This window comes from Eumetopias jubatus, unplaced genomic scaffold (assembly GCF_037043125.1).
Source record: "Eumetopias jubatus isolate StellerSeaLion01/CBP00866 unplaced genomic scaffold, mEumJub1_p1.0 scaffold_8, whole genome shotgun sequence".
Lineage (NCBI taxonomy): Eukaryota > Metazoa > Chordata > Mammalia > Carnivora > Otariidae > Eumetopias > Eumetopias jubatus.
In genome coordinates, this window is record NW_028274814.1 from 46,489,756 (window position 1) to 46,544,530 (window position 54,775).

Consider the following 54,775-nt stretch of genomic DNA (forward strand, 5'->3'; position numbering starts at 1 on the left):
TCCTGGATGGCTCAGTTGGTTAAGTGTCTGCCTTCAGCTCAGGTCATGATCCCAGGGTCCTGGGATGGAGTCCCACATCAGGTTCCTTGCTCAGCACGGAGCCTGCTTCTCCCTCTGCCTGCCACTCCCCCTGCTTGTGCTCGTGCTCTCTCTGACAAATAAACTAATAAATAAAATCTTAAAAAAACAAAAATAAAACCAAAATCAATTATGCACCATAAGTGCCAAGGGAGAAGAAGGGCCAGTAAAGTTGATAACTTGCTGCTTATTTGCAGTGGTTTCTGTCTAGATCTGGCTGCTCTCTAAAGCCTTCCAGAAAGCCAGATCAGAGACAGTTTGAGTAAAGGCTCATTAATAACCCCCAAATGTAGACCAGACACTGTAATGATGACCTCTCAGGACCATTGTGAAGATAAAGTGGATAATAAGTGAAAAACATCTAGAATAGTTCACATAAATGACTGTTGAAGTTGTCATTTGTTCAGTTTGATCAAGAGAGGATTCTTAAAGAGGTTCCCTCTGATTCCTTCATATTCTGACCAAACCCTACTCCAGATATTATTTTTCCCTTTTTTGTAGGAAGGGTAACTCTTTTGGAGACCAGACTGGGGGGACATTCTTGAGTCTGTAAAATCTTAGAGAGTCCTTATCACAACCTGTTTTACCCTCTTAGTAGTTAATAATAACAACAATTACAATATTTTTTCAATGCTTACCAAGGACAAACAATTGGCTATCTGAATTCGATTCATTACTCACTTAATTTTCACAACAACTTTCTAAAGGTAGGTAGATTCTTCATTTTACATATAAGGAAAATGAGACTTACAGAGGTTATGTTACATGCTCAGGACCATGTAAGTGGCAGACCTAGGAGGTAGCAGAGTCAGAATCTGAACCCAGATCTCAAAGTTCATGCTCTTTGTTTTTTCCTTATTAAAGTCTTTTATTTGAGTCTTCTTTTTTTATTTTTTTAAAGATTTTATTTATTTATTTGACAGAGAGAGACAGAGAGAAAGAGGGAACACAAGCAGGGGGAGTGGGAGAGGGAGAAGCAGGCTTCCCACGGAGCAGGGAGCCCGATGCGGGGCTCGATCCCAGGACCCTAGGATCATGACGTGAGCCGAAGGCAGACGCTTAACGACTGAGCCACTCAGGCGCCCCTTGAGTTTTCTTTTTTTAATTTAAATTTTGTTAGTTAACATATAGTGCAATATTGGTTTCTGGAAGAGAATTCAGTGATTCATCCCTTACATACGACACCCAGTGCTCATCACTTTTAATACACATCACCCATCTAGCGCATCCCCCACCACCTCCCTCCATCAACCCTCAGGTTGTTCTCTGTCATTAAGAGTCCCTTATAACGGGACGCCTGGGTGGCTCAGTCAGTTAAGCATCTGCCTTTGACTCAGGTCACGATCCCAGGGTCCTGGGATCTAGCCCTGTGTCAGGCTCCCTGTTGAGCAGGGAACCTGCTGCTCCCCCTGCTTGTGCTTTTTGATAAATAAATAAAATCTTAAAAAAGTCCTTTAGGGCTTGTTTTCCTCTCTCCTTTTTCTCTTTTCCCCCTTCCCATATGTTCATCTGTTTTCTTTCTTAAATTCCACATATGAATGAGAACATATGGTATTTGTCTTTCTCTGACTGACATAATCCACTTAGCATAATACTCTAGCTCCATCCATTTCATTGCAAATGACAAGGTTTCATTCTTTTTGATGGCTAAATAATATTCCATTATATATGTGTGTATGTATGTGTGTGTGTATATATATATATATATATACACCACATCTTCTTTATCCATTCATGTGTTGATGGACATCTGTGCTCTCTCCATAGTTTGGCTATTGTTGATAATGCTGCTATAAACATCGGGGTGCATGTACCCCTTCAAATCTGTATTTTTATATCCTCAAAGTTCATGCTCTTAACTGCAACACCAGACTTAAGTAATATATATACCTGACTTTGTTTCCCAATTATATTAATTCTTTGAAAGGAATGAATAGTTTTGTTCATCTCAGTGTGTCCATAATGTTTATAGCACAATACCTTGAACAAAGTTAATAGTTAAATAATGGGAAATATCTATTAATTCTCTGTAGATTGTTATGTTTGTGAAAAGAATTACAGATTCAGGTATATGAGTTCAGGTTTTACGAGTGATGCATTTGAAGGGAATTAGAATATACTTATACCACTCCAAAATATTCCACTTTGGCATAAGAATTATTTTGAACTGAAGGCAATTTAGAAAGAGCAGATGGAAGAAAAACTTCTACCCCTCCCCTCTCCCTATCTGCCTAAAATCAGGGCATAAATTTCCCTGTGTGAATATGTCTTCCTCCCCTCTCCCATACCAGGAAAATGAGAACAGACTTTTAATCACCAGACACAATAAGAGGGATGCAGCACCGAGATAGGTCAGCACAGACAAGCTTTGGTAAAGTCACCTTTATTTTCCATTAGTTCCCCCATATATTTATCTTCTCACAACTTACTGCTCCTAGAAACCTAAACCCTTTTTTCTCTGTCTTATCACTTCTCCACATATTTATTGCCCTTTGCTAAAATGGTATACAAACTCACACTTCTAACTGCTCTTTGGGATTTTCAATTCTTTTCTGTGAGCCCTGTTCCCTGTGTGCATATGAAAAAAAAAAACATTTTCTCCTGTTAATCTGTCTTTTGTCAATCTATCCACAGCCCCCAACTGCAGAACTTAACAGCGTAAAGTTTTTTTTCTCCCCTACATATTTAAAAGTTAAAAAATCAGACTACCTTTGTGATAGACAATAAAATAATCACCTTTACCAAGACTAACAAGCTGTTAGGCCACAGAAGCCATATCTCACATAGGATCGATGATGTTGCTTTCTCCACTTGAGTTATCATCATGAATTGTTCTCAATACAAAAATGAAGGACACAATGACTAATCATATCATATCATAGTTTGTGGCTTCCTTTTTTTCAAGATTTTATTTTATTAGAGAGAGAGAGCACAAGTAGGCAGAGCGGCAGGCAGAGGGAGAGGGAGAAGCAGGCTCCCCACTGAGTGGGGAGCCCGGCATGGAACTCGATCCCAAGACCCTGGGATCATGACCTGAGCTGAAGGCAGACGCTTAACTGACTGAGCCACCCAAGCGCCCTAGTCTGTGGCTTCAAATATCTAAACTTCTCTTTACTTATGTCTATTTTAAACTTTGGAGGAAAATAGTTGAATCTATCACAAAGTATAGAATTATTAAAGCTGAAGACACCTAGATAGATCCTGGGGGCAATACTTTCAAATTTATATTAATATTCTTTTTTTTTATTTTATTTATTTATTCATGAGGGACAGAGGGAGAGAGAGAGGGAGAGAAGCAGAGGGAGAAGCAGGCTCCCAAGGAGCAGGGAGCCCGATGCGGGACTCGATCCCAGGACCCTGGGATCATGACCTGAGCCGAAGGCAGACGCTTAACCATCTGAGCCACCCAGGCGCCCTATATTAATATTCTTGATGCTAGAATCCATTCAGGCTTGCTTTTTCATTCAATAATTTTGCATTGGGGCGCCTGTCTGGCTCAGTTGGAGGAGCATGTGACTTGATCTTGGGGTTGTGAGTTCAAGCCCCATGTGGGGTGTAGAAATTACTTAAATAAATAAAAACTTAAAATTTTGGTTTATGTGCAGAAAACTCATTTATGGTCAAATAATATACTTCTAACCCTAACCATCATATTGTAAATATATGATATTGACATAACTCAGCATAAATTTTTTGCTACAAATGAAAAACATCAAAAGTGTGTATTCAGTTGATAACAGATAATCTTTCTATGGGAATTACAGCTTATCTTTAGTTAGCAAGTGTCCATAGAAGACATGTTCTGTGTGTGTGTGTGTCTAGACAAGTTGGTGCATGTGTGTATGGAGGGTTGGAAAGGCAGAAAGAAACATTTAAAAGATAGAAGACAACTATAAAATTACAAGGCAGGCTTGGACAAGAAGTCATCTAAAGCAGAGGTTTTTAACCATTTTACTGCTACAGCATGAATGAGATGACATTTTCCACATGCCATCTCTACCCTGACTCATCTCTATAAAGGGGCCCAGGATTACATCTAATTCTGGCTGCTAGCATTAATTCACCCACTTAAGAACATATAGGGATGCCTGGCTGCCTCAGTTAGTAGAGTGTATAACTCTTGATCTCAGGGTTGTGAGTTCAAGCCCCACATTGGGTGTAAGGATTACTTAAAAAAATTAAATTAAATTAAAAAAAAGAAAATACAGATTTACAACTTCTATGGATAGTAATTTTGCAATAGTTATTGAAATATAAAACATACACATATTTTGACCTAATAGTAACACTTTAAGGAACTTATTTTATAGTTATGCTTGCATCTATGTGTACTAATACGTGTGTAAGGCTATTGTGATTACAAAATATTACAAATGATAAAAATGTTCATCAATATACCTATATTGTATAATAACAAAAATGTCCATTCAATATATCTACACAAGGGAATACTATGCAATTGTTAAACAAGAATATGGTGGCTTTACATATTTTCTTTAGGATAATCAGTAAAGTCTATTCTATGTCAAAAAGCTTGGAGGCAGGGAACATGGGTGGCTCAGTTGGTTGAGCCAGGGACTTTTGATTTCGGCTCAGGTCATGAACTCAGGGTTGTGAGATCAAGCCCCAAGTAGGGCTCTGCCCTCAGCATGGAGTCTGCTTGTTCCTCTTAGGGTCTCTGGCTGGGTCTGAAAGCCAAACTGACAACCGAAGGAAAGCCCCATACAAATTTATTTAATATCATTTTGATGTGACAAGGGAGCTTTCACAAGAAAACGAAGACTTAAGAAATGGTTAAGCCTGAATATTTTTATGCCAGGTGTGATGACGAACAGATAGTTGAGGAGAAATACGGTATGTCCAAGAGTATGAAGTACTTGTAGTAAACTGGAGGGAACTCAGCACGTCCTGTTCAGATTCTTAGCAGCATTCCTTTGTCTTTGGAGCTAAGGTTGCTCCTTTCCTGCAGGTACTGGGAAGGCACCTCTCACATGAGGCTTTTATGACCTATTTCAAGGAGGAAGGGTCGGGAGAGGGTGAAATGACATTCCTGTTTCTGTTGTTCTCTCTAACTCCTTCAGCTGAAAATAATCAGTATGCCAAGGTGCTATATTTTGGGGTAGTATGTGTCCTTTCAGTTTAGGACTGGATTCGTGCCTTTGATTGATTTTCTATTGACTGGGTTACTTTACAACTCTGAAGAGGCAGAGATTAACTCATAGATGAAAATACTTCCTGTCTAATGGAGGAAAAGATAATCCTTAAGGTTATGGTTCATGGTTCAAAAGGACATTAACCAGTTTTGTATCCAACCCAGCAATCTTCTCTAGCATTCCTTTATTAAATTGACTGTAAACATCCAGCTTCTCAAATCAACTTTGAGCTGATTTTAATGTCTCATTGGTTCTTTCATTACTTAACAAGTTACATAAAACCTTTGACACGTGTTCAATTTACATTTGCAGGAGAGTTATGATTCTAACTTTTTGAAAATTTTACTTTAATATCATTTTCACAGAACTGAAAAGCTGCCACTCAAAATGATTCCTGGGCACTTACTCGTTGATTAGTCCAAGCATGTGATACAATACATTCTCCTATTGTTAGCAGACAAAGGAGTAATGAAGTTGGCAATTGGCTGGACTTAAGGCAGCAGAAAAGGCCTAAAATGCGCTGCTGCTTTTGGAAATATTGGTTAGCTTATGTGTTAGTTTTCTTTTTTTTTTTTTAAAGATTTTATTTATTTATTTGAGAGAGAGAGAGAGTGAGAGATAGAAAGCACGAGAGGGAAGAGGGTCAGAGGGAGAAGCAGACTCCCTGCTGAGCAGGAAGCCCGATGTGGGACTCGATCCCGGGACTCCAGGATCATGACCTGAGCCGAAGGCAGTCGCTTAACCAACTGAGCCACCCAGGCGCCCATGTGTTAGTTTTCTATTGCAGCTCTAACAATTTACCACAACTTAGTGTTTAAAGCAACAGAAATTTATCACCTCACAGTTCTATAGATCAGAAGCCTGACATGCATCTCACTGGGTAAAAATTGAGGTGTCATAGGGCTGTGTTCTTTTCTGGAGACTATAGGGGAAAATCCATTTCCTTTTTTCTCCCCCAGCTTCTAGAGTCTTCCTGCATTGCTCAGCTCATAGTCTCCTTCCATCTTCAAAGCCAGCAATGACAGGATAAGTCCTTCTCCTATGGCAACATTCTATTCTGCCTCCCACTTACACTTTCAAAGACCCTTGTTATTTGGCTCATTAAGATAATATAGAACATTCAGATGATATAGAACAATCTCCCTATTTTTAGGTCAGCTGATTAGCAACCTAAATTCCATCTGCAACTTTAATGCCCTTTGCCATAGCATAATACGTTCACAGGTTTCATGGGTGAGGACATGTTTGGGGCCATTATCTGCATACCATAGTTTATAAGCATCAAGGGAGAAAACAGAGATTTAGAGAAATAATATATAAAATATAAATATAAACATAATATATAAAATATAAAAATATACATATAAATATAAAAGTAATTTTTTTGCTGAGACATCTCCCCAGTATCTTCTTGAACCAGAGCTATTTCCCTTGTTAACAAAGGTGGGTGGGCCCTCCATTGCATGTATTTACAGTGGCAAATGCCAGGCATATTTGTGCAAACATTTATGTGTGTGCTACACATTTTAAATAGGTCTTTTGCACCACTCTATTTTCTTTTCTTTTTTTTTTAAAGATTTTATTTATTTATTTGAGAGAGAGAATGAGATAGAGAGAGAGAGCATGAGACAGGGGAGGGTCAGAGGGAGAAGCAGACTCCCTGCTGAGCAGGGAGCCCGATGCTGGACTCGATCCTTTATTCACACACAATAATGTATGTGAAGTCATGAACAGAGGCTCTAAGTATATTTTATTTTATTTTTTAAAAAAGATTTCATTTATATATTAGAGAGAGAGAGAGAGAAAGAGAGAGCATGAGAGGGGAGAGGGTCAGAGGGAGAAGCAGACTCCCTGCTGAGCAGGGAGCCCGATGTGGGACTTGATCCTGAGACTCCAGGATCATGACCTGAGCTGAAGGCAGTTGCTTAACCGACTGAGCCACCCAGGCACCCCTCTGAGTATATTTTATTTTATTTTATTATTTTTTAAGATTGTATTTATTTATTTGACAGAGAGACACAGCGAGAGCAGGAACACAAGCAGGGGGAGTGGGAGAGGGAGAAGCAGGCTTCCCGCGGAGCAGGGAGCCCGATGTGGGGCTTGATCCCAGGACCCTGGGGTCACGACCTGAGCCGAAGGCAGACGCTTAACAACTGAGCCACCCAGGCACCCCCCTCTGAGTACATTTTAAATCATTTTTTCCTTTTAGACTTCTTCCTAGGAGATTAGCTCTCTTGACCTAGGGTACATAACCCCAAAGGGTATAAATCTAGTGTTTAATCTCAACGTGGATTTGTACTCAAATCCTAGAAAAGTAGACCAGAAGACACACTGGAAGCCCTAAGGAGGTAATTTTTTTAAAGTAATCTCTACACCCAACCTGGGGCTCCAACTCACAACCCTGAGATCAAGAGGTGCATACTCTTCTGACTGAGCCAGCCAGGCAGCCCCCCAAGGAGGTAAATCTTGTACATAAGGAAGGGAATACTGAATACTCTTTTCTTGTTTCTTTTAAAAAATATTTTATTTACTTATTTGAGAGAGAAAGGGCGCGCGCGAGAGCACAAGTGTTGGAGAGGGAGAAGCAGGCTTCCCTCTGAGCAGGGGGCCCGACAGGGCTCTATCCCAGAACCCTAGGATCATGACCTGAGCAAAAGGCAGCCACTTAACAGACAGCCACCCAGGCACCCCGGGAATACTCTTTTCTTATAAAATGATAGTACTAAAGGGATCAGAATATCCCACCCAAAATATACCACATTGGTATAAAGATTATTTTGAGCTGAAGGCAACTGAGAATTAACAGATGCCAGACAATTCTCCACCTAATAAATTTCCGTTTGAGGAAGATCCCCTCTGCACCCAGTTTGGTTTTGGGTGCAGGGAGAAAACAACTCACTGTCATTTATCGTACCTGAAAGCCCAAACCCTTTTTCATTGATTAAGAAGGGCATATAAGCTCTTGAGTCTAAGTCCTTCTTGGAGTTTTACTTCTATTTTGCGAACTCTCATACAAATAAATATTAATAAAATTGAGTGCCTTTTCTCCTGTTAATCTATCTTTTGTTAGTTTAATTCATGGGCCCCCATTAAGAGAGTAAATTTTTCCTCAACAGTAAATTCATTAACTAAACTCATTAACGTATAAACTCATTAACTCAATTATGAGTTAATAAAGCTGTGATGTATGCTGAATAAAAAATAGTGATGGGGGGGTACCTGGGTGGCTCAGTTGGTTAAGTGTCTGCCTTCGGCTCAGGTCATGATCCTGGTGTCCTGGGGTCCTGGGACGGAGCCCTGGTCATCAGGCTCCCTGCTCAGCGGGGAGTCTGCTTTTTCCTCTCTCCCTGACCCTCCCCCGTGCTCCTGCTCTTTCTGGCTCTCTCTCTTTTATGAATAAATAAAAAATCTTTAAGAAAAATAGTGATTTAGATACATCTGGTGATGACAAAAATATATTGAGTTACTAAAGGAAACTAATACTAACAGATCATACTATGTGTCTGACATAGTATGAAATAATTTATAAATGTTACATTTATTTCCATTAACTACTGGGTATTACTCCCATTTTACAAAAAAATCAAGGCCAAGAGAAGGTACATTATTTGCTCTAATTGCATACTAACAGTCTAAACTGGTGAATCCTATGTTATTGTCAACTTTATGCTACTCGAGGATGTGGGGGTGTATCCATTTCTTTTGATGGAAATGCTGGATGAAATACTGAGAAGAACCAATCGATATGGTAATTTTAAACTTCTACTCTAAAGGAAGTATGGTCAGTGTAGTAGACGAAAAAGTATTCCTTAACCCTCTTAGGGTCCCTGGCTGAGCCTGAAATTAAATTCACAAAGACAGATTAACAGGAGAAAAGCATACAAATTGTTTAAAAATGATTAAAGAAGACAATTTAGTTGACACAACCGAACTTTAACACTTTAACAAGTGGACAGTTTCCATTCAGAGAACTGCAAAATGGGGCAGAAGGCAGGAAGCTTTTATAGGATAAACAATAAAGAACAAGGATATAAGTATTGAGCCCAGGTTTGGCTTAGTGTTTGGGGATTGGCTGATTGGATATATTGAGTTTTTGGCCCAGTGAAGCATTTACAGGGACATGGAATTTATCTAAATTTCAGTTTGGTGGCCCAGCATCCTGGGCAGAAGTGACTCCATCTCAGACCTACAAATTTATTTCAGAAAATTTATTTAATATAATTTTGATGTGACCTGGGAGCCTTCATCAGAAAATGAAGACCCAAAGAAATAGACCAGTGTGTTTTTGTGCTAGGTTTGATAAAGAGTGAACTGTTGTAGAGGAATAATTTGAGTTAAGGAGTATGAGGTAATTGTTATAAATCGGGAGAAGTTTAGCAAAGCCTATTAGGATTCTTCTTGGTATCCCTTTGTCTTCAGAGATATGTATGTTCCTTTCCGCCCAGGGCACCTCTCACAGGAGGGTTTTATGACCTGTTTTAGAGAAGAAGGAAGAGGGAAGTAGGAGTTCAGAATGACTTTCCAGCTTCTGCCATTTTCTCAAACTCCTTCAGTTTAAAATAGTCACTATACCAAGGTGCTATATTTCAGAGTAGTGTGAACTGAGAACTCCATCATGGCTATTAGTGGTGAGGAATAAGGAATTATCTTTTAATTCCATATATTTTATTCAGTTGAGAGAAGGGCAGCCAACTAGGAAATTAATTCAGTTAACTAATATTTATTGGACCTCTTCTCTTTGGTGGGAAATATAAAATGTCCCTCTTTTACATTCATCTTTTAGCCTTCAATTTTCTCCCATTAAAGTCGAGGGGCTTGGATAATTTTTAAAGTTCCTTTTTGCTTAAAAAATTTAAGAGTTTGTAAGTCCTTTTAATCTTCATCTTACTTCCTCCTGAGTAGACCTTAAAGTGGCATATAGCATGGTGGTGGAATGGGGGTGTGATGTGTATGGTGGTTCACATCTGCAGTTGGTGGTTAGAGTAAAGGTTATGATTTCCTATTTTTCCTACTTCATCCAGTCCAGCTTTGCATACAAGCGGTGATCATACTTGTTTACTTACTTGGTTACCTGTAAACAGATACATTCCAATGATACTAACACCTCTAGGCTTAAGGGCCCACTCTTCCTTTACAGTTCGTTGTGCAATGCTGGGCTTGGAAGGTTTGAGGAAAGCTTATTCAATGTTTGGTTGATATGCAAAATTATATTGGCCAACCTTCTATTTGCTTTAGTTGTTGTCAAACAGTTGAGTTCTTTTCAAATCCTGATCTTTCCTTATTTAGCTGAGTTTGCAGGAGGAGGGCTTCTACTTCCACACAACAGATAGAATGCATTTCCTTTTCACCTGTTTAGGCTAATGACTTTCAGTGTTATGCAGAGTAAAGAAATTATTTAGCCTTCCATTCAGAAGAACTATTTCGTTTTGAAAAAGAAAAGACTAATTCCAGCAGAATCATTAAATGGAAATGAGAAAGCTTAGCAAAATTCAAAAAGAAAGAAAAGTCAGTCGAGGATTTTCTAGGGATTACAAATTGTTTTGCTCTGTTTAGATCGAGGGAGACACATTCTTCAGTACCTGTTCCCAAGCTGATTTAGTCCACGAGAATGATTTTCCTATGGTTGGAGGTTTTCCTACTACTTCATTATTGATGCATTTCTTTTTTTTATCCTGAAATTGTCTTTGGAAAACTGCTTAGACCCATGACTCTGGAAGACTGGTCTGTCTTAGAGGGAAATGAAGTTGAAAAGAATTACTGTGAAACATGGGGTACAAGCCTTTAGGTCAGAAAATTAAACTACTGGTTCATAATCAATAAGACATGGTCTGTGAGTATTCCCAGGCTAGATTTAGATCATTCAACAAAATTATACATCATCACTACCTGTTTCCCTAACATCATTGAAATGTGTAACTTTTAGTAGACCGGGGAATACAAAAAATCTTTAGAGGCGTAATGCATCTCTATACCATAGTAGTGCTTCACTTCTAATGGGGCTGGAATGGCCATGTTCCGCCAGGTATGCAACTTCCACAGGCTTTTGGAAAAAATACTCTCTGACACCTGGATTCCTTATCCTTGGGATACAGTACAGGCCTTCTTTAGACACTTAACAGCAACAATTCTCCCATGGAACCCATGGAAGCACATGAGTAATGTGAACGTTGGATCATCTGAAAATTATCTATGTATACAACTTTTTCATTGGTGCTAGGAGATTCAGCTTAGGCTCAATATATCCATGTAAGCCTGCGCAAGAAAGCTTTAAAACTTCTTTGACATGTCAAAAACCGGTTTGAATTAAATGACTAATGCTTTACCTAGTTTTTTACCACTAGTTCTCTGCCAGAATCTTTTCAATTCATCCTCTGCCAAAGCCTGTCAACCATCCTGGCAACATACCCCTTCACCTCCCCACACCTCATGCCTTTGCTTTTCCAGTCCTTTGGCTGCCATACTCGTCTGGCTGGTTCCTAGAAGCCTGGCAGGGATTTCTCTCTGACATAAATCTGGCTACCAGAGACTAAAAGCCGGGAGTCCAAACACACCTCTCTTAGCGCAAATCTGAACGGGTCTAATTTATAAACAAAGAGAACAGTTCTATTTTTTCCTCTAAAAACAAATCATGCATTGGCTTTTAAAGGAGAGAATTAAGAGTGGGCGGACAGAGAAAATAACTGAGGAGAACAGAGGTTAGGAAAAAATATGAGGTAAAAAATAGTTACTGGATTAAGAGGAGAAAGAAAAGGCACCAGCCTCAGTTACTAATCCACAAGGAGTCCCCCAGCCTTCAGTAAAGGTAAACGAGGGCAGTTATCTTTGTTCTGTACACCGAAGTAATCCAAGCTTCCAAAACAGGAGGCGACACATAGTAGGTGCTCTACTAATATTTCCTGAGCGTTCACAACAGTAAGAGAATTAAAAACTGACAAACTGCTATCATAAATAAAATGACAAAGGCTACTGCCTCATCCAATGTTTAGCATCCTCAAATACAGCCCCATTGTTCTGCTCTCTTTATGTCTCTTCCCTTATTTTTGTCGTTCTCTTTTACATACACATTTAAATCTAAGAACACACACGCACACAAAATCCCTGAAACTACAGACTTAAATGTGTTATTCAAAGCAAGTCTTATTGGGTGGCTGCTTTTAAATGAATGTCAACGCCTAATGGGTTCAGTTTCTAAGCAGCCTTCTTTCCCGCCTTCTCGGAGTTGAGGTGAGAGATTAAACAATCGACATTCTCTCTCCAGTTCCTCAGTCTTTTTCTTTCCTGTTTTCTCCTCTCCTCGGCTTTATTCCCTTTCCCAGTCTGTTGTTTCTCTAGGGTTGTTGCTTCGCTTTCTCCCTCTTTGCTCGATCGTCCCTTTGATCCTTTCTTTCTAGCCCTTATTCCCAGAAGCTCCAGAAAATACCTCTTTCCCCCCCTTTTCACGTCACTTCCCTCCCTTCTCCCATCTCCTTCTCGGTGAGAGCGAGTTCCCCACTAGAGGCCAGCACTTTCTCAGTTTCGTCCCTCCAACCGGCGAGCAGAACTCGGAGAGAAAGAAGGGAAAAAAAGAGGAGAAAGAGAGAGCGAGAGAGGGGGAAAAAAACCCCGGGGCCTAGAGCGCAGAGGCCCGGGAGCGGCGTCGTCATGGCAACGGGCGCCGGCAGGAAACGAGGGACACGCGGGAGGGAGGAGGGGGAGGAGGGCGCCGAGGGGAGGGGAGGGACGGGGGAGGGGTCCGGCTGCCCCGGAAGCACCTCCCCGCCAGCCCCCTCCTCCAGCCCGGCCCGCAGCCCCCGGCCTGCAGCCCCCACCCTCTCGGCCCGGCAGGAAGTGACAGGCCCGGAGCGAGCCCCGGAGGCCTGGCAGAGCCGCGGCCGGGCCCGCACCCGGAGCGGCGGGAGGGGCGGGGAGCCGCGGCCGCGCCGGGAACCTCCCACCCCGCCCTCGGCGCCCCCGCCCCTCCAGGAAGGGGAGGAGGCGAGGGGAGCCCGCCGCGGAGGCCGAGCAAGCCCCCCGCCCAGCCCGGCGACTGGGGACCCCGGCACATGAGGTGGACGCCCCCCGGGAGCACTTGAGTGCAGAGCCAGGCGCGAAGGTAACCGGGCGGCCGCGGGCTGGGGAGGGGCAGGACCTCTGGGGGCTTGGCTGCGCGGGGATGTTTCTTCAGCCACCTCCGTCTGTGTAACGCCCCAGGTACCTCCCCCAGTTTCTTTCCCTGCCTACCTCTAGCGCTTAGCTCTGCGGTCCTTCGGCTCTGTCTGTCCAAGTCTTCTTGCTATTCATTTCGCTGCGCTGAATGCCGTCTGTCCGTCACCCTAGTTGCTTCTGACTGCTCATTTTCTCATTCATTTTTCCTTCTCTGACTTTGGTCCTCCCATCCAAGCATGCTGTCTGGTAATCTCCCTGCTTTTTATGGTCCGCTTGGTCCCTCGGTCTCCAATTCCTTGACTTCTGTCGGTCTCTCTCCTGCTTGTCTCCCGGCTATCAGTAAGCACATTTCCCTGCTCACTTGGGTCAGTTCACTCCTGGCTCCACTCTATCTGCCCCCTTCCCCCGGTGTTTTTGATTCCTCTTTGGAACCTCATTTTCATCAAGGTTCTGTATACAACAAGGACCCCTGGGCGCTTACTATCCCTGTTCTCCAGATCACTTCCATTTCTTTGGCACAGTCTTATCCCCCCCCCCCCCCATTTCTCCTGCCGCCCTTCTATGTCCCATACTTTCTACAAGTCAGAGTTTTAGGTTTAGGACAATTTATTTCCTCCAACTTTTGGCTCAGTGGACCTAGTCTCAGGTCCACTTCACTATCTTTTTCTAGTTCCCTTCCAGAGGTCTGTGCTCCTTACCCAACCCAATCCAACCCATACACACTCAAATACTCCCTTTCAGGGTGACCATAGTTTAGCTATTGTGGGCACCTCTGTGGGTCAGCTTCTCGCACTTTCTCTTCTGGCATAATTCTGAAAATTTAAATGCACTGTGCCTCCCAAACTTTTTGTTGTTTTCATTTTCTGTGTTTAATTTTGCAGTCCCAACATTGATCACAAATGAATAGTATGTGCCTGGGATCCAGGAATCCTGGTTTTGATGTCAGTTTCTCCTGATTTTATTACTTAAGCTAGTACCTTTCCATCTCTGTTTTCATTTCACAATCTGAAAAAAAAAAATACCACTAAGACTTCCATTTTGGGGGAGATGTGGGGTCCTACAGTTTTTAGCATTTTCACCTATGAATATAGGAGTTAATGTCTCCTCTAGTAAAGGGGTCTCATGCTTCTGAGTCCAGTGAACTAAATCCATTGATCTATACAACTATGCCTTGCTGCCTCTAATCCTTACCCACTTTTTTTCTTCACATGCTGATAATGAGGATTCATGGGTCTGTATCTGTTTAGTGCTTTGATATTGTGGCAAAAGATGTGGGAGAAGATAACTAGAGTTGAAGCTGATATGATTTCTTCTGTGTACTTCTTAGGTTATATCCGTGTTTGCAGTGACGTTTGCTATACCTAAACAAAACTGAAGAGATGGGTTGAGTACTTGGGGGATAATGATGCCATCCAATGATACTGGGAACAGAATAAGAAATCTCCCCAACTCTGTTTCCAAGGCCAAGCGGTTTGATTTTATTTACTTTGTTTTGGATGTAATCATTATGATAAATCCATTTTAATAAAACTGTTGACAGCCCTTAGCAGAAATTCTGGTTTGATGTTTACATCCCTAAACCGAATAGTGCTTTGCTGACCTAGTATTTCTAGTGGCCCCATGCCTCCAAAGTAGAGAATATGGTGTCTAGGCCTAACAAAAGAGGAAAAAAAAAAGAATGAACAAAACCCCTTATTGTTGTTTGGAGGCATATTTCTTCTTGCTTCTCTTCTCCTGTCTCTGCTTGGTTCTTAGCAATGTCTTCATGTCTTTTTGCAAATTTTAGTGTAGACCCCAGAGGGTAAATTCTGGTTACTAAAATGAGCTAAAAAGTTGAGCTTTATTTTCTTGAAGATTTTCATTGCTGTGTATTTAATATGTTTAATACCTGGTAGTCATTTGTTAAAATGATATATTATATTCAGTTGTGAAGGCTTTTCTGCAAATGGGGAAACTGAGGTGCCAGCAGGGAAAGTGATGTGCCCAAGGTGTTTTTATTAGTAGCCTGAGCTGGAACCAGGCAGCTATTTGTATAGCTCTTCTACCTCCTAGTTTTTTTTTTTGTTTTGTTTTAAAGTTTTGTTTAAGTAATCTCTACACCCATCGTGGGGCTTGAACTCATGACCCCAAGATCAAGAGTTGCACGCTCTTCCCACGGAGCCAGCCAGGCGTCCCTCTACCTCTAGATTTATGACTTTCCATGATACATTTAACATATCTGTATCTTGAGCCCCTCCTCCATAAAATGAGGACAGTGAATACTCAAACCAAATGACGCTGCCTTAATCACAGATTTTTTTTTTTTTTTTTTTTGGTTTGAGGAAGCAGCATGTGTTAATGTAAAGAGACTTGATACTAGGAAAACTTCTTTAACCTCAGAAAACCTCATTTCTACAATTACAAGATGGGGATAATCATATTAAAGCACTGTGAGAGGTAATGGAGATGAAGAGCTTAAGGCAGCGAGAGGAGGCACCTGGTGACTTCTCAGTAAATGGTAAATGTTAAGGTGATGCTGGTAATGATGTTGCAGGTGCAGATAAAAGTGAGAAAACAGGAACTTTTAAGTGGGACTATTTTAAACTATTAAAAATGTTATGGGAATGTAAGGTAGCCTTAGTATTATGAGTCTTAAATTCTAGCCATTTGGTATTTAATAGACAGTCATGAGGGAATATGTAAAGGTTTCTTTTGAGACACTGCATAGTTTCAAAAGATGGTATGGGAAACATATGGTTGTGTGTATTGCAGATTTGGTAGTTAAGCCCAAGGAGTCATGGCTAATGGAAAGAAGAGGAAGAGTCTTAGATAACTTGAATGATAACATGAAATAATAGTTTGAGATTAGGTGTGAATTTTAATCCTTTGCTAACTTCCATCTAGGTCTTGAGTCAGAGCACCGGCTTTGGGGACCCTGGACCACTATCATGGAGACGGAGAGTGAGCAGAACTCCAACTCCACCAATGGGAGCTCCAGCTCTGGGGGCAGCTCTCGGCCCCAGATAGCTCAGATGTCACTGTATGAACGGCAGGCGGTGCAGGTGAGGCTCAACTCTGAGGGGCTGTGATCTGTGCGTATTGGCTTTGGGTGGGCACAGGTGCTGGAAGATAATTGCTCTTAGTTCCTTTCCGGCAAACTGGGGGAGATGGATTAGGTGATGACTAATGTCCCTTCAAGCTCTGAGAATCTTAGGAGTTTACAACAGTTCAAGCAAGCAAACAGAATAAGATTCAGTCAGCAAATCATGGGTTTTTTTTATACCATTCAGTTCATGTAGCTAGATTCTAACTAAACTAACCGTTTCTCTTCATGGATTGTCAGATTTTTAATCTTTGGTCTCTCTTACAAATCGCCCTGAGTAATGGAAGTATGAAACTCTTTGGAGTTTTATTTTTAGACAAATAGTAAATTCCATGCTTTAAAAAAATTCTTGGGAATGGGGTATTTTACTCAAAATATCTTGGTTGCTAGAATAACTATGCACATCATAAGAATAGTTCTAATTATTAAAGAATAAGAATACAGTAATATCCTAAAGGTGACACTAAAACTGCAGTATCATCTTTATAAACATCTACTGTAAATATTTGAATATGCCAGTTATTTGAAAATTTTACCGATAGAATCTTTCACAAGCCACTCTTTACTCTCTTTTTCATCATTTTCAACCACTTGGGGCTCTGTCCCAAGAACATGGTCTTTTGTGTCCCTAGAACATGGTCTTTTGTGTCCCTAGGATATGGTCTTTAATTTTTTTCTTCCATCCATCCATCCATCCATTTATTTATTTATTTATTTATTTTAAAGATTTTATTTATCTATTTGTCAGAGAGAGAGGGAGTGCACAAGCAGGGGGAGAAGCAGGCTCCCCACTGAGCAGGGAGCCCTATGTGGGACTTGATCGTGGGATCATGACCTGAACCGAAGGCAGACATCCAACCGACTGAGCCACCCAGGTGTCCCTATCTATTTATTTTTAAGTAGGCTCTATACTGGAGCCCAGCATCGGGCTTGAACTCATGACCCTGAAACCATGGACCTGAGCTGAGATCAATAATTGGATGCTTAACTGACTAAGCCACCCAGGTGCCCCTATTTTTATTTTTTTTAAGTAAGCTCTATGCCCAGTCTGGGACTTGAACTCACAGCCCCGAAACCAAGAGTCACATGCTCTACCGACTGAACCAGCCTGGCGCCCCTTCTCTTTATATTATTCAATGTCTGATTTATTTTCAACTTGGCTAGTCCAGTTCTTTTCCTTGCTGTGTCATGTATCTCCACATTCCATTTGGGGAATTAAGAGTTTATGTGAGTTACATTGCTTTACTTTTCTTTATATACAAGAACAGAATTAATTGTTTCTCCACTTTTTGAAGACTCTGTGAACTTACTAGTTCTAATATAAAAATGGACAAATCAGATGTTGACTTAGCCACGCTCCCCATCTTCCTTTGTTTCTCTCTTTCCCAGTTTCCCTTTCACCAGATCACAGTCATTTGCATAGAATAGGAATTAGGAGTGATTCATTCTAAGTGGGTTGACCCTCTCTTTTTCCTCTTAGGCTCTGCAGGCACTGCAGCGTCAGCCCAATGCAGCTCAGTATTTCCACCAGTTCATGCTCCAGCAGCAGCTCAGCAATGCCCAGCTGCATAGCCTGGCTGCGGTCCAGCAGGTGAGAGGTCAGCAGCTAGCTGGCCCAAGAGGGAGGGGGTAGGCACTACCGGTGGGTCGGGGCATAATGCCTCCTCCACTCCTCCTGCCAGTCAGGCTAGAAACATAGTCTGGTCTACCTCCTGTCCTCCCGTAGGAGGACGAAGGGGTCTTAGTTTTTGGGGTTGCAGTAGGAACTGGGAGGTAGAATGTCTATGTTCTAGGACTACACTGTCCAATATGGCGGCCACTAGTCACGCGTAGCTATTGAGCACTTAAAATGTGGCTAGTCCAAATTGAGATGTATAGTAAAATTTTGGATTTCAAAGACTTGGTATTGAAAAAAATGTAAAATATCTCAGCATTTTGTTTTTATTGGTTATATGTTGAAATGAGATGCATTGGCTTAAATAAAATAAGGTTTGTTTCTCCTGTTTCTTTTCACTTTTTTATTTTTATTTTTTAAGATTTTATTTATTTGAGATAAAGAGAGCAAGAGAGAGTGAGCATGAGCTGGCGGGGAGGGCAGAGGGAGAGGGAGAAGCAGACTCCCCACCAAGCAGGGAGCCCCAGTGCGGGGCTCGATCCCAGGACCCTGGGATCATGACCTGAGCCGAAGGCAGACGCTTAACCGACTGAGCCACCCAGGCGCCCCTCTTTTTTTCACTTTTTAAAAAATGTGCGTACTAGAAAATTGTTCATGTGGCTTGCATTATATTTGTTTTGGACAGCCCTGGGCTAGACTTATGAGTGACTCATAATATGAACTGGTCAAAGCTTCTTCTTCCACCTAAAAGAAAGTGGGAGGAGGAGGAGGGCAGATTACCCGATTGCCCCAGGGGGGTTATGTGGGAGTTACTAGCTTGGCGTAGGAGGTAAGGTGAGAGTTTTGGGTTTAGTGAATATACTTATCCTTGCTCCGTAGTAGAGTCTCTGGGTTTTTATCTGAAATCTCTGTTACATTTTGTGCCTGTGATTAGAAGATTCAGTCTTTTCCTTCGTTGTCTCTGCTCTTGTTTCCTTTCCCCTCTAACAGGCCACGATTGCTGCCAGTCGGCAAGCCAGCTCCCCAAACACCAGCACAGCACAGCAGCAGACTACCACCACCCAGGCCTCAGTGAGTACTGCAGCTCCCCACCGAGAGGCTTCCTTCCCTGGGTCTTTGTCTCTGGGTGGAAGGACTTTGTGAATTGAGCCATCAATGGTGATTATTGCTCTTATGTAGAGAGTCTTAGTAAAAGGGAAACAACTGACTGGAATCTATATAGGGGTCTCAGTGAGGAGGTGTAAGAAAGGAGGAAGAAAATCCTAGGGAAGAAGAGGAGATGACAAAGGGATGGGACTGATTTCTGGACCCCCCCCTTTTTTTTTTTTTTTAAAGATTTTATTTATTTATTTGACAGAGACAGCGAGAGAGGGAACACAAGCAGGGGGAATGGGAGAAGGAGAAGCAGACTCCCCGCTGAGCAGGGAGCCCGATGCGGGGCTCAATCCCAGGACCCTGGGATCATGACCTAAGCTGAAGGCAGATGCTTAATGACTGAGCCACAAACCAATCAGGCGCCCTGATCTCTGGACCCTTTAACGAAGAGTGAAGTCTGCTCCATTTTGTTCCTTTTCCCTCTCAACTGGTACCGTTAGTGGTTAGGGACTAGTTTCTTTACTTTGGTACTACCCTCCAGTAGCCAGGATGACAGTTATGGTCAGGAAGGTATTATTCATTTCCCCCTGACTCTGAAAATAAGATAGTCTGTTCTTAAAAAAAAAAAAAAGAAAGAAAGAAAATTAGATATTCTGTTCTTCACTGTGTCCCTCTGCATTTGTCGGTGATGTTGCATTTCTTTTTATGTCTCCTAAGTCCTTAGTTCTGTTCCTTTCTGTACCACACAGATCAACCTGGCCACTACGTCGGCCGCCCAGCTCATCAGCCGATCCCAGAGTGTGAGCTCTCCCAGTGCTACCACTCTGACCCAATCTGTGCTACTGGGGAACACCACCTCCCCACCTCTGAACCAGTCCCAGGCCCAGATGTATCTACGGGTAAGCCACAAACACAACCACCATTGTTCTAGGGGCGTAATTGTTATGCCCCTGCCACAGACTTGAGTGAAAGCTGTTTGATTTAACCATGGTTGCCCAGATACGTTAAGATATGCTGATCTACTTTCTAGGCCTTACTAACCTCTAGAAGTGATGCTCAGGATTCACAGGTAGCCTGCAGATTGCATTGAGATCCTAAGTGAGAAGGTGTTCGCCTTAATATTTGACTGAAGTAGTGTCACATAGAATCTAATCTTTAAACCTGTGGCTTGAGTACCCAAATTCTAAGTATTATCTCTTAGCCTGTCTACTTACTATACATAAATCCTTGTTCTAAAATCCTCATTGTCTCAACTTCTTTGATGTTTGACTCTTTGATATCAATCTATAGTTTTATATACATTCTAGGTTTCCTTCTGGATGATTCATCGCATATGGAGAATAAGGGTCACCTGGGTTGGTGTGGAAAGGGGCAGGGCTTAGCAGTTTCGTATCTTCTGTTTATTTTGTCTTGTGGTCCTTCCCTTCCGTTTCTTCTGTCTTTCTTTTTCTCCTCTTGTTCTCTTTCCTTTGCTCTTCCTCTTCCTCCTCTCCTTGCCAGCCACAGCTGGGAAACCTATTGCAGGTAAACCGGACCCTGGGCCGGAATGTGCCTCTAGCCTCCCAACTCATCCTGATGCCTAACGGGGCAGTGGCTGCGGTCCAGCAGGAGGTGCCATCTGCTCAGTCTCCGGGAGTTCATACAGATGCAGATCAGGTCAGTGGCAACCACTTGACCTGTGGATGGGCACTGGGGAGGATGAAGGGAACCACTGTAGACCAGGGCCCACCCTGCTACCCCATTACGACTTCTCAGGATTCTTATTTTTTCTCCCCTTTTCTTAATTTCCATAGCACTCGAATCCCTTGTAACTTGTGAGTTATTTGAGTTAGGAAGGGAAGCAGAGTTGACTGAAAACAGCCCTATAGATCTGGGAAGGCTTATTCTCAACCCAGGGCAGATTTCCTTGTATTCTTTCAGCCCTCCATGGCTGTTTATTCAGGAGGTCTTAATTCTCTTCCTTTGCAGTGCTCTCTTAAAGTAAGGGGTGATTGAGGGAATTCTGCAGTTAGGTAGACGTGAAGCCCACCTGGCTGTTACTGGAAGAATGTTTGATTCCTTCTCTTTATGAGTTACTGTGGCTGCCAACTCTCAGTAGTCTTTCTCCTTGATATGTGCCCAGGAAAGTCTTCTTCACCGTTGCTTCCCGTGCCTTACCCCCAAACATGTACATATATTTCGAGCTTGAAGTTTTTGCTTCTTATGGATTTAATACAAATTGGGATCTCATAATAACTTTTTTCATTCTTTTAGTTTTATCAGTTAGCAAGTAAATATTGAGGTTGAGCTCTTTCTACTGATGTGCTCAGATATATACTAGAAACTTGGGGAAGCTTGAAAGGAAAGACAAGTCAAGTCTTCAAAGATCTTAGAGCCCAAAGAGGTACAAAGTAAATGGTACTAACTTGGAGTGACACATGAGTTTAGAGAAGAGTTGGCTGTATTCCTGCTCAGGACTTTTGGGATTCTTGAGCAGATTCTTGAAGGATCGGTAGGATTTGATTCGGAGTTAGAAGAAAACTGGAGAGAGAACAGTGTGTGTAAAGGCTTGATTCATATGTGACTGAGTTGGGGATGAGTGGATAAAGTGGAGACAACACACCTGATGGTAGAAAAGGTCATTGTCTGGGAGAAGTCTGAAAGCCAAGTAACTTTGTAGGTAGCAGGGGTCATGGCTGGCTATTGCACAGCAGTTTAATAGGATAAGGAAAATACTTTGGAAAGAATCATCTAGGAACATGTGCCTGGAGAAAAAAGAGAAGTTAAGGAACCTAGTAAGAGATTCTTGGGGGTCATTTAGTTACTAGGGTAAGACCTTCGTTTTAGACTATGGTAACAGCAGTGGGATCAGAGGATGAGGTTGAGACTGGTTTCATATCCAGTTCTTTCATTTATCCGTCTCTTTATTCATCAGATATTTGAGTGTCAATATGTGGAGGGACAGAGTAGTGGCTACAAATGTGAATCTGATAGTTCGTCAGATTCCGAGTCCATGACTTACTGTGTGACCTAGCAAATGGCCTAACATCTTTTTGCCAGTTTCTTCGTGTATAAAATAGCTTTTGTTAAATACCTACTTTGGGGTGTGTTGAGGATTAAATGAGTTAGAGAGAAAAATCATTGAGGCACCAGACATTACACAAAGAATCACCTGAATGGTTTAATAATTGCTTCATTAGAAAGTACAGAGTGCTCTGAAAACACAGAAAGAGACCTGATTCAGCCTTGGGATCAGGGTGAAAGTCAAGAAGACTGCCCCGAGGAGGTGACATTTAAATTGGGTGTCCGGTGAAGACATGGAAGGAGAGTGGTGAAGGCAGGGAAACCTTATGTCCAAATACCCCTTGAATCCAGAGAGGAGGGAAGAAGCTTTATATATTTGAGGAATTGAAAGAAAACCTGTGTGCTTGGAGTTTGGCAAAGGGGGATGGAGATGGTACTGGGGAAGTAGGAGAAACTTCATCTTGCAGGGCGTTGGGAACAGTGTTTAGGATTTTGGGCTTTATGCAAAGGGTGTTGGGATACTATGGGAGGATTTTCAGTTTGGAAGTGACCGGGACAGGTTCAAGGCTTGTTCATTTTTTTTGTTTAAAGACTATGTTGGCTCCTCTAGGGAGAATAAATGGAATTGGTGTGAGTGTGAATCTAGTGAGAACAACAGTTTCGGGGAAAGATGGTGTTTGGGTTAGGTAGTAACAACGGAGATGGACAGAAATGAATAGATTTGAGAAAAATTTAGAAGATCTTTGAAAGAGGAAAACTGATTCAGTTGAGGGAAGTGCCAGAGACAAGATGTGACAGTGGTGAGGCAGAGGTTAGTGCTACTTAGGAGATGGAGAATGTTGGAGAAGTGGATCTAGGGTGAAGTTAACTTTTGGATACCTCTGTCTTAGACGTGCTTGTGAGTCAGTGGGTCACAAGGTCAGCTGTTTTATATATCTGGTGCTTGAGCTTAGAGGGAAGGTCTGAGTTGGAGATAAACATTCAAGAGTAGTAGACACATAGATGATAATCGTAATTATCATCTATGTGTCCTTTTATTACGATAGTAATAAAAGGAAAGAGAGCATTGGCATTGCTTAGGGAAAGGTATGGATTGACAAGAGAAAAGTCTTTATATTAAGATGGAGCCCTGAGGGTTAGGACTGTTTAGAAAATAGTTCAAGGTCAAGTAGAGGCTGATGAACTGGCAGAGGGGAGTAGGAAAGAGTGATGGAAAAACGGGAAAATCTGGATTATGTGGTATCATGAAGACAAGGGAGCAGAATGTTAGAACTGGCAGGGAGTCCTCTGTCAAACGCAGCAGAGAGACAAGATAGAGTTACTAATATGGACGGAGAACCATTTCAGTGGAGTTTGGGGGATTGAAGCCAAACTAGTATCATTTGAGGAATGGCTGGATAGTGAGAATAGATGCAGTGAATGTAAACAATTATTACCAGTTTAGTAATAAAAGGAAAGGAGGATGAAGCTGGAGTTGGGGAAATGGGGTTCAGGCGTGATGGGAGGGCGCCTTTAGCGGAGAGGTTGAAGATACAGGAAGGAATTGATAGTACAAGGAGGGCTGCGGCCCTGAGTGTGGAGAAGGACTTGATAGGAGAGAGGATAGAAGGGAGAGCAGGGAGAAGGAAGTGGTGGGGGTTTGTGAGGGGCATGTATAGATTTGGTGATGGAACTGCTGCAGTGTGCTCATATGATGGTTTTATTGTCTCTGCAGGGGTGATGAGGGAGAGGGGGAAGAGCAGGTGGTTCTGAGGTATATCGGGAGACCAGGAAAGTTTTAAATAGTCATTGTGGAAAGCTGATTAGAAACAAACTATATAATTGCCTGATCACATTAAGTGCCCCAGCACCCCATCCTGATAATCTTGTAAATCTCTCTCAGAAGCTCTCACCTCTTTACTGCTTGCCTGAACTCAGCGTCTTTGTATTTTTCACCTGCATTACTGTACTGGTTTTCTAATTGGTCTCTTGACTTCAGCCTTGTCTACCTCTAAGCATCCTCCATATTACTATCAGAATAAGTTTTTTAAATAAGAAAATACCTATTGTTCCTAACATTAGTTTAAATGGTACTTCTGGTATACCGAATTTGATAAATCATAATCCTTGGTTTGTGACATCCTGTCAGCAATGGTCCATTCATGGCCCACTCTTAGTTACTTACTATGTTTTAATGATGTAATAAGCAATCTCCAGTTCCACCCACTGCCTGCCCCTACCCATGGTAACAATCACTCTGATTCCTAGGTTCATCCTTCCCTGTGTCCCTTTTTATATAGTTTTATTGTGTTTACATATATTTTTAAAAAGTACTTTTTATTATGGAATATTTCAAACTTATGCAAAAATAGAAAAAAATATGAATCCCTATGCACCTGCCAGCCAGCTGCAACATTTATCAACACATCGCCTTTCTATCCAGGCCACTTTCCTCCACCTGTGGATTATTTAGAAGTAAATTCCAGATACCATATGTTCTATATTTTGTGTGTGTGTGTGTGTATGTGTATGTATTTGTATTTAAGTTTATAAGGTCTTTGTGCTGTGTGTAATTTGGGGGGAATACTTTCTTAATAGCTTATTGTCAAGATCCATCCATATTATTGCATGTCATCGTATTTTATTAATTTCTATGTAGTATCGAACCGTGTGAATATACTGTAGTTCATTCATCTTCTCTTCTGATAATGGCCATTTGGGTTGCTTCCAGACTTTCGTTAACTATGAATAGTGCTGCTGTGAACTTTCTCACACATGCCTCCTGTTGTATATAGCAAGAGTATCTCCTGTAGAATTCCTGGATTAGGGGGTGTGTGAATGTTCAGCTTGAGGATAAGATGCCAAACCATTTGCCAAAGCGGTTGTACTGATTTACACTTCTGTCAGCAATGTTTAAGAGAATGGTTTCAGCTGTAGAGTTGATTATGTTTATTCTGATTAATATTCTTCAGTGGCTTCCTGTCATCAGTGAAGTGCTCATCAGTCCTCTCTTCATATTCTGGGGTACTTCCTATGTCAGGCACTGTGTTAGGTGCTGGAAATAGAACAGTGGGGAAGATGGATAAACTTTCTGTTCCCGAACTAAAGTTCAGACTCTCCTCATTTGAATGCACCAAGCCCTTCCTGATCTCGCAGGATCCTCCCCGGCCTCAGCCCGTCTTCCTAGCTTCATTTCTTTCCACTCCCTCCATCTCACCCCAAACGTAGTGAAATATTCATAATTTCCAAAAATGCTATCCTCTTTCTGGGCTCGATGGTCTTCCAAATATTGTTACCTATGTCTTCAAACTTCACTTTTGCTCTCACCCATGGAGTCTCAGATGGAACAAAAGACTGTTTTAGGAAGTCTTCCCTAATCTCCCCGGTCTGAGTGCGTCTTCCTCCTCTGCTCCCATGGCACTTTGCGCAGATCTCTGCATAGAGTATAATAGGGCTATCGTTGATTTTCTTGTCTGTCTGTTCCGGTAGAAAGTACTCATTAAGAGCAGGGACAGTGTCTTTCGTCTTTGCATTTCCAGTATCCAGTGTAGTACCTGAAACATAGTAGGTTATTTGGTCAGTGTTGAATGAATGAACGAATGGAGAAGAAAGGGAAAATCTGACACATTTTGAAGGAATAGATGAGCAAACTTGCTGATAGATTTGATAGTGAATGAAGGAGACTGAAAATCAAATAGGATTCAAGAGTCCCTCCCTGGGTGACTGGACGGACTTTAATGTATGTAATTGTAAAGGTGGGGGGACAAAGTTTGAGGGGGGGGCTGGGGAATATCTAAGTGCATGTCATTGTATTTTATTAATTTCTGTCTTCACTGCTCCTGAATCAGTCACAGAAGTCTTTGACCTTCATGCCCCCTGTTCCCCTGTTCTCAATATATCTTTTTCTTCTTATCTTTCAGGTGCAGAATTTGGCAGTGAGGAACCAACAGGCCTCAGCCCAAGGACCCCAGATGCAAGGCTCTACTCAGAAGGCCATTCCTCCTGGAGCCTCCCCTGTCTCTAGCCTCTCCCAGGCCTCTAGCCAGGCCCTCGCTGTGGCTCAGGCTTCCTCTGGGGCCTCGGGCCAGTCCCTCAACCTCAGTCAAGCTGGTGCAGGCAGTGGGAGTACCATCCCCGGGTCCGTGGGGCCAGGCGGAGGTGGCCAGGCACCTGGGGGCTTGGGTCAGTTGCCTTCCTCAGGAATGGGTGGGGGTGGGAGCTGTCCCAGGAAGGGCACAGGAGTGGTGCAGCCCTTGCCTGCAGCCCAAACAGTGACTGTGAGTCAGGGAAGCCAGACAGAAGCAGAAAGTGCAGCAGCCAAGAAGGCAGAAGCAGATGGGCCTGGTCAGCAGAATGTGGGCATGAACCTGACACGGACAGCTACACCTGCTCCCAGCCAGACCCTTATTAGCTCAGGTAAGCTGTCACCTCTCCCAAGGTCATTATTCTCTCAGAACTTGTTTGAAATCTTCAGAGTACATTGCTTTGCCATTTTTCCTGCTTCTCTTGGTCCTGGAGTAGTGGAAGGAAAGAAAATCACATCAGCCTTGATCATATTAGTCCAGGGAGAGAGGACAGGTAACAGAGGTAGATCTCTGTTTCCACCAGGCAGCAATCAGTTTACAGATTGCTTTGTCCCCCTCTTCTTGGCCCTGAGTTTGTCAGTTTACCCATCCCACCCATTCATTTACCTAGTTCTTAACTGAATTGCCTGCTGTGTTGTAGGAGGTGTTAGGGATGCATCTTTGAAAAACAGATTCCTTGTCCTCATGGAGCTTACGATTTAGCTTAAGGGATGACTTCTCTCTTCACTCTATTTATTTTATTTTATTTTTTAAAAGATTTTATTTATTTGACAGAGAGCGAGAGAGAGATCACAAGCGGGGGGTGGGGGGGGGAAGAGATCACAAGCAGTGGGGGGCAGAGGGAGAGGGAAAAGCAGGCTCCCGGCTGGGATCATGACCTGAGCCGAAGGCAGATGCTTAACCGACTGAGCCACCCAAGTGCCCCTCCTCACTCTGTTTAATGATGATTTGTTGGGCCAGGGTAGAGCAGAGATGGTGTAAGTGCCTTAGAGCACTTAGGACTAGCAAATAGAGCCACGGGTTTTTGTTTTGTTTTGTTTTGAAAGATTTTTTTTGACAGAGAGAGACACAGCGAGGGAGGGAACACAAGCAGGGGGAGTGGGAGAGGGAGAAGCAGGCTTCCCGCGGAGCTGGGAGCCCGATGCGGGGCTCAATCCCAGGACCCTGGGATCATGACCTGAGCTGAAGGCAGACGCTTAACGGCTGAGCCACCCAGGTGCCCGAGCCACGGTTTAATATAGTGAACTTGTGATCATCTGGATCGATAATAAGAATAAAAAAAGAATAACCCCAATGATTTATAGTTGCTTTTAGATGTGGTTAGGTATAGTTAGATGTGTGCACCTTACTTGGTAATGTTTATTTTTCCCTGCCTTGTTTCTAGCACTTTAGTTGTTGCTGTATTTGGATGATTTACTTACAAAAAGTTATGAGTTCATCATCGGCTATACTCCTCCTACCTAGTATTTACGTACCGTAGCATTCGGTTTCCGAAGTGCTTCCATCTCCTACATGCTCCCTGGGCAATCTGGGAGAGTCGCGAGTGGGGGAGATTGTCGGCGCCGCCTGCCGCGGAGGAAACTGGGTAAAGGCCGGACCTGCAGCAGCTGGCTCTTGAGACTTCTACTAGGTGGTGACCTAACCTGATGAGTCTGAAGAACCGAGGCATCCACGGGAAGCTGTTGGAATCTTTACCTCTGTGGACGTTTATTCTCTCAGTGACCATTACGTCTTTCTCATGTGCCGGGCACTGGGCTGGCTTCTGGGGATGTACAAATGTAGAAAGCAGGGACTCAGCCCTTGAAGAACTCAAGTCTAATCATACGGGCGATGGGCCAGCCCTTCTCCTTTGCTGGATCAAATGGACAGGATTTAGTATAGCAAAGAAAATAAAAGTTAGATGGCTGCAAGAAATTACTGAGGACCGTGAAATGACAGCGCAAGGGACTTCTTCCCTTGAGGTCCTTCATTGTAGAGAGAGATAGTTGGTCATGTCTGACTCAGAGGGAAGAGTATGAATGAAGCGATCTCCCGGGTCCTTCCCAGTTACGTTGCCATTCCCTGTGTGATACCAACGCTCGGTACGCCTTGGAAAGGTGATTTCACTTTTAATTTGTAATGTTAATGATTATTTCCCGCTCTTCTTTGTTCCGTCCTGGGCTTGTTGCTGTAGCCACCTACACGCAGATCCAGCCCCACTCCCTGATTCAGCAGCAGCAGCAGATCCACCTCCAGCAGAAGCAGGTGGTCATCCAGCAGCAGATTGCCATCCACCACCAGCAGCAGTTCCAGCACCGGCAGTCCCAGCTCCTGCACACGGCCACGCACCTCCAGCTGGCCCAGCAGCAGCAGCAGCAGCCCCCGCCGCCCCCGCCGCCGCCCCCACCGCCACCGGCCACCCCCCTCCCTGCCCCTCAGCCGCCGCAGGGCCCGCCTACACAGCAGGTCCCGCCTTCCCAGTCCCCGCAACAAGCCCAGACCCTGGTGGTTCAACCCATGCTTCAGTCTTCACCCTTGTCCCTCCCGCCTGACCCAACCCCCAAGCCACCTATCCCCATCCAGTCCAAGCCACCTGTAGCACCCATCAAGCCTCCTCAGCTAGGTGCCGCGAAGATGTCAGCTGCCCAGCAACCACCGCCCCACATCCCTGTGCAAGTCGTGGGCACCCGGCAGCCGGGGACGGCCCAGGCGCAGGCTCTGGGGTTGGCACAGCTGGCAGCTGCCGTACCTACGTCCCGGGGGATGCCCAATACGGTGCAGCCTGGGCAGGCCCACTTGGCCTCCTCACCACCTTCATCCCAGGCTCCCGGGGCGCTGCAAGAGTGCCCCCCAACGTTGGCCTCTGGGATGAGCCTGGCTCCCGTGCAAGGGACGGCACATGTGGTGAAGGCTGGGGCTACGACCTCCTCACCTGCTGTGGCCCAGGTACCTGCTGCCTTCTACATGCAGTCCGTGCACCTGCCGGTGAGTGAGGTCTGATGGTTTTGAGGGCACGGTCACCCTTGAATGGACCTGGGGCTCAGTGGACCCATATAGAGCTTAACTTGGGAGGGGAGTAAAGAGTTGGGAAGGTTGAGATGCTATTTATCATCTTACCTTTATTATTTCCTTAGAAGCCCCATCTCCAAATACTGGGGTTAGGACTTAGGGGTTGGGAGGGGGAGGGAACCACAAACATTTAGTCCATGACAGATACATAATATGTGTGAGTGTGTATGTATGTGGTGTGTGTGTGCGCGCACGCGCATGAATATGGTATTGCACCAGTTGCTCTGTTAATCATTGCATTGTTTCGTCTATGACAACTATTTGTTACAAACTGTAAAACTTAAACTGCTATGTGCTGCTTTTGTAAGACATTGATGGAAGGTTAAGATACTGGTATTTATTTGTTACTTTTGTAGGAGACATTAATGTATATAATAATCTGTACTTCATACTCTTAAATTTGCTACTGAAATCATTCTGGGTTTTTGGATCTATACAAAGTTAGATCAAGATAGCCTTAATCACTTAAATTGGTCTTTATAAAAATAGTGGTTCTCAGTGGGGCCATAATGAATCCAGGATCCCGAGGTGTAGGTCAGGACTAAATGTGACAGTTTCTTTTGTCCTGACATAGAAGATACGCTTCTTGGGAATGACCGGGAATTTTAGTGTACTGTGGGAAGATACACAAATTGGGAAATCTGGAACTAAGAACATTTTCACTGACAGTATGGGAGTCATTGAGGTTCCTTATTATCCTTCACTCATAAATCTTGGTTTCTTTCCTATTCCTCACCTTATAGAGCAAACCCCAGACACTGGCTGTCAAACGCAAGGCAGAGTCTGAGGAGGAGAGAGACGATGTCTCCACGTTGGGTTCAATGCTTTCTGCCAAGGCATCTCCAGTAGCCGAGAGCCCAAAGGCCATGGAGGAGAAGAGCAGTCTTGGAGGTAAGTAACTGACTTCTGCAGTCCTATTGGAGTGCAGAGATTAGAGACCTGTTCTGAGTGAGCTCAGAGCTACACCTGGTTCCGTAGAAGATGGGCCTGAACTTCGTGGACGAATGGGTAGATCCAAAAACAGGGACTCCAGGGTGAATATTCAAAGGTGAACATGTATGATTGTGGAAGATCAGACTGGCTTGGCTAATAGATGGATCAGTTACGTCATCCCCTATCTGTTCCTTAATCTATTCCAGAGAAAGCTGAACCAGTGACTGGTGTGAATGCTAATACTCCAAGCAGTGAGCTAGTAGCCTTGGCTCCTGCCCCATCTGCACCCCCTCCTACACTAGCCATGGTGTCCAGACAAACGGGTGACTCAAAACCTCCACAGGCCATCGTGAAGCCCCAGATTCTCACCCACATCATTGAAGGCTTCGTTATCCAGGAAGGAGCAGAGCCTTTCCCGGTGAGGGCAGGGCCATAAGGTGGGACTTTCAAGTGGGGACTTGGTCTGATTATTATCTTTCCAAAGTCCACTAAAATCAAGTCTCAGAACCATTTAATTATTAGAGAATGGTTCAGTTCTATTGTTTGTATGGTTAATTGTAAAGAAGGAAGGGAAGGGGTAAAGGAAAGAATATGTGTAGACCAGCAAATGAAAGTGTTGGGAAGAGAAGGAAGAAGCTGAATGTTTAGTTACGCAAACTAGGCTGTATTACAATGAAGGGATTTGTGGTGGAGAAGTTAAGGGACTTTTCTGGATACCAGGAGTTGCAGAACTAGGGCTAGAACAACAGGTATCTGTAACTTCGGAAGGAAAAGGACAAGCTAGACAGCCAAGGTAGGAACCTGTTTTCCAGTGGTTCATCTGAAAAGAGCCAGTTAGGGCCTCTTGATTGCCATGTTGAAAAATGTTTCTCTAAACCAGACTTGGCCATTAACTCCGAGAACCAGGCAAAGGCATGGCGGTGAGAAACACTGGGGAAAGTTATAGAGAAGCAGAAAGGGACTAGGCTAACCTAATTGTAAACTTTTTCTGGCACAGGTGGGTTGTTCTCAGTTACTGAAAGAGTCTGAGAAGCCACTACAGACTGGCCTCCCGACAGGGCTGAATGAGAATCAGTCAGGGGCCCCCTTGGGAGGGGACAGCCCATCTGCTGGTAAGTATTTATTTAGAGACCCATCTGGGGAAGGAGACTCAGGGAGATTTGTTTGAGGACTCAGTGTAAAATGGCAATTATTTAAAGTGGGAGGTATACAAAGTCCATCCACACAGGAACTGTATTAAATATCAGAATGTGTAGAATCACACAAAAGGAGTTCCCTGTCGGATTAGGGTAATTTTATCAAGCCAACCTGAATTTTATTTACTTGTTTACTGTTAAGGGTGTATTTTTCAAAAGATGATCTAAAATAGTATATTTCTTAATTTCCATTTCTCCTTATTTGAGGTTTTATAATCTATATTAAGGTCTCTTGTTTACATTTCTCCCACTGCTTTTTTTTTTTTTTAAGATTTTATTTATTTGACAGAGAGAGACACAGCGAGAGAGGGAACACAAGCAGGGGGAGTGGGAGAGGGAGAAGCAGGCTTCCCGTGGAGCAGGGAGCCCGATGTGGGGCTCGATCCCAGGACCCTGGGATCAGGACCTGAGCCGAAGGCAGACGCTTAACGACTGACCCACCCAGGCGCCCCTCTCCCACTGCTTTTGTAAACTTTTACTGGGAGAGGGATCCTGTATCTTTCTAGTTAGTAATTAGTTCCTCTCTCCTATTCTGAATTGCAGTCTTGTCTGCAGTCTGAGAGTATGAATTGGGATAAAGTTAGTCATCGAAAATGGAAACTAGGCTGGTTTGTCAGGAAGACCATGCTGTTCTTGAGGGACGTGTCTTTATGGTTTTGGGTTTTGAGCTTTATGTTTGAGGGATTCTGAATTAGGTTGTGTAGGTCTTGGGGGGCAAACCGTGAGAGTAATTAGAGTCAGCTGTGGGCCTAATGATGGCCCGAGCGGCAGCAGTCCCAGTGACAAGTCTCCAGGGATGCCTTGTTTTCCAGAGCTAGATAAGAAGGCAAATCTCCTGAAGTGTGAGTACTGCGGAAAGTATGCTCCTGCTGAGCAGTTTCGAGGCTCCAAGAGGTTCTGCTCAATGACCTGTGCTAAGAGGTACCATGGGCACCCACCCTCCCTTCCTCACCTTCAGCATCAGTTTCTCCATCTAATAGTGGGCCCCATCCCTAGGATCACCTCACAGCTGATGTTTCCTGCCTTCTTTGCTTTCTTGTTCTTCCCCAAGTTGGTTCTTAAAATACCAATTCCCACGTAGTGAAGGCTAGCCAGGTGGTCTTCTCCAGCACTGCTGACATCCCATATATGCCCCGACCCGTAGGTATAATGTGAGCTGTAGTCACCAGTTCCGGCTGAAGAGGAAAAAAATGAAAGAGTTCCAAGAAGCCAACTACGCTCGTGTTCGTCGGCGCGGACCCCGCCGTAGCTCCTCTGACATTGCCCGTGCCAAAATCCAGGGCAAGCGCCACCGGGTGAGCGTCTGTTGCAGAGCCAGCTACTTTTAAAATGGTCCTTTTTCCTTCCTCTTTCCCTACGGGGCAGTTCCTTTGCCCCGGTAAAAGAGTATGAGACCAGAACTCTGAAGTTTTGTATTGATGGCATTACTCCAAATTCCAAGAGATCCTGACTCCTTGTCTCTTCTCACCTGATTACTGGTTCATGTGTCCATTAATCATTACATTTGACAAAATCTAGATTACGATTGTTGGAAGAAGGGGAGAATCAAGAAAGTGATAGTTTATACTTGAAAGTTACTTGAGAGTGGACTAGTGACTCCAGACACTTGCAAAGTACAGTTTCTTCACTGTAATACTAGTTTCTCCTCTATGCCTAGTATTAACCCGAACCCAGTTGACTGGGAAGGGGTGAGGGAAAGAAACCTTCCGACACTCATTCATGACCTCACTGCTTTGTGTTGTTCTCTGTAGGGTCAAGAGGACTCTAGCCGGGGTTCAGATAATTCCAGTTACGATGAAGCACTCTCTCCAACATCTCCTGGGCCTTTATCTGTGCGAACTGGGCATGGAGAACGTGACCTGGGGAACCCCAATACAGCGCCACCGACGCCGGAATTACATGGCATCAACCCTGTGTTCCTGTCCAGCAATCCCAGCCGTTGGAGTGTAGAAGAGGTGTATGAGTTTATCGCTTCTCTACAAGGTATTGAGGGCCTATCCAGTAGAACCCAGATCACATACAGGTTTACTTTTCTTTAGATCATCCCACATGGGCCTTTGTGACAGGGAACAGAACTGACTTTTAAGCAGTAGGTGCTTAAGTATGGTTATGACAAAGGCTCTATTCTTCATATTTACCCAGGTTACTTGCCCACAGCCTGGTTTCTTAATTTCCTTTTGGGCTGATTGTCCTCTGTCAGCAATCTTGCAATATTTGATTTTCACTATTTCTTACCAATAATTTTTGGATAAAGTATGTTTTTTATATGTGATTTTGTGATACCAGATATAGATGAAAGACTGTTTCCACTAAAGGGATTAGGAAAGTAGGGGCCATCGTTATCCAACACTCTTACAGGCAGGACTGTTTATAAGCTATTCTTGACAAAAAGGATGGTTTTCTTCAGAAAAGAAAATCACATTACCCTTTTTGCTGTTTGTCTGAATTCTCGGCCCTTAAACAAAGATGCCAGAAAGGCTCTGAACTTTTTTGATTTTTTTGCTACTGTGAAAGAAAACATACGGTCTTGCTCCTTCCCTTTTCTCCCTCAAGCTATTTGAATGAAGTTACTTCTGTGACTGAACACCTTTGTTCTTTCCTCTTGGCTTTTTTACATAGCCAGTTTCTCTGATTTCATTTTACTTCCAAAGCTTCCCACCTCAGACTTTTATATTCCTGAATTTAGGATGAGTACTTTGGGATTAACCACTGCTGGGTCTCCATTTTTTCATCTCGAGTTTCCCCCTCCGATCCTCTTGTGCCACCACATAGTTTCTCATGTGTATTCCCACCATTTCCTTCTAGGCTGCCAAGAGATTGCAGAGGAGTTTCGTTCCCAGGAGATTGATGGACAGGCCCTTTTATTACTTAAAGAGGAACATCTTATGAGTGCCATGAACATCAAGTTGGGCCCTGCCCTCAAGATCTGCGCCAAGATAAACGTCCTCAAGGAGACCTAAGGTGGCCCTCTTGCACAAACGAGCCTAAGGCAGACACTCTCCACTGTCCAGGTTATAACCTGGTACCAGCAGACTTTACAGGGAAGAAAGAGCTGTTCCAATTACTTAAATCTTCTGAGACAGGGAAGAAAAGTGCAAGAATTGGTTGCTGGTGCTACATGGCGGCAGCTGTGACATTTTCTCTGGTTCTACCTTATTTTTTAAAATCAGTACAGTTCTCACTTTTCTCACCTACCCTAATCTTTATAAAAGAGGCAGTCTAGAGAACTAGGACTGCTCAGCCTTATCCTGGAGTGGAGTATCTAGCCAGGGTCCCAGTTCTCCAAGAGGAGGAGTAGACAGTATGGTAAGGTAAGGAAGTGGGTGGGACGTAGGTGTGCCTCCACAACGGGAGAGGTAGGGTTTTTCTAGCTTGTGTGACACAAGTAGTGACATCTGGTACTCCCTCTCTTCCCTCTGGATTGCCCAACTGCGGCTGTGGCCCAGAGTTTTCTTTGTTGTCGCTCCCTTAGTACTGAACGTCTTCTCCTGCGCCTCCGTGGCAGAGTCACTCGCTGGTGCAGAGACTTGGTTGGTGTCATTCTGATGTGCTGCAGGGGCTAAAAGGTGTGTGGCACACATGTGGCTGTCATTCCTTCTGCATCCCCCTGCTCCCTTCAGTTTCCCTGTTGTGTCTCCTACCCTGCCTTTCTTTTCAATTCCAACTCTGCTCTGTCCTATAGCTTTATTAAAACGGGAGTGTGTGGGGCTGAGGTCAGGAGTATAAGTACCTGCCTTAGGCGCTATTCCTTATACAACAAAAATATTAAGTATTTTTTTCCTCCTCAGTAAAAGGATAAAAATTGGTCTCAGTTGTCTCTTACTCCATTCCAGTGTCTCTATTCTCTTCTTTCACACAAAAGACTAGGGCAACTTGTTTGTTTTTTTAATCTTTTACGTGTTTTTATACAAAAAATGTATTTTTTTTTTGCATTTTTAAAACTGTGGGGGAGGGATGCAAACAAATAACAAAAAAGATGTTTTATAACATTATTTTCCCTGTTTAGAAAAGAAGAAAAAAAAATCATTCCAATAGTATTTAAAAGTCCAAAGATGAAATAATTTCATTTTCTTCCCTAAAGGCTATTAAAAAGCCCCTGCCTACTGATTCCATCCTCTTGTGTCCAGTGGAGCCACGTTACTCTTCAATGGCCCAGGTTCACTATTAACAGAAAGATGGGGCCAGGCTTCTGGGCACATGGTCTAAACAAAAAAGTGGAAGCATCAGAGGATTCAAAACCTTTCCCCACAGAAACTGTTGTGGGCAAGAAGATACTTCCCTGAGCCAGAAGGGACAGGTACAGCAGCATTCCACACCCAGAGCACGGGATGGCAAAGCCCTAGATGTCCCACCTCTGCTTTCATTCCCTTTCCAAAAGATTGGGGCGGGGGAAGGGGGGGGGGAGTTGACATGCCTGTGAAGAAAGTGCAACATATTTAGAAATATGGGTAGAGGGAAACAGCTTAGAAGAAAAGCTCTGCCAGCTTTTACTGCAAGTGGGAGAAGAAAGCCATCGAGGAGATCCCACTACAGGTAAACAGACTTCCTTTTCTGGAACCCCTGTAGCACAGGAGGTCCAATTCACTTTCCCTTTCCAATGGACTAGACTTCTGGATAAGGCATTTTGGCCACATATGGACCAGTGACCACGAGCCCACAGTCCAGGGCCCAGTTCTGACTATAAGGTCACTCCCATGCCAACAACTGATGTGATGGTATTTCATAATCCTCTAAGTGGGAAATTAAAACATTTTCCCCATCCTAATCCCAGAGGTGGGAGAAGCAAGTCTGCAACATCTCCAGGCTCAGACCAAATGGCAATACTTGGAACGCAACCAAGTAATCACCACAGAGTAGTTCCAAGTAGCAAAAAATTACATCCAGATTCTCATGGAAACTACTGTAGGGTACAGAGTAACAGCATGAAAGCAATCAAACCTTGTATAAATAATGTTTCTTTGCCCTTTTTTTTTAATTAAAGAAATCCAGTGTCTCCAAAACTTGTGAAAAGGTGTTTAAAAAAGGAGCCTGCCACACTGTTTTTGCTCACTGTAACTATCCTACTTGTACCTTCTGATACCAAGAGATAGTGTGATAGCCTCTTCTGCACAGGCCCTATTTTCTCTCTCCTACAACTGTATTCTAGAGGAAAAACAAAACGGAACAAAGGGAAGGCATTTCTACTAGTGAGAAGAGAATACAAATCAAAAGCAAACTGGAAAGCAAGAGCAATGTTAAGGGTGGGATGAGAGAACTGGAGTGGACACTGCTTAAGAAATCTGGCCGAGTATGCTTTGGTTTGGGGGACTGGAGAAGCAGCTGGGTATTTAAAGTGCAATCACATTGGTAATAAATGATCATCCCTTTCTTCTGACTCCTCCCCCAGCTGATCATCCCCCACACCACGATATGCAGCAGGCACATTTCGGGGTTTAGAACGGCACACAAAGTCACAACCATCCTGCAGAAAGAAGCAAAGGAAGGAAATGATAATTTGGAATAACCAACTTCGAGGGTAAGGCAAATATGTACCTATGGTCTAAGAATATGCCAAGAACTAGGTTTCTTCAAGGAAGATGAAGAGAAAATCCAGAAGCTCTAAGGATCGGCCTAAATTGAATTTAGGGCTAACAGGAGAAAAATTCTAATTAGGTCTTTCTTTCTCCCCATCCAGGTCCCTTAATAGCTTGATCATATTCCTCAATTGAAGCAACAGTGTTGCTCTTCCAGCCAGGTCTTTAGCAAGGCCAGACACTAAGATGTTACTTTATACCAGGGCCAACAAGTACTTTGTACTTGGTTTGCTGGGACTTCTGTGGGTTTAGCACCCAAAGTCCTATATCCTTGGAAATCCCTCAGTCTGGGTAAACCAGGATGGTTGGTCACTCAACCTTGCCCGCAGGCTAGACTCAGCCAGCAGTCCTATTACTTACTGCTACCAGGTTGCCAAGATCTTGCCAGAAGGCTAAGTGGGGAAACTGCTCCATTCCCTTGGCTCCCACCACCAGTCGCTGGTATAGGAACCCCCCGATGATATAGACCGCAACCAGTGATGCAAACCTATGAGGAAGAAAAACATCTCTACTTAAAAACCAAGGAATACTAAAACTCTGATAATAAAGATAATCTTTATATTCATTAGTGGTTTCCCAGTCTGTATTCTATTAAAATGGGGGGGGGAGGGGACCAAAACAGGGAGGGTACCTTCTTTAGAAAACCAATTAGAGCACTACAAGCAAAGGCTCAGACAAAAATAAGACCTAGTGTGTGACTCTTAGAGCCAAGAATAGGTACTATCAGCTATACAGTTCCATTTCTCCAAAAGTTCTTATAATCTAATGGGATAGTATTAAAAACTGTCCAGTCCTCCAGTAATGGGATAGAAAGCATTTCCAAATGCAAATATTTATCAGGGGTGAAACATTAGATCTAATTTTTTTTAAGCTTGCGTAGTCAAGAGTTTAAAGAGAATTTTCACAAAGTTTCCCACCTCCAATTATGGTACAGTGCGTGCACACACACAAACACACAGAATTTTTGTCTAAATATCACCAAGTAATTGAGTTTAAGGGAAAAAAAAAAAGGAAGGTTTGGATTGATAAGGGAAAAAGCACTCACGTGACTAGTAAGATAGAACCCACACTAAGGTGGGAGATCTCTGGGGAACAGGCCAGGCTGCTATCCATCTCAAAGAGGTAGAAACAATCTTGAACTTTGCCTCGCTCCTCAGACACAGGGTTAAAATTGCCCTGACGATGAAGGACAGAACACAACGCTTATGTGGTAAACTGTTTCCTTTTGACCCTTAGAAAAAGAAAAAACCCACAAGCTAAAAAAGCATTTGCTTTCTCTTGATTGAATAACTTATTTTCCATGTATGATGGAAGACAGGTGCCTGTGACACAAGAAAAAACTGAACTTCTAGTTTTCTCCTATCCATCCCGATGTATCTTGTCCCCTCTGGAAATTCTCTCCCACCTCAGGCCAGTCCTGTCATCTGTTCTCTAGGCTCGTGTGCCCCAGGACGCCTCACCGCTAGCGTGTGTCGATTGCAGGAGATCATCACCACTGCACGACGCTGCTCCATGCCACAGTGACTGTCATATTCGTCACCCCCTTTATAGATCAGCATGATCCAATTACCTGAGGAGGGACAAGGGAAATGTTGCTTTGGGGTGGGGGGAAAAGCAGAGGCAGGCCTGGGTACAATGGCAGAAAGGCACTGAGGAGTTCAATGAAATTGGTCTTAATTAAAATAACCAGCAATATGAGTTCTGTAGTACAGAAATACCAAGCTAAATCCTGCTTCTTTGTAACAGCTTTCTGTTCCCTTAAGACAACTAAGAATCAGATATTCATATAAGAATAATCCTAATTTTCCACATTAAAGGCAGGCAACCGATAGTACAAAAACAATTAGGACCCATACTCTGACAATGACTGACATTTTCTGAACACCTGCTAACATCAGAAGAGGTTCCATAAAATTCTTAGGTGGCAGAGCAAAACCTAAGATTTAAAATTAGCCACAGATAAATACAATATGGATGATTTTTAAGATCGGGAGCCATTTGTTCTTTAATATTTATGGCATTCAAATTTCTTTTGCAAAATATCCTTTGATTTATCAATCACGTGAGGTGAATAAGGTTAAAAATTCTTCTAATCTTGCATATGAAGAAACACAAGAAGATGAAATGATTTTTCAAAGTCACAGGACAAATAAACATGAGCTGGGTAAAAAATCCAGTCTTCCAATCCCTACCCCCAAACTCTTGATGTTATTTTTCATTATATTATTGATATGAACAAATATTTGCACTGGAAAATACAGTTATCTGCTTAAGGGAGGGAATCAGACCACAGGTGCTCATAGTTCTTTCTAGCAATATGATTTTATGACTTTTGAGAAACCTAATCACCATAGCACAAGTTGTTTGGGGAAGTTTTTGTAGACTGGTTTGCAAAAAAGCTTAATGTCTGAAAATGTAACTGGCAAAACTGGACTAATTCGATGAGAAATGGTCATTGTTGGTATTTTCAAGTCTGGTGTGAAAAACACATGAAGCTACAGAATCCCAGCTAGATTCTTTATGCATGAGCTTTTCATTAACTTTAAAACAAACACATAAAGGTCCTGAGCCATGGCTCCAGAGGAGCCGTGTTAGTCTCAGGTGAGCTGAAGCATATGTACCATATGATACTCGGAAGAGAATGGAAAAGGCTGACACATACAGGACTGCCAGAGGAATTGACATGGGATCAATTAATCAACAGGGAGAGTCTTACTTCCATTGAAGATGTGAGTCTCGTTGAGTCTCCCTACCACTGTCTCCTTCCCGTTACTTTTGTTGATCTGCACCAGGCCTGCCCCAGAGGTGCGGTTGCCAGCTTCCCGGCACACCCTGAACATGTAGATATATGTGTCTGGGCCCTGGCCCACAGTGCTCTCAAAGCTGTAAGGAGAAGTGAGGAGAACGAAGGAAGAATTACTGGCTATCAGCCTTAGGAGAAGCAGCCTCTCTTCCTTTAAGCTGCCTCCCCACCCTCCCACCTCCCTGCCCACCCCCAAGTGTGATCAATTTATTTACCTGATGTCACAACTAAATGTACTAGTGAATATTTGTTGATCAAGAGATATCCATGTAACAGTGAATAGTTTATTTGTTGAATGAGACAATCCTAACTATTGATGATGACTGATTAAAACACAAGATCCAAGAAAGCTAGATATTCTAGAATACCTGTTCTAGACCATGCTGAAGTGTCAGTTGCTATTTCCCTGTGAATAAGGATCTATGTTCATGGGAAGTATCCCATGGTCCCTTGTTCTTTGAAGATTATCTTCAGATTTATATACCTGAAGATTCCAGACACTTATGATGTGTATAGGCCTCAATGTTTATCTGATACTTCTAAAGTCCTATTATGTGGAAGTACCAAATAATGCTTTTTAATTCCTACAAGGTGGTCTCCTGGATCCAGTCTTGAAAACAGTTACTCTTCTACATAAGAGAATTGCACACATTGCTACTAAAAACTGGGCTGAGAATTTGCTCTATAGCATAAAAAAAAGTAGGGGTGCTTGAGTGGCTCAGTAGGTTAAGTGTCCGACTCTTGATCTCATCTCAGGTCTGGACCTCAGGGTTGTGGATTCGATCCCTACATTGGACTCCACGCTGGGCATGGAGCCTACTTAAAAAAAAAAAAAAATTAAAAAATGAAGATATCATGGCCAAATAAGACCAGTATTACTAAAGTTCAGATTAGAACCATCTCCGAGAGAGGTTATTATACATGTATTCCCACCACATAGAGTGGTAATACTAAAATAAAGTAAGTGGAGGGAAAAAAAAACAGTTTTTTTATGATTTTATTTATTTACTTATTTAAAAGATTTTATTTATTTGACAGAGAGCGATACAGCAAGAAAGGGAACACAAGCAGGGACAGTGGGAGAGGGAGAAGCAGGCCTCCTGTGGAGCAGGGAGCCCGACGCTGAGCTCGATCCCAGGACCCTGGGATCATGACCTGAGCCGAAGGCACACGCTTAACGACTGAGCCACCCAGTCGCCCCTGGGTTTTATTTGTTTTAAAAGTGTCTCTACCCAATGTGGGATTCGAACTTACAACCACAAGATCAAGAGTTGCATGCTCCACCAACTGAGCGAGCCAGGCGCCCTGGAGGTAAAGATTCTTTAACAAAGTTATTTTCTTAAGCCCTTCAAAGCTCTTCTCATTTACCTTTTGTTATACAGCGGTTGCAGCCTCTTCAGTAGAGCCAACTCTTTCTCGGACTCTCGACCTTTTTCTCCCACCAGGTCACAGGTTTTCTCTTCTGTCTGCCAGGATTCTCTTACTACCACAGCTAGGAGCAGTGGCAGGAGCAGTCCAGTCCTCCAGCAGCTGTAGAAGGGGAACATCCTTTTGGGAGATGGGGTGTGGGTGTTGAAGAAGTGGGGGAAGATCAGGAGAGGGGGGGAAGATCAGGAGAGGGGGGAAAGTGATAAAGCGCATGAATGTGTAATCTTTACAGTTTTATCTTCCATCCATCACTTATTTTACACTAGTCAGTTTTCCTCATTATCACAAAGTTGGGTTTTATTTTCTTGTGTCTATTTCAAGCTTTTAGCTTTCACCCATTATTTTTCCCCCGTTCTTTAATATTCAGAATAGGATTCTTAATCTTTAGGTTTCTCTTTTTCTTTTTATTTATTTTTAAAGATTTACTTATTTATTTTGAGAGAGAGAGTGCGAGCATCTTTACTGTTTTGTGAAAAGTTAGACTGCAATATCTCATTTAAAGTTTAATACTAGTTCATAAAAACTGCTTCAACCTGTGGTCCTCCCTAAGATGACAATGAAATTATAATACTTGATCAAGTCTAGTTGAAAGTTATTGAGAAAGATGTAAGATAGAGAAAGGGACTTCAGTACTTTGGGTCCTAACTTCTCCTATCAATAGTCAGGAGCATCCAACAGTCTTTGTTCATATTCACCATAAGAAAGATGACTAGAGATAAACACAGCCATAGCACCTAAAAGTTGACATTTATCTACTTTAATGGCTCATCTCAGAGTTGTCTTTGTACACTCAGAACTGGTAACAATTCTTGGGAATCACTAAGTCACTTTCCAATTCACCTGCTCCTTGCACTGCTCTAGCAATGGAAACACATGGCTCCATTTCCCAAACTCATTTTCTTTTCTCTAATCCATCCTCACACCCAGGACATATTGATTTACCCTTGCAAAAGACTCCACTCTGATGTCCATTAGTTAATGATCCCCCAGGCCATTGCTACTTGTTAATTTCATAACAATGTCACTGTTATCATAAACAGATTTAATTCCTCCAAACCTTTCTCACTTGTAATAACATGCTTCCAGCTACAAGCTTGGACTTTGGTTAATACTCTTTAAAGTCCTCTAACTCTTTTTCAGGCTGTTTCATCAGCTCCTGTGCATTTCTAGAATATAAAACTAGGCAGAGTTTAATGGGTACTAGTAAGTTTAAAGATAGGAAAATGGACGCTCTGAGCCCTGACTGAATTTTCTCTACTCCCCTAAAAAAATTTACACTTGATCTTCTGTTTTCCACATTCCCCTAGGGCAACAAATGCTTGGGAAGTTGTCTCCCTGACTTTGTGTATTTCCTTTTCTTTTTTTTTTTAAGATTTTATTTATTTATTTGACAGAAAGAGACACAGCGAGAGAGGGAACACAAGCAGGGGGGAGTGGGAGAGGGAGAAGCAGACTCCTCATTGAGCGGTGAGCCCTACACGGCCGATCCCAGGATGCTGGGATTATGACCCGAGCCGAAAGGCAGACACTTAACCGACTGAGCCACCCAGGCGCCTCAACTTTGGGTATTTCCAAAATCAACTCACTATAGCAATATTAATAAAGTCCACAGAATAATTATCGCGTCATAAAGTCTGAGGCCCCCATAAACACATTAAAAGCACTAATAGAAAACTTAATAGAGTGCTTGCCTTTTACTCTTAAAAGCACTTAACATGTATTAACTAATTAATCCTTAACAAAAACGCTATGCAGTAAATACAATTATTGTCCTTATTTTACAGATGAGAAAACTGAGACACAGCCAGGGGAGTGACCCAGAAAGTCTGGCTCCAGAGCTCATGGTCTACACTTAACCACATGTGTATCCCCTTTCACATTAATTTTTGGGGGCTCAAGAGGAGGCAGCCAAAGCTTTCTTTTTGACAAAGCAGGGGGGAAGTGACTCCTCACACAGTTCACTGAATAGGAGATGGAATAAAGAACTCAAACCTCAAACTCCTACCTTCCCTAAATTAACTCATTGCTCAACACACTATGTGACCAGCTGCGTTCCTAAAAAAGTATTAAGAGATTCCTTTTATTAGATTGATTTAACATGCCATATTCTTTATATTCTCTTCAGAGTCTAATTTAAAATTTTAACATTCTGGATTTTCAAGCTCCCCCCACCCCCAAACCAGTTTTCTGGAGGGGATGCTCACACAGAAGGCTGTGTCGTATGGCCTCAAAATTAGTTCCTCATTTGTTAACAGTTGATGATTTCTTTTCCTAAATTAGAACAAAGAATCTTACAAAACTAGGATAGGATAAAGGGTTAAACACCCTGCAGTCTGCTTTAGTGGAGCTGAACCATCTTTCATTTGCTTATTGGTTCAAGAAGTTAGGATGAGAATCAACTTATACTCTTCTGTCTTTTCTGCTTAAGGTTTGTCGGTTTTGAGCTACTTCTTTTTGATTCAGTGACAAATGCTCTAAGTGCTTTATCTATTAGGTTAATCTTCACAGCCCAGAAAAGTAGGTATAATTTCTCTCATTTTACAGATGAGGAAACTGATGCTTATAGAGGTTAAATTATTTGCCCTAGGTCATACAAGTATTAAACATGTATGAAGTTGGTGGGGCAAGTTGGAGGATTCATGGCATAAAGCTATTTTCTGGAAAATTTCTGATAAATACAGGGGTGCAAAAATTTATTAGGGAGACTATGAAATCCAAGGGCTGTGTAGTTCCCTTTTATTGTGCTACAATTAGATCCTCAAGGTGCAATAGTTTGTCCAGATACTTTGGAAATAAAGGGCAGGACTTTAAGATTTTGAAAAATCCCCTTCAACTTTCTTGTTCTAGGACAGATCTATTTTGGTAATGCCAAACAATTCTCTACAATGGGATGACCCACGACTAAGCCAGGAATTGGGAAGCAGTTCACATCACTGGGCGTCTGTACCACTCTTTCCCACCCCTCAAGACTAGCCATGAGCATTTTCCATTTTTCAGTGGAATTTCTACTTTCCGCTATCTGGCTCATTCCTGAGGTAGCGGCTCTTATCTCCTGTCTCCAGCAGCCTACCCTTTTATAGAAGACCAGCCCTAACTAGCTAAACGGCCCAATGCTGAAAAGCCTTAGAGAAGTAGCTCTAGGTCCGATGGGCGGAAGCTCCCCACAAAGAGAAAACACTAGAGAAGCTCTCTAGTAGCTACTCCATACCATACACGCATCCCCTTCAAACTTCTCCCAAGGTTCTAGAAATTCTCATTCCGTCTAATCTCCTGACTTTCCAACTGCCTAGGGCCGTATCCTCTCCAAATGATGCCGCTATACCTTCCTTCACGATGCAGGCCAAAAATTCCCTCTACAGGTATCCAGTAACACCTCAAACGACTCCATACCCAGGGTCCTTCCTTTCTTTGCCTTCCAAACACACGTCCATTCCCTCTCCAGTCTTGGTAGGTCTTTTCTTCCCTCACTCCCTTCACAACTCTAACTCCCCGCCCTCACGCCTCCGCCTCCATTCTGCCCTAGGGCTCCTTAGCTGGAATTTTGGCTCGAACCCTGGCCAAAGGAGACTTAAGGATCCCAGCCCCTGTTACGGACACCGAGGTGTGAGCGCTCTCCAGCTCCCCTCCTCCTCCACGCCCCTCATACTCACGTGTCACGGGCAAAGGGAGTAGCCAAGGCGCAGAATCCCCGGCTGAATACCTGTCTGGGGCCGGGAGACAGGGCCAGCGAGGGGCCAGCCGCAGACCCCGGACCCAGAACTCGTGTCAAAGCTTCCCCAAGGCGCCTCGTTGTGCTCCACTCCGAGAACCGGAAACAGGAAGCACCAGGCGTCCTCTGAGCAACTGCTCCTCCCACTAGACCCCGCGGCATGTGACCATAAAACCATTTCGCCCCTTTCTCCTTCCCGGTCTCCTGGCCGATCCCAGACGCTGATTGGCCAGGGTCCTGGCCATGTAGCTCCGCCCCCGTCCTATTAACTCCAATCACTATCGACATTTTCAAGTTGAGTTCCACCTTTTCGGGTCGCCTTTTCAACCAATGGAGTCCCAGAGTCCCGCCTCCGAGCTTCTCCTCTCGAAGAGTCACGCGCGGTCACGCAGGGTCACGCGCAATCACGCGCCAGCCCCGCTCCCCGGTAGGTCCCCCTGAAGGCGGTGCGCGAGGGCGGGCGGCGGAAGCGGAAATGTGGAAAGGGAGCCTTGGGCCAGGCCTCAGTGGGAGCTGTAGTTCTCACCCCAGGTCTCTTCCTCTCCGTACTTCCCCAGCTCGTTTGCCGCCTGCGAGAGGCGCTGTTTCGCCGTCTGCCGGCCCCGAGTCACGTTGTCTCCAGGGTCCGCGGCACCCAGGGGATAGTGGACAGCGATTGGGTCGCGGTAGTCCGAGCTTTCTTAACGACACCTTTGTTATTTCCTTTCTACAGTTTAGTATCTTGGGGTCTGTTGTTACCGATACTGTTTTCGTTACCCTTGTCATCCCGGTCATTTTGGGTAAAACACTGCAACCAGCTCTGTTCACCAGAGGTTTCGTGGCATTTTGCGTGATGAGCACTCTGTAACCAATTCTGTTCATTCCATCCTGTCGGCATTTCTGGTGTCCTGGGGAAAGAGCTATTCACTTTTAGTTTTTCTGCCTTTGCCAAGATCCTTTGCGGTTTCCCTCAGGTCAGTCTTATTCGTTGCTTGGTGAAGTCCTGCGCGTTTCTGGAACTTGGTTCAGTTTTGCTCCTGTGACTTTCTGGATTAACTCTTCTCTAACTGCCCGCTTGTTGCCTCTACCTGGTTTTAGCCCGATTTCATTCTGCTTTGACTCCTACGTTGCTTTTGTGTGTGTCCCCCCTCTCTTCACGGTAGGGACCGTATTTTGATTTGTCCTCTCAAAAGAGCTAGTACAATGTTTTGAGTCCAGTAATAACAGAAGCTAATACGTGCATAGTTCTGTGGTGCCGGCACTGTTTTAAGTGCTTTAAATGAGTATTGATTCGGGGCACCTGGGTGGCTTAGTCATGGTGTCTGCCTTTGGCTCAGGTCGTGATCCCAGGGTCCTGGGATCGAGCCCCGCATCGGGCTCCCTGCTCCATGGGAGCCCTGCTTCTCCCTCTCCCACTCCCCCTGCTTGTGTTCCTGCTCTCACCAACTCTGTCAAATAAATAAATAAAATCTTAAAAAAAAACGAGTATTGATTCATTTAATCTTGACACTAACCTTGAATTTTAAAGCTGATGGTGGCTAAGTCACTTACTCTGGGTCCCACAGCTATTAAGTTTCGTTGTCAGTATTCAAGTTCCCTAACTTAGGTGTAAGTTACATAAGCATGTAGTCTTCTGAGTCCAAACTCTCAAGCAATACTTGATGCTTACTGTATAGGATCCTGCATTTGTTTATTAATTGGTACATTCAGTTCAGCCAAGGTAGTTATCATGCCTGGGTTGAGTTTGAATGTGTTCTCAAGAAAAAAAAAATTAAAAGATGAGTTTCTTTCTAATAATAATAATTTGTAATCAGTTTCTTTCTAATAATAATAATTTGTAATTATCAGGAAATACAGAGAACGCAAAACAAAAATCCAAAAACCCACCAAGAGGTTGTGTATTTCCTTCAGGAATATGTTATCCATTTCCTTTTTTTTTTAAGATTTTATTTATTTATTTGAGAGAGAGAGAGAGCACAGAGGGAGAGGGAGAAGCAGGCTCCGAGAGCCCCATGTGGGGCTGGATCCCAAGACCCTGAGATCATGACCCCAGCGAAGGCAGACACCCAACTGACTGAGCCACACAGGTGCCCCTATCCATTATCTTTTAAAAAACATTTCATGTCATCAGATATTTCTCCATTATCACTAACTTTACAAATAAACTTTTTAATGTTTGCATAATATTTAGATGTATGGATTGCTGCTTAAGCAATTCCATTAGAGTCAGGTATTTAAGTTATTTCTATTGAATTACTTTTATCAATTCATTCAACAAATATTTACTGAACAATTACACTGTTGCAGATTTTGGGGGATGCATCAGAGGAAAAAAAGACAAAAATCCCTTTTACAATGAGCTTTCATTCTAGAATTGATGTTCATTTGTTGGTGAATTCAAATTTTAACTTCAGAAATATTGCTTCTTGGTCATTGCCTAGAGTAGCATTGGGCTGGAGGGAAGGTAGGGTGCATGTTGGAAGTGGTGAAAGGTCCAGCAATGCAGTTGAGCAGGATGAATAAATAACTTGTCTTATGTAGTAGGAGTGAGAAGGAGGGAGAGACTTCCCTTTCCATCCACTTACAAATAACCTGGGTTACTTCCCTGCTTTTCAGCCTTTAGTGCCCATTGTGGAAACTATATGTGCCAGGGACAAAAACTGAAATTAGCAGGGTTTTTTTGCCTTTCTGCTCTGCATCTCTCTAGCCATATCATTAATAAGGACACCCTCCACATTGTACCCACACCTACACCCCCTTCCACAAATACAGTTGCTCACTTTGTTTAGAAAGCAGTTCTGTGACTTTTGTTCTAAAATCAAATGCTGAGGATCCCTCCTGTTTAGTATAAGCAGAGGAGGGGAAGGTGCTTGAAAGATCTAGTCCCCCCTGCTTTTGTCCATGGGGATATAGTCCAAGACCCCGAGAAACCATGAACAGTACCGAACTCTATATATACTATATATTTTTCTTATACATAACCTATGATAAACCTTAATTTATAAGTGAGGCACAGTGAGAGATTAACAACAATAATAATAAAATAGAACAATTATAACAACATGTGAATATGGTCGCTGTCAAAATATCTTAACTGTGCTGTACTCACCCTTCTTCTTGTGATGGTGTGGGATGATATGCCCACATGATGAAACGAAGTGAGGTGAATGACATAGGTATTGTGACTTAACATTAGGTTGCTATTGACAGATAAGTCAGGAAGAGGATCATCTGCTTCCAGAATGTGGTTGACCTTGAGTAACTGAAATTCCAGAAGGTGAAACTGGGTAGGGCAGACTACTGTATCCTGAACTCTTCCTTCAGTTCATTGCTTTGATAATTTTCCCGGATCTGCTTTCTTCGTTAACTCTGAGCTGGGAGCTTGGTTGGGAATGGCTTTTTAAACCTCTCAGCAGCTTCCTTCTGTATGAGTTTTGTGTTACAGGTTTTGCTCTGGTTTCACTATCAAATCCTACCTGTTTACAATTTCTGATTTGCTCAGGGATCTTTTGAAATTTGTTTGGTAGTTTCTTAATCCTGTTATGCATGTATTCAGTTTGCTATCTTGAACCCGATTTCAGTTTTGAATTTTTATTGATGCTTTCCTTTTAAGATGTTTAACATATTTCAAGGACTAAATATATTTTTTGTTTTTGGTAATTTTCAATTTTAATATAATTTAACATTTTTAGAATAGATGTAAGAATAGTAAAAAGAACTCTTGTATTCACTTTACCTGGATTTGCCAGTGGTTTACGAGTTGCCCCATTTACTTTATTAGTCTCCCCTCTTCCTGTACGTACACACACACACACACACACACACACACACACGCACGCACTAGTTTATTTTGAACAATTTGAAAGTTGCCCATTACTGTTAAGTATATTTGTATTTCCCAAGAATAAAGACATTCTCTTACCTTACCACAGTATAATCATCACAATTAGAAACTGTAACATTGGTAGAATATTATTACCTAATCCATGGCCCATATTCAGATTTCATTAATCGTCCCAGTAAATATGCTTTATAATTATTTCCCATTCCCCAACCACAGAAGCCAAGCAGGAGTCACACATTGCAGTTGTCATTTTTCTTTATCTTGTTTGTCCTTGAAATTTTGAAAAGTACAGGTCACTTAATTTGTAGAATGTCTCTCATTTTGGGTTTGTCTGATATTTCCTCATGATTATATTTAGGTATTTTGATAGAGAAAAGAGAAGTGATGTGCCCTTATATCAGTCAGCATCCAATTAGAAGACAGATACCACACCAGTGATTTTAAGGAAAATTTTAATATAGACTTGTTTTCTAGTAAAAAATAAGTACTAAGAGGGGGTAAACAAGGACTCTAGGTTATACAGAAGTTACGCAGAAATAATAACTACAAAATGCAGCTACCACCTCTGGGCTGAAGAAGAGTTAGCAAGGAGGTATCTTAGAAACTTGAAGGAAGTGCTCACTTCCCCAGCCACAAGGTAGAGATTCAGACCTGTGAAGAGAAGGTGTAGTTCCTGCCACAGGAACAGGCAGCCCACTGATGTAACAGATAAATTGCTGGAGGCTGTGGGTTGATGTTGAACTGCCAGTGGGAGCCTGCCTTTGTCATTTTGACATGTCCCCATCATTTTTTGAGCAAATTCTTTACTATGTTCCATGTTTATCTTGTATTTTAATTACCCTAGAATCAGTCATTTCTCCAAGGGAGCTTGTTCTTTTTAGTGAAAGAGTGGTGTTGAGAAACCAAGGTCTGATGACAAGGGGTGTTTGTTGCTACTTTTGGGTCAGTGCTTTAGTGCCTCTCAGCAGTTAGGAAATCTATATATTTTTTCAAGAGTGAGAAACCAGGATCCCATTATACTCAATATATTTCTACATTTGTTCACACATAAGAAAAGACAGGAAGTAGTTTTATAACTGATAAACCATACCATTGTGTAAAGCAAGCCTACTAATGAGAGTTCAGTATTTGTTTAAAGTTTCATTTTTTTTGTTGGTGAGGTAAAATTTATAAATATTGAAATACGTGACCCTTCAGTATACAATTCAGTGAATCTTAACAGTGCATCATAACTGTAACCACCCTGTAATCAAGTTTTAGTACATTTTCATCACCCAAGAATATTTCCTCATGTCCCTTTCTAGTCCTGTCTAGTATTTTCATTACAGTGTTGCATAGAAATGATAAAATTAGACATCCTTGCTTTGTTCCTGGGATAAACCACACTTTGTAATGATGAATTGTCTCATGTTTTTCTGATTTTGATTTGCTGATTTTTTTCAAAGATCTTGACGTCTATATTCATTAATGTTGGAGTCTAATTTTTTTTTCTTTTTTTAAAAAAAATTTATTTATTTATTTGTCAGGGAGAGAGAGAGAGCACGGGAGAGCACAAGCAGGGGGAGCTGCAGGCAGAGGGAGAAGCAGGCTCCCCGCTGAGCAAGGAGCCCCTACATAGGACTCAATCCCAGGACGCTGGGATCATGACCTGAGCCGAAGGCAGCCCCTTAACCCACTGAGCCACTCAGGCATCCCTAATTTTTTTTTTTCTTGTAGTTCTTTGTCAGTTTTGTATCAGAGTCATGATAGCTGCCTAAAAAACGTTGGAGAGTATATTTTCATTTTCTATTTTCTGAAGGAATTGTGTTATTTATTCCTTGAAGTTTGATAGAATATGCTATTGAAGTCATCTGAGCATGAAGCTTTCTTAATGAGGAGGTTTGTATTAAGAAATTCAGTTTCTTTAGTAGAGCCATTCAAAAATTTGTTTCTTCTTGTGTCAGTGGTAAATTGTATTTTTCTTTTTTGGGGGGGAATTATCTATACATTTCATTTATTTGGACTCTTTATAAATACAAAAAATTAAAAGTCAAATACATTTTCATTTGCTAATATTAATTATCATTATGAGACATTATCCTATATAAAATCTATTGAGTTATCTGTTTATATTCCCTACAGACTTCTTTTTTTAAATTCAATTAACATATAATGTATTACTGGTTTCAGAGGTAGAGGTTAGTGATTCATCAGTCTTAAATAATACCCAGTGTTTGTCAAAGAATTTTTCTATTTTATCTAAATTGTTAAATTTATTGGCATACAGATACAATATTCCCTTATTATCCTTTTTATGTCTTTAAAATCTGTAGTAATGTACTCGCTTCATTCTTGATATTCATAATTTGCCTTCTCTCTTTGTTTCTTGGTAAGTTTTGTTACAAGTTTATCAGTCAATAATCTTATCAAATAACCAAATTTTTATTTTTATTTTGTTAATTTATATTATATATTATATAACATATATAAGCATATATGTTATATAATAATAAAAATTTGTTAATTTTTCTGTTGCGTGTGGTTAGTTTTTTAAATTTTATTGATTTAGAATTTAAAATTTCTGACCTTCTGCTTGCTTTGGTTTTTAATTTGTTCTTTTTGTATCTTCTTAAATTAGAAACAGATTATTTAAAATCTTTCTTCTTTTGTATTCACTTAAAGCTCTAACATTCTCTTTAAGCTACTGGTCTACAAATTTTCATAATTACTTAGTTTTTTAAATAATTTCTAATTTTGTGTATTATTTCTTCTTTGACCCATGGATTATTTAGAATGTGTGTGTGTGTTTTCGGTATACAGAAAGTCATGTTAATTATTCTAACAGAATTATTTTTTTTTGTTTTTTTCTGCCTCTTTGTAATTATCTTTATTATTACATCAATGAAAAAAATCTCAGGTTAGTCCCGTGGGTTTTTAACACCTCTCACCTCTCTAACGCTTTTTTTTTTTTTAAGATTTTATTTATTTGTTTGACACAGAGAGAGAGAGAGAGCGCAAGCAGGGGGAGTGGTGGGGAGAGGGAGAGTTGATGCAGGGCTTGATCCCAGGACCCTGTGATCATGACCTGAGCTGAAGGCAGATGCTTAATTGACTGAGCCACCCAGGTGCCCCTAACGCTTTTTTTTTTAAATATTTTATTTATTTATTTATTTGAGAGAGAGAATGAGAGAGGGAGAGTACATGAGAAGGGGGAGGGTCAGAGGGAGAAGCAGACTCCCTGCTCAGCAGGGAGTCTGATGCGGGACCCGATCCCGGGACTCCAGGATCATGACCCGAGCCGAAGGCAGTCGCTTAACCAACTGAGCCACCCAGGCACCCCGCTTTTTTTTTAATTGAGCTATAATTGACATAGAAGTTTTAGTTTTGAGTGTACATGTAATGATTTGATATATGCATACATTTCAGAATGATTACCACAGTTAAGTTTGGTCAGCATCCATCACTGCAGTTACCAATTTTTTTCTTGTAGTGAGAACTTTTAAGATCTACTCTCTTGGCAGGTTTCAAATATATAATACAGTAGTGTTAACTACAGTCACCATGCTGTCCATGACATCCCTATGACTTATTCATCTTGTAATTGGAAGTTTGTACCTTTTAACTTCACTCTCACCCCCTACATCTGGCAACCACCAATTTCTTCCCTATCTATGAGTTCAGGATTTTGTTTTGTTTTTGTTTTTTAGATCCCACTTACAAATGAGATCATACAGTATTTGTTTTTCTCTGACTTATTTCACTTAACAGTTCCCTCAAGAATAGATGCAAGATGTTGTCACAAATGACCAGATTTTCTTTTTTTATGGCTAAATAATATTCTATTATGTATATATGCCACATTTTCTTTATTCATTCATCTATCAGCAGATACTTAGTTTGTTTCCATGTGTTGGCTGTTGTGAATAATGCTGCAGTGAGGGGCGCCTGGGTGGTTCAGTTGTTAGGCGTCTGCCTTCAGCTCAGGTCATGATCCCAGGGTCCTGGGATCGAGCCCCGCATCGGGTTCCCTGCTCAGCGGGGAGCCTGCTTCTCCCTCTCCCACTCCCCCTGCTTGTGTTCCCTCTCTTGCTGTCTCTTTCTGTGTCAAATAAATAAATAAAATCTTTAAAAATATATATATAATGCTGCAGTGAACATGAGAGTGCAGATATATTTTGATATAAAAGATAGAAATGATAATGATTTTGTTTTCTTCAGCTGCATACCCAGGAGTGGAATTGTTGGATCATATGTTAGTTCTATATTTTAAGGTGCCTTCATACTGTTTTCCATAATGGCTGCACCAGTTTCACTCCCACCAATAGTACACAGGGTTCCCTTTTCCTCCCATCCTTTCCAGTACTCTAATAAACACTGTTATTTCTTGTTTTTTGGCTTTTTAAAAAAAGATTTTATTTATTTGAGAGAGAAAGAGAGAGGCAGAGGGAGAGGGATAAGCAGACTGCCTGCTGAGCAGGGAGCCTGATGTGGGGCTTGATCCTAGGACTCTGAGATCATGACTTGAGCTGAAGTACCCAGGTGCCCCGGGGCTATTTTTAGAAGGAGCCATTCTAACAGGTGTGAAGTAATATCTCATTGTGTTTTGATTTGTATTTCTCTGATGATTATAAGTGTGTTTTAAAAATTTTTAAATATTTAGGAACTTTCTAGATTTTTTCTTGTTATTGATTCTACTCTGTTCTACGAGCAGAGTAGATTGTAACATTATAACATACTGAAATTTATTAAAGCTTGTATTGTTATCCAATATGTAATTTACTTGGTAAATATTCCATTTACACTTGAAAAGTATGTGTATTCTGTAGTTGTTTGGTGTCATTACTGATTTTTTTTTTTGTCTGTTTTATCAGTTATTGAGAAAGGGGTGTTTAAATTTTCAACTATGATTATGGATTTATTTCTTTTTTTAATTCAGTGAGGTTTTGCTTCATATGTTTTGAAGTTGTATCATTAGGTGCATACTCATTTGCAGTCGTTACGTGTACTTGATGCTGTGATTCATATAACTATGAAATGTACCTCTTATACTTGTCAGTTTTGTCGTATATTAATAGAACTACTTGTGGTAGGCTAAAAAATGTCCCCCACTCCCACCTCCAAAGATGTCTATGTCCTAATTCCTGGAACCTGTGAATATATTTCCTTACACAGCAAAAGAAACTTTGTAGATATGATTAAATTAAGAGTCTTGCAATGGAAATTATGTTGAATTATCCCCGTAGATCCAGTATAATCACAATGAGGCAGTAGAGTAAAAGTTAGAAAAAAGAGATATGATGGAAACAATGATGCACTTTGAAATGGAGGAAGGGGCTGCAAGCCAAGGAATTCAGGCAGCTTATGGAAGCCAGAAGAATTGGGGCACTCCGGTGGCTCAGTCAGTTAAGCCTTCTATTTGGCTCAGGTCATGATCTCAGCCCACATCGGGCTCTGTGATCAGCAGAGTCTCCTTGAGATTCTCTCCTTCCCTCTCCCTTTGCTCCTCCCCCTACTCACTCTCTCTCTTAAATAAATAAATAAATAAATAATCTTTTTTTTTTTTTAAAGAAGCAGGACAGATAAAGGAAATGCATTCTTCTCTAAAGCTTCCAGAGGAAAGCAGTCTTCTAACATCTTCATTTTAAATTTTTGACACCCAGAACTGTGAAAGAATAAATGTACGTTGTTTTAAGCCACTGTGTTTATGGTATTTGTTATAGCAATAATAAGAAACTAATATACCACTTCAGGTTTCTTTGGTTACTGTTTGCATGTATCTTTTTCTGTACTTTCTTTTAATCTGTTTGTGTCATCATGTCTGCAGTGCATGTGTTATACACAGCATATTGTTGATTTTTTGCTTTTTTTCCCTAGTGTTACAGTCCCTGCCATTTTTTGATGTGTTCAGTCCATTTTTGATGAATTCAGTTATTGATATGGTTGACTCTAGGTCTGTCATTTTGCTATTTGTTTATAGTTTGTCTTGTGTGTTTTATTTTCCTTTGTTCTTTTTTTTTAAATAAATTAAGAAAAACACAATCTTTTATA

The 54,775-nt window shown here is 42.2% G+C and overlaps 2 protein-coding genes and 1 long non-coding RNA gene across 5 annotated transcripts; 1 reads left to right on the plus strand and 2 right to left on the minus strand.

The window, feature by feature from the left end:
* The first annotated feature begins 13,236 nt into the window (after positions 1-13,236).
* PHC1 (polyhomeotic homolog 1) lies at positions 13,237-35,218 on the plus strand. 3 transcript variants are annotated; one of them, XM_028119706.2, is made up of 15 exons: positions 13,237-13,323; positions 16,260-16,417; positions 17,939-18,049; positions 19,064-19,144; positions 19,918-20,067; positions 20,669-20,824; positions 26,071-26,566; positions 28,409-29,199; positions 30,027-30,174; positions 30,423-30,634; positions 31,214-31,328; positions 32,225-32,333; positions 32,557-32,707; positions 33,164-33,395; positions 34,218-35,218. In XM_028119706.2, exons 2-15 carry the CDS (start codon positions 16,304-16,306, stop codon positions 34,370-34,372), a joined length of 3,021 nt encoding a protein of 1,006 aa, XP_027975507.1. In that variant the 5' UTR covers positions 13,237-13,323; positions 16,260-16,303; the 3' UTR covers positions 34,373-35,218. The 3 variants fall into 3 exon arrangements, with proteins under 3 accessions (XP_027975507.1, XP_087882028.1, XP_087882029.1); XM_088025902.1 differs by having other exon boundaries at positions 20,693-20,824; XM_088025903.1 differs by lacking the exon at positions 20,669-20,824.
* LOC114221634 (uncharacterized) lies at positions 24,691-28,582 on the minus strand. The gene is made up of 3 exons (XR_003611784.2): positions 27,711-28,582; positions 26,579-26,662; positions 24,691-25,704 (listed from the first exon to the last, which is right to left on the minus strand). It is a non-coding gene; the product is annotated as an uncharacterized LOC114221634 (long non-coding RNA).
* A 64-nt stretch (positions 35,219-35,282) lies between the features above and the next one.
* Positions 35,283-45,044, minus strand: M6PR (mannose-6-phosphate receptor, cation dependent). Its single transcript, XM_028119707.2, has 7 exons — positions 44,867-45,044; positions 41,157-41,336; positions 39,702-39,868; positions 38,446-38,555; positions 38,031-38,161; positions 37,346-37,472; positions 35,283-36,873 (listed from the first exon to the last, which is right to left on the minus strand). The coding sequence occupies exons 2-7, from the start codon at positions 41,333-41,335 to the stop codon at positions 36,751-36,753; spliced, it is 837 nt and encodes a 278-aa protein (XP_027975508.1). The 5' UTR covers position 41,336; positions 44,867-45,044; the 3' UTR covers positions 35,283-36,750.
* Positions 45,045-54,775: the final 9,731 nt, after the last annotated feature.

Excerpts from the sequence above, each read along its gene's own strand:
- PHC1 (XM_028119706.2), top strand. The coding sequence starts at position 16,304 with ATGGAGACGGAGAGTGAGCAGAACTCCAACTCCACCAATGGGAGCTCC. Across the intron at positions 19,145-19,917 it reads CTACCACCACCCAGGCCTCA|ATCAACCTGGCCACTACGTC; the intron begins GTGAGTACTGCA and ends TGTACCACACAG. Across the intron at positions 26,567-28,408 it reads CCAGACCCTTATTAGCTCAG|CCACCTACACGCAGATCCAG; the intron begins GTAAGCTGTCAC and ends TTGTTGCTGTAG.
- M6PR (XM_028119707.2), bottom strand. The coding sequence starts at position 41,335 with ATGTTCCCCTTCTACAGCTGCTGGAGGACTGGACTGCTCCTGCCACTG. Across the intron at positions 39,869-41,156 it reads CAACCGCTGTATAACAAAAG|CTTTGAGAGCACTGTGGGCC; the intron begins GTAAATGAGAAG and ends TTCTCCTTACAG. Across the intron at positions 38,556-39,701 it reads GACTCACATCTTCAATGGAA|GTAATTGGATCATGCTGATC; the intron begins GTAAGACTCTCC and ends GTCCCTCCTCAG.